Source organism: Oncorhynchus masou, chromosome 31 (genome assembly GCF_036934945.1).
Source record: "Oncorhynchus masou masou isolate Uvic2021 chromosome 31, UVic_Omas_1.1, whole genome shotgun sequence".
NCBI classification, from domain to species: Eukaryota; Metazoa; Chordata; class Actinopteri; order Salmoniformes; family Salmonidae; genus Oncorhynchus; species Oncorhynchus masou.
Window position 1 is genome coordinate 43,567,013 of NC_088242.1, and position 72,089 is coordinate 43,639,101.

The 72,089-nt window shown below is 42.3% G+C and overlaps 2 protein-coding genes across 2 annotated transcripts; one reads left to right on the top strand and one right to left on the bottom strand.

Annotated features, from left to right (window-relative positions):
* The first annotated feature begins 4,095 nt into the window (after positions 1 to 4,095).
* LOC135523972 (putative RNA-binding protein Luc7-like 1) lies at positions 4,096 to 25,886 on the top strand. Its single transcript, XM_064951028.1, has 10 exons — positions 4,096 to 4,301; positions 6,840 to 6,934; positions 21,887 to 21,985; positions 22,135 to 22,245; positions 22,369 to 22,512; positions 23,356 to 23,532; positions 23,811 to 23,899; positions 24,042 to 24,083; positions 24,187 to 24,351; positions 24,502 to 25,886. Exons 1-10 carry the CDS (start codon positions 4,241 to 4,243, stop codon positions 24,647 to 24,649), a joined length of 1,131 nt encoding a protein of 376 aa, XP_064807100.1. The 5' UTR covers positions 4,096 to 4,240; the 3' UTR covers positions 24,650 to 25,886.
* A 1,295-nt stretch (positions 25,887 to 27,181) lies between these two features.
* eps8l1b (EPS8 signaling adaptor L1b) lies at positions 27,182 to 43,934 on the bottom strand. Its single transcript, XM_064951026.1, has 15 exons — positions 43,806 to 43,934; positions 39,097 to 39,233; positions 38,712 to 38,776; positions 38,476 to 38,605; positions 38,196 to 38,284; positions 37,845 to 37,919; positions 32,593 to 32,741; positions 31,761 to 31,905; positions 31,452 to 31,504; positions 31,242 to 31,350; positions 30,237 to 30,362; positions 29,936 to 30,089; positions 29,475 to 29,640; positions 28,769 to 28,901; positions 27,182 to 27,630 (listed from the first exon to the last, which is right to left on the bottom strand). Exons 2-15 carry the CDS (start codon positions 39,185 to 39,187, stop codon positions 27,544 to 27,546), a joined length of 1,572 nt encoding a protein of 523 aa, XP_064807098.1. The 5' UTR covers positions 39,188 to 39,233; positions 43,806 to 43,934; the 3' UTR covers positions 27,182 to 27,543.
* Between the last annotated feature and the right edge of the window lie 28,155 nt (positions 43,935 to 72,089).

Consider the following 72,089-nt stretch of genomic DNA (forward strand, 5'->3'; position numbering starts at 1 on the left):
GTAACTCTGTGTTGTCTGTTCACACTGCTATGCTTTATCTTGGCCAGGTCGCAGTTGCAAATGAGAACTTGTTCTCAACTAGCCTACGTGGTTAAATAAAGGTGAAATAAAAAATTAAAAAATATTGACATTTTACCTGTATGATTGCCTTGCAGAGGGAACAACTACTCTTTGTATTCTGCCATGTTCCCTGTCACCTTGCCATCGTTAAATTTGGTGGTTCGCACTTTCAGTTTTGCGCGAATGCTGCCATCTACCCTCAGAGGTGCGTGCTTAGTCCCCTCCCCTCTCTGGCTTGGGGTAGAAGCTGTTAATGAGCCTTTTGGACCTAGACTTGGTGCTAAGGTACCACTTGCCGTACGATAGCAGAGAGAACAGTCTACGACTTGGGTGACTGAAGTCTTTGACAATTTTTTGGCATCTTCCTCTGACACACCTGGTATTTAGGTCCAGGATGTCAGGAAGCTTGGCCCCAGTGATGTACTGTACCTCTGTAGCGCCTTACGGTCAGATGCAAAACAGTTGCCATACGAGGTGGTGATGCACCGGTCAGGATGCTCTCGATGGTGCAGCTGAATAACTTTTTTTTTTGTGTGAATTTTACCCTGTTTTCTCCCCAATTTCGTGGTATCCAATTGTTTTTTAGTACCTACTATCTTGTCTCATCAGGGGCTCGGGAGAGATGAAGGTTGAAAGTCATGCGTCCTCCGATACACAACCCAACCAAGCCGCACTAATGGCCATCGTTATGTTTGGAGGAAAAAGGTGGAGGCTTGCAAGCAGTGGAACACCATCCTAACTGTGAAGCACAGGGGTGGCAGTATCATGTTGTGGGGGTGCTTGCTGCAGGAGGGACTTGTGCACTTCACAAAATAGATGGCATCATGAGGCAAGAAAATTATGTAGATATATTGAAGCAACATCTCAAGACATCAGTCAAGAAGTTAAAGCTTGGTCGCAAAATGGGTCTTCCAAATGAGCAATGAACCCAAGCATTCTTCCAAAGTTGTGGCAAAATGGCTTAAGGAAAACAAAGTCAAGGTATTGGAGTGGCCATCACAAAGCCCTGACCTCAATCCTATAGAAAATTTGTGGGCAGAACCAAAAAAATGTGTGTGAGCAAGGAGGCCTACAAACCTGACTCAATTACACCAGCTCTGTCAGGAGGAATGGGCCAAAATTCACCCAACTTATTGTGAGAAGCTTGTGGAAGGCTACCCGTAACATTGGACCTAAGTTATAGAATTTAAAGGCAATGCTACCAAATACTAATTGAGTGTATGTAAACTTCTGACCCACTGGGAATGTGATGAAAGAAATAAAAGCTGAAATAAATCACTCTCTACTATTATTCTGACATTTCACATTCTTAAAATAAAGTGGTGATCCCAACTGACCTTCCACAGGGAATTTTTACTCGGATTAAATGTCAGGAATTGTGAAAAACTGAGTTTAAATGTATTTGGCTAAGGTGTATGTAAACTTCCGACTTCAACTGTAGATATATATATATATATATATATATATATATATACAGTGCCTTGCGAAAGTATTCGGCCCCCTTGAACTTTGCGACCTTTTGCCACATTTCAGGCTTCAAACATAAAGATATAAAACTGTATTTTTTTGTGAAGAATCAACAACAAGTGGGACACAATCATGAAGTGGAACGACATTTATTGGATATTTCAAACTTTTTTAACGAATCAAAAACTGAAAAATTGGGCGTGCAAAATTATTCAGCCCCCTTCAGCCCCCACATTGGCTAGAATGATCCCACTTGATGTTGTCTCATCCTGACTGCCTTCCATTTTTAGAGCGACCCCTTGGTGTCTGGTCAATATAATCAAAGGCTAAAATTGCTTCTCCGTTAGAAATCCCCGATCACACTTGTAGGCAATGTCATGCCGACGTTGGCTAGCAAAGCTCATGTCATCGGCTCGAACAGTCGTCTCGTGCCAAGCTGTGTATGTGTAGGCTGTCAAATTGTCAAAGGGAATTTTTTATCAATGATGACTAATTATGTATACATTTCAATCAGGACTGACTAATCAGAATACTAGTATGTTACTGTATATGTACTAATCCGAATACTATTCTGTATATGTATGAGTTTTCTTTCTTGATCCCAGTACTGAAAATAATGTGTGTGTGAATGTGGTCAAATGTTAGAACAATGACTGTCTGTTCCTTGGTACAAATCTTCAGACTGCTATTTGAATGCTTATCTACACGAGAAGGCCTTGAGTCGTAAATTATATTAAATTGGTAGGGAGGCGGATGTGGGAAGGCTGGAGATACAGCCTTTGTACTGGAACGGAGATGGCACGGATTGGGGCTGGAACTAAGGACGTCATTTTCAGTTTATAACCTGTGGTAAACCTGTATTGTGGGAGTACTCTCTTGAATAAACTCTGCTGTCTGATTTTAAGACTGGGCTCTGTCTATCATTATAGAATAAGGGAATTACAAATCCTTATGAATTGACAGAGTGTTTAATTTTAATTGGGTATTATAAAACATAGAGCAATTTAATTCCTTTAACACAAATCAAAGGCACACCTTTGATATAAAGTTGTTTTTGACAAAAATGAATACCTTTCAGTTTGTCACTTTCACAAGGTTTGAGTAATAACATGTTCAACTACTTAAAACATGGGCTCAAATTTAGGTTGTTCCTTTTCTAGATAATACGTTTTTAATTCTCATTCACTTTTCAAACCCTGACCTGGTCTGTTTCGCAAGCGTTCACGGAAGTCTTGCGATGTTGTGCCTCTGGGTTTAGAGACTGTGATATAATGGATCATCTGTGATGATAATGGAGAATTCAAGGCAGCTGGGAAATCTGAACAAAACTAGGTCAAGTCATGATGTCAAGTGATCTTCAGGTTGGAAATCTGACTTGGAATTCAAAGTTGGATGAACGTTCAAAACAACTGTGAAATTGGATTTTTAAAAACTAGCTCCGGCTGGGATTAATATTTTATGGAATGCACTGAAATCAGAAGTTAGAGATTTCTGAGTTCGCAGCAGTTTCGAACAGAGAACCACAGTATGACTCATAATACCCATAAAACCTAGAGGTCAAACAAGGAAATGGTGCCAATTTCATTAAATTGACAATTCTGTAAACTGTCTAGTGTAAGTTTTAAATTGACATAATACCTGTTAGCAAAGGTGTCAACTGGAGAGTACGTGCTGGAGCTTGCAGGGATTTGTAGTCTTGAGTCTGAGAGTAAATAGAGCCACATATATTAATAATAGTCACCTTGTCCAAGAGAGATTTACATTGTTATCAAAACGTCATGCCAGGGAAAGCCTACACAAAACACAGCTCTTATTTTAAGTGTTTCTAAAATGTCCTATGTGGAAAAATGAATGGTGGATAAACTATTGGGACCATTTTCCTCCTTGACTGTGATGAGTGATGAGTGTGTGATGAGTGCTGCGCCCTCTCATTGAGTAACTCAAGTTGAAGGGCGACTGGGATACTGCAGGCTGTTAAAGGACAATACATCTGGTGTATTATAAGCAATTATTGGTACCAAGATTGTCTTTGAAACATTGTTTTATTCACGCGAAGATTGCAATTTTTACATTCAGATCCTGTTTTCTGCTAACAACGCCTGCAGTACCGCGGTCGGCCTTGAACTTCCGTGGACTCAATGAGAGGGGGCAGCACTGAGCTATACTATGGGGGGCAGTCGTTCTCCCCTTGCGGGAAGGAAGACGACAAGTTTAGGTCTAAAATAAACCCATTGAAATTGCATTGGTTTTATTTTGGACAAATTTGGGCGAGAGTGATTACCTCTCGTTTCACCTCTTCCTCTCTGATTATAGCTGTCGTTCTGCCCCTGAACAGGCAGTTAACCCACTGTTCCCAGGCCGTCATTGAAAATAAGAATTTGTTCTTAACTGACTTGCCTGGTTAAATAAAGGTAAAAAAAATTAAATAAAAATAAAAATATGTACGTGAAATGAGCTAACTTGCGTTCAAGTGGCTGTGATTGGTTAGTTCTCTTACCAACCGACACTCCAATTGGCAAATTCTAGCATATGGGCGTGTTTTCAATAGTACAAGGTGTCGTCATTTCCTCAACTGCGAAAGAGGGGCCTGGCGAGATCGTTGAAGAAGCCTGTCCAAAGAGTAAACATATTTCCTCAATAATATAGGATACACCTCCATAGACTGTGTTATCGTCTGTGTTGTGGAGAAGCTTTAAACAATTTACCCACAGGAATGTCGGCTCAAGCTCAAATGAGAGCTTTGCTCGATCAACTAATGGGGACTGCGAGGGACGGTGAGTAGCAAAAAGGCGGTGGCTAGCTTGTTAGCGTGCTAGCTAAAAGATGGAGCCAGTGTGGCTTGCAGTTAGCCTAGCAAACTAGTTTTTGTGTCGTGTGTCAGATGGGCATACCTTTAATGAATGGCGTACAAGAGGACGTTTGTGTGACACAAAAGGAGCTCATTCATGATTTGGTCCCGGCCTAGTTGTTGTTTCACGATTTAATGTTTGTATCCATAGCTAATGACGTCTACTACGCCATTAATCGTTGATAGACCAGCCGTCTAGATCAGTGATTCTCAACTATAGGGCCCCAGTGGGCCTCAGAGTTTAAGGGGTCCCTGAAAAATCAGGGATAAAACTCATGTTATAGCTACATTTTCATAATATTTTCGATTAACTTAAGAATTTTAAGTTATTAGAACTTGCCATGTAACTCTGGTTTTTAGAATATTGTGTGTAGTCAAACATTTTTACACTATGCCACTATTACACAATGTTATATGCATGTGTGAAAAAGTATATTTCTACGTTAGTATTAAGCAGTTTGTTGTGCTATGAGGTGTAATGGATCATGATAACTGGATATCAAAACTGTTGGGAAAATTGACGTTTGAAGATGAGACCACCTAATACCCCCATCAACAAGGTTATACACACAACCCTTAATGACAGAAGCAAATGCAACATCCTACAATGCTTGCTGCTCTAGCTCCACCACAATGCCTGTGAATGTGGGTTAAAATGGCAAATCATCTAAAGCATAAAACAATGTTTAACAAGACATGATCTCTAGAAGTAACTCATCAAAAATATGAAGTATATCTAACCAGTAATACGTTTTGGACTTGATTAAATTAAGTGTGATCTAAGAAATGTTTTAGATGCTGGACTCTAACCTTTGGTGTTTAACAAACACACTATATTAATTCTATTATAAATAAGAACACATCATGTTGGAAATACAACAAAAGCTGATGCAAATAGTAAACTCATTTCTTGAAAGTAGAACTACCACAATATTTGTGTTCATTGACATGAGCTTAAAACAGTCATACCTTGCACTGTATCTACTATATTGTGTAGCATTTGTAGAAGCACCACTTCCATAGTAAATGACGTATCTGGCTACAAGGATACAAACATTAAAAACATAACAGCCGCCATTTAGTAAGGATGTCATGTCTACAATGGTAACGTAAAGTCGGATAAACTGACTTATCCATGGTTCTTCTTTGGGCTTAATCAGACTAACAAAGTGAGTTTGTCGAGTGGGGTTGTGTGTGAGTGTTGAGATGAATTCAAATTTTTCCCGACATATGTTGCATACAAATTGAACAATTGTGGCCCCTTTATTTTATTCATAAAGGTTCAGTGTATCTTTGCCAGCCTACTTCAATCTGCAAAGGAGTTGCAGAAAAGCCTCATGTTCATCGAGCCGTGAGTCACATGATTTTTAAAGCTGTTATGAACAATAGTAATCCAAACAATTGTTTGCTTTCCGGAAGTTGTTGTACTTTTTTTAGCATCACAACAAGGATATTAAATTCTTCAATGACTCTTTGAATTACAATTTGGAAGTAGTACATGCAGCCTGAACTAAGACATTGTCTGGTTGCACTGAAGGCCAAGGAGCTTTAGATGTCTATTGTCAAGCAAGACATCTATTATCAAGCAATACAATCTGACTTGTGTGTCATTCATATCAACTTCCTTACTACAGGTATGGGCAAGAAAACAGTTCCCATTTTATACTTTTCTACCGTGGGTTTAAAATTCTGCAGCTGAGGTCTTGAAGATGCAGATGGGTACAGTATATGTTGCAGCTCGCAGTGTGTATAAAACTACAATTTTTTTCCCTTCTTGGTTTTATTATTTACTATGTTGCATTTGTGCCAAGGACTTGGTTGGCGCCAACTATAGGCTGAGCCAAATCTTTTTTTTAGGGGCCTTTTGTTTTGTTGAAGTTAGAAGATCTAGCTGACACAGTAACATCTGTTACAGTGGCACAGGCAGCCCATTTAAGCTGAATGACAATGCCATGAGACCAAGGTAGCCTGATGAATCTGTCCATGTCAATCATAACACCCATACAGTAAGCTTACTACCATGTTGTTTTTCTATAGGCCAACATTCTTTAGTTGAACAAGTGCTTTCAGAAAGACAGGAGAGTGGAAAGTCATTCTGAGTCTTAGCCAAACGTAAGCCTATATTATTACATTATTCATGTAGTTTCGAGGCTCTGGTAAGGTAAGCCTCCAATTCACAGCAGAAAATACATCAAGCCATTAGGGACACGCCACGCAGGCCCCAAGTGGATGTCGTGAATACTGTCCAAAGGCACACATTCTGTCAGTATGATACATTGTAGCTCAATGTATCTGTTCATATCACCCCAATAAGGAGATTCCCAAGATGCAATTGTAAAAATGGTCAAGTCTATGCCCCTTTACCCTAATATGGGCACACATAGTTATGCTAAAGCATTGGATACCTCGCTCTAGTGGATGAGTATGTGAGGTCTTTCTAACTGTTGGTTTTGTACTGTTTCAGGGGATGAGACGCGGCAGAGGGTCAAATTCACTGATGAGAGGGTCTGCAAAAGCCATCTCCTGAACTGCTGTCCCCACGACATCCTCTCCGGAACTGTAAGTAGACGAAGCGCACTCTTCTTCCATTGTCTCCTCCAGACAGGGTCGGCGCAATACGTTTTGACAGGGAGTGCAGGGAATAAATATTTCTTTAAAGCCTTGTTTAGGGTATTTTTCTGCTTATAATTTCTTACATTTGGTAGGCTTTTTGTTAGTGAACTTGTCTTGTTGCGCTAGAATACTAAATAAAGCCTTGCTAACCAGAATAATGTCCTACATCGATAGAATGAAAGAATGCATCATCAATAATCTAGTTGACATTGGAAAAGTTTTCTCATGCATTTCTGCTTCTCTTGTGGAAGCGAAGACATTTAGGGACCGGGAAGATTTTAGTGCCATCAGAAAGTATTCACGCCCCTCTACTTTTTCCACATTTTGTTGTTGCAGTCTGAATTTAATTCATTAAATTTAGATTTTGTGTCACTGGCCTACACACAATACTCCATAATGTCAAAGTGGATTTATGGTTTTAGAATATTTTACAAATTATTTAAAAATGACAAGCGGCTATGTCTTAAGTCAATAAATATTCAATCCCTTTGTTATGGCAAGCCTAAGTAAGTTAAGGAGTAAACATGTGCTTAACAAGTGATACAATAAGTTGCATCGACTCACTCTGTGTTCAATAATAGTGTTTAACATGACTTTTGAATGACTACCTCATCTCAGTGCTCCACACATACAATTTATATGTAACGTCCCTCAGTCAAGCAGTGAATGTCAAACACAGATTCAACCATAAAGATCAGGGAGGTTTTACAATGCCTCTCAAAGAAGGGCAACAATTTTAATCTAAAATTGCGGCGCAGTAGTACGTGTATATCTGTCTTTGTCTTATCTTGTAAATAGCCGGTCTTTTTTCATATCTTCATCTCACTTCTATCTACAAACTAAATATATTTTCCTGCAACCCGCCTCACCCAATGCGGTTCGGCTCTGCTATTTTTGTTCCTTATAACTGGAACTTCCATCAGGAGCTAACTAGCTACTAGTCTTTGTTAGTCACAGCTAGCTGTTCTCGCCTCTTTTCCCTGGAATCAGCCAGCCTTAGCTCAGACAATCACCTGCCAGTCTGCACAGCGCGATATCAACCCAGAGCAGACTGCTTTTCTCTACCATATCACTGGATTCCTGCTGCTCTGGATTATTACACTAGATCAATACTCCTAGCTAGCTAGCTGAAAATGAGTGGCTACTGTTAGCTAACGCCTCTGTCCCTAAGCAAGCACCAGCTAGCCTCGAGCGAGGCCTGTAGACCAACTTATTCTAGGTCTACAATTACCTCCTTTGCCAATTGGCTTGGACCCTTTATTGTTGACACGGAGCCCTGCCGATCCATCACGACTGGACTGTCGACGAGATTGCCCGATGTGGTCTCAACGGGCTATTCTGTTACGATATCGCTGCAGAACCATCTACGTGCCCCGGCCTGTCAGCTTTTTCTGAATGCTGTGTCTCCGGCTCGCCCAGTGTAGTAGTGAATACCGTACAGCACCCTGTCTCACCTATTGCTATTCTTGACCCTATGATCACTCGGGTACACAGCTGATTCCCCCTGGACTGTTTCAATAACACGTTAACTCATTTTGTCTACCTGTTGGCCCCAGCCCCGAACTCAGGTCCTGTATGTATCTAACTGACCGCTCTGCCCTTTCTTTGTCATTTATCCGTTGTTGTCTTAGATCTCCTGATCAACACCTGTGATTGCTTTATGCCTCTAATGTCAATATGCCTTGTCTACTGCTGTCTTGGCTAGTTTTTATTGCTTTATTTCACTGTAGCGCCCTCGGTCCCACCCAAATTTCCTTAGATAGCTCTTTCGTCACACCCCACACACATGCGGGGACCTCATCTATGTTAATTGATGCCTCCGGAGGCAAAGCCTCATCACGCAATGCATAGGTTTACCTCCACTGTACTCGCATCCTACCATACCCTTGTCTATACATTATGCCTTGAATCTATTCCACCACACCCAGAAATTTGTCTCCTTTTATTCTGTCCCCAACGCACTAGACAATCAGTTCTTATAGCCTTTTGCCGTTTCCTTATTCTACTCCTCCTCTGTTCCTCTGGTGATGTAGAGGTTAACCCAAGCCCTGGAGCCCCCAGTTCCACTCCTATACCCTAGGCACTATCATTTCTTGACTTCTGTAACCATAAAAGCCTTGGTTTCATGTATGTTAACATTAGAAGCCTCCTCCCTAAGTTAATTATTTTCACTGCTTTAGCACACTCCGCCAAAACCCTGATGTCCTAGCCGTGTCTGAATCCTGGCCTAGGAAGGCCACCAAAAATTCAGAAATTTCCATCCCCATCTATAACAATTTCAAACAAGATAGAACTGCCAAAGGGGATGGAGTTAGCCTGCAGAGTTCTGTCATGCTATCCAGGTCTGTGCCCAAACAATTTGAGGTTACACTTTTAAAAATCCACCTTTCCAGAAATAAGTCTCCCACTGTTGCCGCTTGTTATAGACCCCCCTCAGCCCCCGGCTGCGCCCTGGACACCATATGTGAATTGATTGCCCCCACATCTATCTTCAGCGTTCGTAATGTTAGGTTGACCTAAACTGGGATGTCCTTAACACCCCGGCCATCCTATAATCTATGCTAGATGCTCTCAATCTAACCCAAATTATCAAGGAAACTACCAGGTACAAACCCAAATCCGTAACCATGGGCACCTTCAAAGATCATCCTGACCAACCTGCCCTCTAAATACACCTCTGCTGTTTTCAACCAGGATCTCAGCGATCACTGCCACATTGCCTGCATCCGTAATGGGTCCGTGGTCAAACAATCACCCCTCATCACAGTCAAATGATCCCTAAAACACTTCAGCGAGCAGGCCTTTCTAATCGACCTGGCCTGGGTATCCTGGAAGGATATTGGCCTCATTCCGTCAGAAGGGGATGCCTGGTTATTCTTAAAGTGCTTTCCTCACCATCTTAATTAAGCATGCCCCATTCCAAAAAATTAGAACCAGGAACAGATATTGCCCTTGGTTCACTCCAGACCTGACTGCCCTTGACCAGCACAAAAACATCCTGTGGCGCACTGCATTGGCATCAAATAGCCCCCACGATATATAACTTTTCAGGTAAGTTAGGAACCAATATACACAGGCAATTAGGAAAACAAAGGCTAGCTTTTTCAAACAGAAATTTGCTTCCTGAAGCACAAACTCCAAAAAGTTCTGGGACACTGTAAAGTCCATGGAGAATAAGAGCACCTCCTCCCAGCTGCCCTGAGGCTTGGAAACACTGTCACCACTGAAATCTACGATAATCGAGAATTTCAATAAGCATTTTTCTACGGCTGGCCATGCTTTCCACCTGGCTACCCCTAACCCGGTCAACAGCTCTGCACTTCTCACAGCAACTTGCCCAAGCCTTCCCCATTTCTCCTTCACCCAAATCCAGATAGCTGATGTTCTGAAAGAGCTGCCAAATCTGGACCCCTACAAATCAACAGGGCTAGACAATCTGGACCCTCTCTTTCTAAAATGATCCGCCACAATTGTTGCAACCCCTATTACTAGCCTGTTCAACCTCTTTTCGTATTGTCTGAGATCCCCAAAGATTGGAAAGCTGCCGTGGTCATCCCCCTCTTCAATGGGGGAGGCACTCTAGACCCAAATTGTTAGACGTATATACATCCTACCCTGCCTTTCTAAGGTCTTTGAAAGCCAAGTTAACAGATCACCTACCATTTCGAATCCCACCGTACCTTCTCCGCTATGCAATCTGGTTTCCAAGCTGGTCATAGGTGCACCTCAGCCATGCTCAAGGTCCTAAACGATATCATAACTGCCATCGACAAAAGACAATACACTGTAGCCGTATTCATCGACCTGGCCGAGGCTTTCGATTCTGTCAATCACTTCATTCTTATCGGTAGACTCAACAGCCTTGGTTTCTCAAATGACTTCCTCGTCTGGTTCACCAACTACTTCTCAGAGTTCAGTATGTCAAATCGGAGGGACCTGTTGTCGAGACCTCTGGCAGTCTCTATGGAGGTGTCACAGGGTTCAATTCTCAGGCCGACTCTCTTCGCTGTATACATCAATGATGTCGCTCTTGCGGCTGTTTTTCTCTGCTCCACCTCTAAGCAGATGACCCCATTCTGTAAACTTCTGGCCCTTCTTTGGGCACTGTTTACAAACCTCCCAACGGGCTTCAATGCCATACAACAGTCCTTCCGTGGCCTCCAACAGCTCTTAAATGCAAGTAAAACTAAATGCATGCTCTTCAACCGATCGCTCTGGATGGTTCTGACTTAGAATATGTGGACAACTACAAATACAGTGGGGCAAAAAAGTATTTAGTCAGTCACCAATTGTGCAAGTTCTCCCACTTAAAAAGATGAGAGGCCTGTAATTTTCATCATAGGTACACTTCAACTATGACAGACAAAATGAGGGGAAAAAAATCCAGAAAATCACATTGTAGGATTTTTAATGAATTTATTTGCGAATTATGGTGGAAAATAAGTATTTGGTCACCTACAAAACAAGCAAGATTTCTGTCTCTCACAGACCTGTAACTGCTTCTTTAAGAGGCTCCTTTGTCCTTCACTCATTACCTGTATTAATGGCACCTGTTTGAACTTGTTATCAGTATAAAAGACACCCGTCCACAACCTCAAACAGTCACACTCCAAACTCCACTATGGCCAAGACCAAAGAGCTGTCAAAGGACACCAGAAACAAAATTGTAGACCTGGGAAAACTGAATCTGCAATAGGTAAGCATTTTGGTTTGAAGAAATTGCTCCCACAGTTGATTATTAGGAAATGGAAGACATAATCTCCCTCGATCTGGGCCTCCACGCAAGATCTCACCCCGTGGGGTCAAAATGATCACAAGAACGGTGAGCAAAAATCCCAGAACCACGCGGGGGACCTAGTGAATGACCTGCAGAGAGCTGGGACCAAAGTAACAAAGCCTACCATCAGTAACACACTACGCCGCCAAGGACTCATCCTGCAGTGCCAGACGTGTCCCCCAGCTTAAGCCAGTACATGCCCATGCCCGTCTGAAGTTTGCTAGAGAGCATTTGGATGATCCAGAAGAAGATTGGGAGAATGTCATATGGTCAGGTGAAACCAAAATATAACTTTTTGGTAAAAACCCAACTCGTCGTGTTTGGAGGACGAAGAATGCTGAGTTGCATCCAAAGAACACCATACCTACTGTGAAGCATGAAGGTGGAAACATCATGCTTTGGGGCTGTTTTTCTGCAAAGGGACCAGGACGACTGATCCGTGTAAAGGAAAGAATGAATGGGACCATGTATCGTGAGATTTTGAGTGAAAACCTCCTTCCATCAGCAAGGGCATTGAAGATGAAACGTGGCTGGGTCTTTCAGCACGACAATGATCCCAAACATACCGCCCGGGCAATGAAGGAGTGGCTTCGTAAGAGTCATTCCAAGGTCCTGGAGTGGCCTAGCCAGTCTCCAGATCTCAACCCCATAGAAAATCTTTGGAGGGAATTGAAAGTCCGTGTTGCCCAGCAACAGCCCCAAAACATCACTGCTCTAGAGGAGATCTGCATGGAGGAATGGGCCAAAATACCAGCAACAATGTGTGAAACCCTTGTGAAGACTTACAGAAAACGTTTGACCTCTGTCATTGCCAACTAAGGGTATATAACTAAGTATTGAGAAACTTTTGTTATTGACCAAATGCTTATTTTCCACCATAATTTGCAAATTCATTAAAAATCCTACAATGTGATTTTTCTGGAGGAAAAAAATAATCTTATTTTGTCTGTCATAGTTGAAGTTAACCTATGATGAAAATTACAATCCTCTCATCTTTTTAAGTGGGAGAACTTGCACAATTGGTGGCTGACTAAATACTTTATTGCCCCACTACCTAGGTGTCTGGTTAAACTAAACTCTCCTTCCAGACTCACATTGAGCATCTCCAATCCAAATTAAGTCTAGAATCGGCTTCCTATTTCTCAACAAAGCATCCTTCACTCATGCTGCCAAACATACCCTCATAAAACTGACTATCCTAACAATCCTCGACTTCGGCGACGTCATTTACAAAATAGCCTCCAACGCTCTACTCAGCAAACTGGATGCAGTCTATCACAGTGCCACCCGTTTCGTCACCAAAGCCCCATATACAACCCACCACTGCGACCTTTATGCTCTTGTTGGCTGGCCCTCGCTTCATATTCGTCGCCAGACCCACTGGCTCCAGTTCATCTATAAGTCTTTGCTCGGTAAAGCCCCGCCTTATCTCAGCTCACTGTTCACCATAGCAGTACCCACCTGTAGCACGCGCTCCAGCAGGTATATTTCACTGGTCATCCCCAGCCAATTCCTCCTTCGGCCGCCTTTCCTTCCAGTTCTCTGCTGCCAATGACTGGAACGAACTGCAGAAATCACTGAAGCTGGAGACTCATATCTCCCTCACTAACTTTAAGCATCAGCTATCAGAGCAGCTTATAGATCATTGATTGATATATTTTTTCTTCTCCTTTGCATCTCTACTTGCACATCCATCTTCTGCACATTATCACTCCAGTGTTTTATTTGCTGAGTTGTAATTATTTCGCCACTAAGGCCTATTTATTGCCTTGACTCCCTAATCTTACTTCATTTGCACACACTTTATAGAGACTTTTCTATTGTGTTTGACTGTATTTTTGTTTATTCCATGTGTAACTCTGTTTCACACTGCTTTGCATTATCTTGGCCACGTCGCAGTTGTAAATGAGAACTTGTTCTTAACTGGCTTACCTGTTTAAATAAAGGTAAAAATTAATCTATTGGTAGATGGGTAAAAAAAAACATTCCTTTGCACATGGTTAAGATAGGGCTGGGTGATATATCAATAGAGGTAATTAATTCCCTCAATAACTAAATAAAAAGGTTTTGATTAATTTTCAATAATGTCGATATAGAATAATTAGGTACAGCAGTCCATTTCACCTCTGACACAGCTAGGAACGTCTGGAGAAGTGACACTATGCACGTGGAGAGGTATACGCCCACTTAAAAAAAACTTAGCACCTCGGGATGAAGTAGCCACTATTAACCTCGAAAAATGAGTGGTGTAGGTGAAAACAGTGGCATTGATAGCCATGGAGGAGGAGCAGCTTCCAACGAAGAAATTATTGATAAAGGGTTAAAATGTTTCAGTAATTTTGTTTTTGCTTTTTGAAGTCCGACAAAGAGAAGAGCAATGTTCGGTGCAAATTGTGGCGTAGACCGGTGGCTACCAATTCTGGTAATACGACGAACCTTTTTCACCGTCTGAAGCAAAATAACTTTTTGGAACATGCAGGAACTTTGAGTTTGTCACGGTATTGATCAACGCCCCTCAAGCACCAGCCAATCTAGTGATGTTTGCCCGACTCAGTCAACACTGACAGCGTCTATGCCCTACAAGCAAACATTGAGAAGACAGACCTCAGCAATACAATGCATAATAGCATTTGTAAGGACATGCTACCAATTAGCACAGTCGAAAAGGAAGGTTTCAAGAGGCTTATCAATTTAATTTACCCCAGGTACGTGGTCCCTGGCCGCAAACATTTCTCACACTGCACTGCCTAAACTCTACGACGAGTGTCGGGAAAGCGTTGAGGAACAGCTCAACAGATTTGACATATATTTCTACTCCTAGAGCCTCGCTATCCGCTATTTTAACAGAGTGGAATCTTCAAAATAAATGCCTTCAAACATCATACTTTCCCGACAACCAAATGGCTGAAGCTATAGCATTAACGCACGCTCTCACCTCCTGGGGACTCAGTCAAGACAGACAGGTCTGCATTACAACAAATAGGGGCGTGAACGCGGCGAATGCCGCTCAAATCAACAAATGGACCCGAATGCAAAGTTTTGGATGTTGTCTGCACTTGGCCAATGGTAAGTAACCTTGTCAATTGTGTATATTTGAAGTGGTTGGTAAGATGAAACTAAATGTGCATTTTTTTTTTTCATCAACTGATTAAGTAAAATATTACATAACTAAAGAGAGAATTGTGATTTTTAACATTTTTATTAAAATATCTTAGTGGTTACTCTCTTAGAGAGAGTGGTTAGAGACAAACGGGTAGATCGAGCAATTGGAGTGTGTAAGAAAGTGGTAGGTGCCTTTCCCTATTTGTGGAAAAAGGAACAGATACCTGGCAGTTGCTCAAAGGAACGCAACCTACCCCAGCAAAAGTTGGTGACAGTCACCTATCAGGTGGGGATCACGTCAAAAGATGGTGCAGGAGGGTACTGGAGCAGGAGAAAGCCATTTCGCAGGTCTTGTCCAGTGACTATAAGACCCGGCACTTAACTCCCACCTATACAGGTACAGATGATCTTGAGTCCATCATCAACCAGGCATTGACCCCATTCCTAGAATTCATAAATGCTCTGTCTGTTGAGTCTTTATGTCAGCGTGTCTTACCTGAAGCTGGAACTACACCTGTTCAATACAGATGTCATGAAACAGTGCTCACCCAAATCATCAAAACAATAGTCATGGACTATCTGAATGAGAAATATGAATACCTAGCCACAGATGACCTCCTGGACATAACCTTGTTAGTCGACCCTCTGTTTAAATCAACACGAACAAGAACTGTCATACAGATAGTCAATGGCGGACATGAAAACCCAAGCCCAGCACAGGGAGACGTTGCTGCTGTTTCACCACAACTGCCAGCTAAAAAGAGTCTCTGGGCATTTTTTTTTTCAAAAAGCCATGCTCCACTACCACAGGTCTTACTGAAATCCAGCTGGTGGAAAAGGAACTCCGCTGCAAACTTCAGTCTACTGATGCTGACCGTGAAACCAATCCACTGGACTGGTGGACAATCCACTTTACAAAAAAGTGGAGTTCTACTTCTGACAATAAATAAGAAACATTAATCCTTTGGTTTGTTCAGGCATTATTGAGTCTGGTGCAGACATGCACCTTTTATACATTATTTGATATCGTGGTAATTGATTTGCCATATCGCCCAGCCCTAGGTTAAGTTATTAATTACACTTTGGATGGTGTATCAATACACCCAGTCACTAAATAGATACAGGAAGGAAACTGCTCAGGGATTTCACCATGGGACCAATTGTGACTTTAAAACAGAGTTTTTAATGGCTGTGATAGGATAGATCAACATTGTAGATACTCCACAATACTAACCTGCAGTAAGGCACTAAAGTAAAACTGCAAAAGAAATTGGCTAAGAAATTATGGCTGACCCCAATTAGTCAACTGGTTGATTGTTTGGTCGATAGGCTGTTGGTCAACCAATATTGTTATTTTTGTTCGGCAGTAGCAAATATATGTATCTCTATACGCGCATCTATACACACTTCCCCATTTACATATAGTACATTCGGAAAGTATTCAGACCCGTGACTTTTTCCACATTACTCCAAGCTGTAGAAACATCTCAAGGAGGATCAATAGAAGGAGGATGGACCTGAGCTCTATTTTGAGTCTCATAGCAGTACTGAGTACCTATGTAAGGTATTTGTTTATTTTTAATACATTTGCAAAAATGTTAACTGTTTTCGCTTTGTCGTTATGGGGTATTGTGTGTAGATTTGAGGGGGAAAGGTCTGAATACTTTCCAAATGCACTGTATTTGGAAAAATACACATTGGCTGCATCATGTTATGCTTGTCATTGTCAATGACCGAGGGAGTTTTTCAGATGAAAAGAAATGGAAGAGCTAATCAAAGGCAAAATTTTGCAACGGCAAAATCCCAGAGGAAAACCTGGTTGTCTGCATTCCAACAGACGCTGGGAGACAAATTCACCTTTCACCAGGACAATAACCTAAAACGAGGCCAAATGTGCACTGGAGTTGCTTATCAAGACCACATTGAGTGGCCTAGTTAAAGTTTTGAATTCGAAAAACATGTTTTCACTTTGCGATGGGGTTTTGTGTGTAGATTGATGAGGGGAAAAAATTATCAATTTTGAATTCCATCTGTAACACAAAATATGGATTAAGTCGAGGGGTATGAATAGTTTCTGAAGGCATTGTACATACAAAATGACTGAATGTCATCAGTTTGACCAGTTTTAAAGAAATGAAAAGCTGTGAAAATGATCCACCATGTTTCTGATAGTAATTCATGTATCCAAGATCAACTTAAATACTGTCAGCTTTTATGTCGCTGAAAAAAATGATCACGTTTAGGCTACACAACGGTCCTTATCCGTACATTCACATTCTCTCAAGATGCTGAAAGAAAGAAGTCATATTTCTCTACTCTTGTTCCTGAGCCAAATTAACAATTGGTGGGTCCTTTTACTGCAATAAACTTAATTATGCAGGAGTTAATGGTCTACATATAAGCCTGCAGTCAGTGTCCAGACTTCAGTTATTATTACTGTTCCCATCTGAACTTCAAGGTTGCGCAAACCAGGGGGTGCTGCTGCAAACCAGGGTGTGTTGCTGCACCCCTACTTTCGCTTTCTCTGCCTCCAGGGCTCTAAAGTGTGATCATGTTAGTCTTCTATGCTCCTACACTTTTATATGGAAGCTCCAAGGAAAAAAACACCCAGACAATAATTGTAATGATTAGGCTTTGCTAGCCCAAACTTCTTTTGAACGGTTATTACTGGCAATTTATTTTTTTGTAATTTTTTTTGTATTTAAATTCTCCATTCTAGGGGCATATACCATGTCACAGCCATTTTGAAACCACTTACGCGCCGTTAACATGATTGAACAAGGCGCTTTATAAGTGGTTAACTCATTAGCTAGCTAAACATTTGGGGGCACATAAAGGAAGGGATACCTTCTTAGAATTTAAAAATATATATATTTCGGAGATCAATGATCATAGCAATGAATGAAGGACAGATCTTTTTCTTTTTTTGTGGGGGGGGGGTAGATCAGCTTCAATATTGCAGATTGAACCCAAAATAATTGTTTGCATCATTTGTAATGCCCCCCTCCATTGGAGTAAACTAGCGGCCAACAATACATCTGCTACCAATTACTACAGTGAGTGTACAAAATCCATTATGAACACCTGCTCTTTCCTGACAGATTGACCAGGTGAAAGATATTAAGGCTTTTTAAGCCTTAAGACAATTGAGACATGGATTGTGTATGTGTACTATTATGATGGTGAATGGGCAAGACAAAAGATTTAAGTGCCTTTTGAACAGGGTATGGTAGTAGGTGCCAGGCGCTTCGGTTTGTGTCAAGAACTTAAACACTGCTGGGTTTTTCACACTCAACAGTTTCCTGTGTCTATCAACAATAGTCCACTACCCAAAGGACTTCTAGCCAACTTAACGCAACTGTGGCCAAGGACACCTAGAGTCCTTGGCCCAACGAATTGAGGCTTTTCTGAGGGCAAAAGAGTGGATGAATCTTAATACTAGGAAGGTGTTTAATGTTTTGTACACTGTGTATATATGAATGGACAAAGCCATCGATCACATGGCATCATTTATTCCTATGTGAAGACTCAATAACACATTGAAGCCAAATTAAGTCAGTTATGTTCGCGTCTCATGGAAGACATAACATACGAAGTTTGAGCTACTCCTGGAAGTGATGTTACACGCTAGCTCAGTGTTGCCCCCTCTCATTGAGTAACTCCAGTTGAAGGCCAACTAGGGTACTGCAGTCTGCCAAAAGCATCTCAATTATACTTCTGTGTGCACCCATTGAGCTATAGAAGAGGCACGACCATATCTCCTCCCTGTGTGACCACTACCTTCTCTCAAAATCAATGACTGAGCACCGAATGCATCCCTAGGCGTCCTACAAATAGAATATCAGAGTTCGGAGTGTGCCGGCATATCAGAATGAGTGCTTCATCCAATATCACCTATGACAGCTGTGAGCAGCCAGCCGCATCCCCTAACCAGCCATTAGCCTCCTTAGCTGCTTCTTTCCATCGGTTCCTTCTGCACCTCTCCATCAGTTTTAAAATGTTATTTAGTCGCGATGGTGAGCTGGGATGGGGTTTCTGTTACATTTGTTTAAAATATTAGCGCATCTTGCAGTGCGAGCGAAGTGGATACGTATCTTTTAGTTTCGCCTGTAAGAACAAGCAGGCCAGTCTGACTAGGCTTCGTTGTCACATAGCCTCTAAGTACCACAGCCATAGTGGAAAAGTAGAGCACAGTGACAGCCATGCTTGTGCCTTTACATCACTGAAATCCACGAGTATCTAGCCCAAACTCAAGAGTTATGCCCCATATTGCCAGAGCTACCGTCTCCCCTTTCTACTGCGAATTGGCGCATGTTTTATTTAATTTTATAAACCTTGTCGCTGGCTGCAAGTTTTTGGTTTGATAATGATCATGTTTAGTCATGCTAGCTAGCTAACATGATACCGTAGCTATGCACAGAAGTGGATGGCACAGGAAAAAAGGAAATGCATAGATTGTCTGCTCAGATGCTCTAAAGGTACGATTCATATGCCATATCAATGTAATGTAAGATAAATCTGAATCAAGTCAGTATTTTTCTGATTTCTTAAATTATGTTTGGTGCCTAACTTTTGGGAAGAGTGTGTAGGCTGTGTGTAAAGTTGTCTGAAGAGTAGGGTAAAGATGGATTCATATAGGACTAGTGGGCTGTCACCTTACTGTCACAATGAAAATGCAGACTATTATGCATTTACAATACCAGTCAAAAGTTTGGACACCTACCCATTTCAGGGGCTTTCCTTTATTTTGACTATTTTGTGCGTTGTAGAATAATAGTGAAGACATCAAAACAATAACACATGTAATTTTAAAGGTGTTAGGCAAATCAAAATATATTTGAGATTCTTCAAAGTAGCCACCCTTTTATGGACTTGGTCTTTTACCAAATAGGGCTATCTTCTGTATTCCACCCATACCTTGTCACAACACAACTGATTGGCTCAAACGTATTAAGAAGGAAAGAAATTCCACAAAGTAACTTTTAACAAGGCACACCTGTTAATTGAAATTCATTCCAGGTGACTACCCCATGAAGCTGGTTGAGAGAATGTCAAAGCAAAAGGTGGCTACTTTGAAGATAGAAAAAAAGAAGAAACTTCCCCTTTTCAGGACCCTGTCTTCCAAAGATAATTTGTAAGAATCTGAATAACTTCACAGATCTTCATTGTAAAGGGTTTAAACACTGGTTCCCAAGCTTGTTCAATGAACCATAAACAATTAATGAACATGCACCTGTGGAACAGTCGTTAAGACACTAACGGCTTACCGACAATAGGCAATTAGGTCACAGGTATGAAAACTTAGGACACTAAAGAGGCATTTCTACTGGAAAACACCAAAAGAAAGATGCCCAGGGTCCCTGCTCATTTGCGTTAATGTGCCTTAGGCATGCTGCAAGGAGGCATGAGGACTGCAGATGTGGCCAGGTCAATAAATTGCCATGTCTGTACTGTGAGACGCCTAAGACGGCGCTACAGGGAGACAGGACAGACAGCTAATCGTCCTCGCTGTGATAGACCGCGTAACGCGTACACCACCTGCACCGGATTGGTACATCTGAACATCACACCTGCGGGACAGGTAAAGGATGGCAACAACTGCTTGAGTTACACCAGGAACGCACAATCCCTCCATCAGTTTTCAGACTGTGCGCAATAGGCTGAGAGAGGTTGGACTGAGGGCTTGTAGGCCTGTTGTAAGGCAGATTCTCACCAGACATCACCGGTTTATGGGCATAAACCCAACGTCGCTGGACCAGACAGAACTTGCAAGAAGTATCTTCGCTGACGAGTGGCAGTTTTGTCTCACCAGGGCTGATGGTCGGATTCACATTTATCGTCGAAGGAATGAGCGTTACCCCCGAGGCCTGTACTCTGGAGCGGGATCGAGGTGGAGGGTCCGTCATGGTCTGGTGCGGTGTCACAGCATTATCGAACTGAGCTTGTTGTCATTGCCTGCAATCTCAATGCTGTGCGTTACATGGAAGACGTCCTCCTCATGTGGTACCCTTCCTGCGGGCTCATCCTGACATGCCCCTCCAGCATGACAGTGCCACCAGCATACTGCTCTTTCTGTGCGTGATTTCCTGCAAGACAGGAATGTCTGTGTTCTGCCATGGCCAGCGAAGAGTCCGGATCTCATTCCCATTGAGCACGTCTGGGACCTGTTGCATCGTAGGGAGAGGGCTAGGTGCCCCCCCCCCCCCACACACGCACACAGAAATGTCCGGGAACCTGCAGGTGCCTTGGTGGGAGAGTGGGGTAACATCTCATAGCAAGAACTGGCAAATCTGGCGCAGTCCATGAGGAGGAGATGCAGCTGGTGGCCACACCAGATACTGACTGTTACTTTTGATTTTTGACCCCCCCCCCCTTTGTTCAGGGACACATTATTCAATTTCTGTTAGTTACATGTCTGTGGAACTTGTTCAGTTTGTTTCAGTTGTTGAATCTTATGTTCATACAAATATTTACACATGTTAAGTTTGCTGAAAGTAAACGCAGTTGACAGTGGATGTTTTTTTTTGCTGAGTTTATATAAAATATATTTTGATATGTTTAAAAAAAAATTGGTTACTACAAGATTCCATATGTGTTATTTCATAGTTTTGGTGTCTTCACTATTTATTATACAATGTAGAAAATTGTACAAATAAAGACTAACCCTAGAATGAGTAAGTGTGTCCAAACTTGACTGGTACTGTATATTCCTTCCTACATTCATTGGGACCCAATCACAAGTAGGCTTTTGGCCTGGTATCACATCGTTAGTACAATTTTGGTATTGTTACAACCCTACTGTGAAAATATGTACATTTTATTGCAGTTTACACTTTCATTCTTCCGTGCAACATTTAATTTAATTTCTGTTACCCGTATGTAATTATTGAATCAGCAGTTGAAGTGTAGACAGTAATAGTGGTTAATCTATTCTGAATATTTTGTGACTTCTAAAGTAGTTCATTGCAGACTGGATCTATGGCTGTGTCTTGACTGGCTAACGTTGACTTCATCAACAGCGTATGGATCTGGGAGAATGTGCAAAGACCCACGACCTGGCACTCCGGGCCGACTATGAAATTGCCTCCAAGGAGAGAGACCTCTTCTTTGAGCTTGACGTAAGTGATATCCACAGTTGGCTTGATTTAAAAACAACTTAATTTATCTCCTCGGGCAAGTAAGTTGTACTTCTCCAAGTTCATTTTACCAGTGCAGAAGTCTGTTCCATTGACTTATATGGAGTTTACTCTTCTATTGTCGGCAATAGGCTGTGGATCACCTGGAGTCTTTCATTGCCGACTGCGACCGGAGAACAGAGTTGGCCAAGAAACGACTGGTTGAGACCCAAGACGAGATCAGTGCTGAGGTGGCTGAAAAGGTGAGGGCAAGATGAACCTTGTTCACTGAATCTTATTGTGGAGTGTAAGGATGACATGTTGTTGAAAACTTTCTGATTTTGACTCATTTTATGCTGTTGTTGACTTGTTTTGTTATTCTCCAGGCAGAGACGGTTCACGAGCTGAACGAGGAGATTGGGAAGCTCCTGGCCAAGGCAGAGCAGCTGGGTGCCGAGGGGAATGTGGATGAGGCCCAGAAGGTCCTACAGGAAGTGGAGAAAGTTCGCAGCAGGAAGAGGGATGCTGAGGTGAGGAGGAGGGGTTGTTTTACTCACAGCATGTTTATTTTCCATCAAACTAGCACACCTCAGACCAAATAGGTTACTGAATACGGAACTCAGACCAAATGGGTTACTGAATGCGTCACTTTAATAAATGGATCGCTAGTCACGTTAATAATGCCACTTTTTAATAATGTTTACATATCTTGTCTTACTCATCTCGTATGGGCGGCAGGGTAGCCTAGTGGTTAGAGCGTTGGGACTAGTAACCGGAAGGTTACAAGTTCAAACCCCCGAGCTGACAAGGTACAAATCTGTCGTTCTGCCCCTGAACAGGCAGTTAACTCACTGTTCCTGGGCCGTCATTGAAAATAAGAATTTGTTCTTAACTGACTTGCCTAGTTAAATAAAGGTAATATAAAAAAAAGTGTATATACTGTATTATCTGTATTATATACTATCTATTGCCTATGCCGTTCGGTCATCGCTCATCCATATATTTATATGTACATATTCTTATTCCATCCCTTTCATTAAATTTGTGTATTAGGTGGATGTAGCAGAATTGTTAGATATTACTGCACTGTCGGAACTAGAAGCACAAGCATTTCTCTACTCGCTTTAACATCTGTCTGCTAACCATGTGTATGTGACCAATACAATTAGATTTTTTTTTTATGTAGACCTGGGTCGTGTTCAGTAGGGCACAATGTTGCAAAAACATTTTGGAATGGAAAATTAAATATTTTCTTATTGGACAAGGTGGAACCATCCTGTTTCACTTAGTTTTTGCCATACTGAACTCGAAACCCCTTCTTTCCTATCCTGATTCATTATCTTTCTCCATCTCTTCGGTTTTGTCCTTCTCAGGAGGAGTACAGAAACTCCATGCCTGCCTCCAGTTTCCAGCAGCAGAAGCTTCGTGTCTGTGAAGTGTGCTCGGCCTACCTGGGTCTCCACGACAACGACCGTCGCCTGGCCGACCACTTTGGCGGGAAGCTGCATCTGGGCTTCATCCAGATCAGGGAGAAACTGGAAGCCCTGAAGGTATGCTCTGAACCACCTCAGACCAAATAGGTTACTGAATACACCTAGCGAGATGTGGAAGTATAATCCTCAAAAGTTTATTTTTTATTTTGACTGCTTTCCCCTTCTGAGCATTCCACAGGGACTTTGTTTTTGATGAAAATACTGGAAACATCTCCCTTTTGGAATTAATTTAAATTTTGCTGCAAGAACATTCTTTTTGACATTAGAATGTATTAACATAAGACATTTTAATGTGAACACTGAGGCTAATGTCATTGCTGAACATTTTCTATCAGAAAACCGTCCTGGAAAAGCAGGAGAAGAGGAACCAGGACCGCCTGAAGAGGAGAGAAGAGAGAGAGAAGGAGGAGAGGATGAAGAAGAGGTGGGTCTTAACTTGGCAAAAATCATGAAATTGATGTAGGCAGATGGCAGCACTTCTTGGAAAATCCATGTACTGTATGTGGAGACAAATGCAGATATTTTCCCTGTGGTATCTCATCAATTGGTTTCTGTCACTTTTATAGGACCAAATCACGGAGCAGGGAACGGAGCAGGGAACATAGAAGGTTAGTATGGGCCACCAGCCATCTACTGCCACATGAACTTTATTCAATACACTATCTCCTAGTTTATTGCTGTATAAAACACTTCTCTGGGTCCGTGCTGCAGGTCCAGCTCTCGCGACCGTAGGAGACGCCGTTCCCGTTCCTCATCTCGGGAGAAGCGGCGTTCCTCCCGCTCGCGCTCCAGGGACCGTGAGAGGAGGCGACGCCACCGCAGCCGATCCCGCAGCAAGGGCGCCCGCCACAGCCACGAGCCCAGCTCCCGACACAAGTAGGAGTGTACACACACACACACGTTCCATCTTATTACTTAAACAAGTGCACACTTAATAATAATAAAGCTTCTTATCATAATATATACACACGACAAACGCGCACACACACAGATTTGTGTGTAACGAGACAGTGTTTACGGTTCCAGGTCGTCCAGGGATCGCGATCGCTCCTCCAGAGAACGTTCACGGGAGCGAAGCAAGAAGAGGGGATCCTCGGAGCGGCGGCAGGACAGCAGGGATCAGAACGGGAGAACAGAATCCCGCCGGGCAGAGGTCAGGGATAGAGACCTTTGAGGACTCTCTCTCGCTGTCTCCATCCTCAACACACAACCTCCCTTTGTCTGTCTCTCTTTCATATCTGTCCATTACATCTGTTTGAACTCTCTCCTTGTATGAATTCTCCCTCCGTTCCCTTATCAAAATGATCCAGAGATGTTTTTGCTTTGACCGATATTCCAGCCAATCCACTGTCCCAAATACATAGCGCTTATGACCACAGAAGTATATACAGGTAACTGCCAAAATAATGGAAACACTTCAGTACACCAAAGTATACTGAAAGCAGGTGCCTCCACACGTGTGGTTCATGAGTTAATTAAGAAATGAACATCCCATCATAATTAGGGTCATGTATAAAAATGCTGGGCCGGCCATTATTTTGGCTACCATGGCTATACCCCTATAGGATGACAATGCACCCATCCACAGGGCATGAGTGGTCACTGAATGGTTTGATGAGCATGAAAATGATGTAAACCATATACCATGTCTCCAGGTCTCAACCCAATTGAACACTTATGGGAGATTCTGGTGCGGTGCCCGAGACTGAGTGTTCCACCACTGTCAATAAAACACCAAATTATGGAATTTCTCATGGAAGAATGGTGTCTCATCCTTCCAATAGCGTTCCAGACACTTGTAGAATCTATGCCGGCTCATGGTGGCCCAACGCCTGACTAAAACACGTTATTTTGTTTTTTCCTTTATTTTGTCACCTGTATATTGTACATGCATATATATTTTAGTTTCAAGCGTTCAAATATATCCTGGGATAAAGTTGTGGGGGGTTGTTGAACATTGGGCATGGGAGTACATAAAGTCCTGACAGTGTATGTTAGATGTGATGGCTGTTGATGACATGCATATGATTCTATATTCTATAAAACTGTCCTGAATATTAATTTCCTGGGGGAATCCGTAGCTGAAACTAGAGAAAGGATAAATGAATGACCGTTGGCCATAAACTTAAAGAATAGAGCATTTCCATATTGCCGTGTTTTATGATACTGTTATTTTTAAACTGTCAGAATTGCTATGTGTGATTGAGATACTTTGCATAAATATACCTCCAGCATACTGTCCTGGGTGGTGTTCATTAGGCACCAAATGGAAGATACTGGACTGAAACGGGGGGGGGGGGGTCACCTGGACTTGTCCAAAAAGAAACCTACATTTTTGTTTTCCTGTAAAAACGTTGCTAAATGTTTTCAGTTATTGCCCTAATAAACACGACCCAGCATACTGTCTTGGATTGGCTTCTCCGTGCAAGGCTTTCTTCCCTTCCTAGAGGCTATTTCACAATGCTGGTTGCATCAATTTGCCATTTGATGTTGCACTAAATATTTAACATACCAGTAATTATAGAATGTCTTCTGCATATATCTGGCCTAAGATTGATAAACTCAGCCATATTGTTCTTGTTTGACTGGATCAGGACATTTGGAAATCTAAGGGAATTTGGTTAGTTGTGAACATCAGCAAGCTCATTTCTGTCAGCTTGTGAAATACCCTCTGCTTCTATATCTGTGGTTTATACTGAGGGTGTTTATCGCTGGAGAGATTGTAGCAGTTCAATTTAATGTCATAACTAATACGGACAAGGTTTTCTTAAGTTTTAGAATTTATTGTCCTTTGTGTTCACAAACGGTTGCTAGTTTTTTTTTCTCTCCATAGAGTTTTACAAGTTTTCATGTTATGAATACAAATATTAACCCTTATTATCATAGTCTTGGCATGCGAGCGGTGAAGTCTGCGTATGTGTGTAGACATGGACTTTGCATGCTTCAGTTTTGAGTAATGCTGTTTTGGATTGAGAATAACTGTTCCAGGCTTCTTACTGTATGTGACCCTAGAAGTTACCTACGTGGCCCTGGTAGTCTGCTGCGTGGCCCTGGTAGTCTGCTGCGTGGCCCTGGTAGTTCGTTGCGTGGCCCTGGTAGTTCGTTGCGTGGCCCTGGTAGTTCGTTGCGTGGCCCTGGTAGTCCTCTGCGTGGCCCTGGTAGTCCTCTGCGTGGCCCTGGTAGTCCGCTGCATTGCTGCGTTGGCCTGGTAGTCTGCTACGTGGCCCTGGTAGTTCGCTACATTGCCCTGATAGTCCGCTACGTTACCCTGTTTTTGGCCTATGACACTTGGTGCTGGGAACAATATCTTAAGCACAGCACCTGCTTATGTCCATTTCACTTTCCAATATGTTGATGCTGATTCAGCAGTTTGTAAATGTTCTTTCTTTTTTTTGTTCATGTATGTCAGTCACTTGAAGTTAGATGCACACATATATAAATGATTGCATTGCTTTTCCTAATGTGTGCCGTCTGTAGACTTTGTCAGGTCTGTTTGTATTACATACTGGAAGATGATTTTTGTCTTGAAGCCTGAATAAAAATCTTTTTTTTTTTTTTACTGTATTAATGTACTTACCTAAGATCTTGGCTCAGGGCCTAAGTGTAAAACTGAAGTTCTAATTGAAGAAAAGGCTTTGTTGTCTAATATATTGTGAGTGTACAAATAATGGACATAAGACAAGTGTACAAATAATGGACATAAACAAGACAAGTATACATTCATTTAAGTTGGTCTGCAAATAGCAGGGGGAAATGGTACAATTGATTCAATCAAGTCAACATAGGCAGGCGAGAATATTCAAGAATACCTCAAATTACTGACTTAACAGAGGACAATTGCCCTTAAAGTTGAACTTAAAGGCAACCATTTACAGCAAAAGGCAAAGCCTTGATTCAAGACTCCACAGTCTGACTTGAAAAGCCACCAATTACATAAAATTCATATCGGCATAATATTACATCCGACAGTGAATCTGTCTTTGTGATTGTGTGTGCAGGGATTGTTCTCTTTCAGCATGAGTCTTTTCATGTTTAGGAGAGTGGTACGTGACGTCTGACACTTGGGTCTTACAGTGTGCTACTCTCCAGTTTCAAATCCACCTTCATCTTCTGCTTTTCCATCACTGCCTCTAGCTCTGTGGCCGCCTTGGCATCCTGGAAGAACAGCATTTCAATCAGGTAGAAGTTATGGTAAGTGAAAACATGGAAAGGTAACACAGCAAGGACATTGTGGATTTAAAACTTAACTGTGCAGCCGGAGTAAAATTTGGAAAATGTATTAGTTTTATACGTAAGATGATGCAGAGGCACACTGCAATCATATAATTAGTAATTATTGAGTGGGTTGAGTAGTTTGTCGAGGGGGCTAGGGTCAGTCTGTTATATCTGGAGTATTTCTCCTGTCTTATCCAGTGTCCTGTGTGAATTTAAATATGCTTCCGGACAACCGGGAGGGACCATGCCTCAGGACTACCTGGCCTGACTCCTTGCTGTCCCCAGTCCACTTGGTTGTGCTGCTGCTCCAGTTTAAACTGTTCTGCCTGCGGCTATGGAACTCTGACCTGTTCACCGGACGTGCTGTCTCTAACTCTGAATGCTCGGTTATGAAAAGCCAACTGACATTTACTCCTGAATTGCTGACCTGTGGCACCCTCTATTATTTGACCCTGCTGCTCATCTATGAACGTTTAAACATCTTGGCCATGTACTGTTATCTCAACCTGACACAGCCAGAAGAGGACTGGCCACCTCTCATAGCCTGGTTCCTCTCTAGGTTTCTTGCCAGGTTCCTGCCTTTCTAGGGAGTTTTCCAAGCCACCGTGCTTCTGCATTGCTTGCTGTTTGGGGTTTCAGGCTGGGTTTCTGTATAGCACTTTGTGACATCGGCTGATGTAAAAAAAAAAAAAAAAAAGGGTTTATAAATTTGATTGATTGAATGCCCCCGTGCACAAAGCGAGGTCTATACAGTAAAGGCTTGTCGAGATCGGCGTGGAAGAACTTGACTGGCCTGCAAAAGAGTCCTGACTTCAACCCCATTGAACACCTTTGGGATGAATTGGAACGTTGACTGCGAGCCAGGCCTTATTGCCCAACATCAGTACCCGACCTCACGAATACTCTTGTGGCTGAATGGAAGCAAGTCCCCACAGCAATGTTCCTACATCTAGTAGAATGCCTTCCCAGAAGAGTGGAGGCTGTTGTAGCAGCAAAGGGGGGACCATCTCCATATTAATGCCCATTAACATACTTTTGGTCGTGTAATGTATAATGTTCATTATAGGCTGATCAGTACCTCCAACAGTGCTTTCTGCACAGTGAGCTGGCTGTACACTCTGGAACCCTCGTCTGGTAGAACTTCTCGTAGGTCCTCCTTGTTCAGAGAGAAGAGCAGGACTCCTGTCAGCTTTCCCAGTAACGTCACCGTCCTGAGGGGGAGATGCACACAGGTAGTCAGTCACTTGCCTCAGTCTTTCTGTCCTATTCAATCGTCTGTGAACAACTGAGTCATCTCTGTGTAAGAACTAGAAAGATCCATTGAGTACTAAATCCAGGTCTTGAGGACGATTCCAGGCTCAACAATTGATTCGGTAGAAAGTAAATGAATATTGGTATATGGCGACAAATGTCTATGAACTGATCAGTAAACAATACATGTAACGAAATCCTGGAGTTACTATAAGTCCACAAAGTTAGTGATACACAGGGAGACCCCAAATTACCTCAACTAACCTGTACGCCCACACACTGACTCAGTACCCGTACCCCTGTATATATAGCCTCGTTATTGTTGATTTTATTATTTTTTACTTTAGTTTATTTGGTAAATATTTTCTCAACCGCTGTTGGTTAAGGGCTTGTAAGTAAGTAGGTATTTTACGGTAAAGTCTATACTTGTATTCGGTGCATGTGATAAATAAAGTTTGATTTGATTTGACCAGAATAGGTCCCTGATTGGAGTAGGATGAGTTTAGGGTTTGTGGGGGCCACGTCAAACTCACGTCTCACTGAAGCCCTTCCGCTTGAGCCACTCCTCCACCTCCTCGGGGGGTGAGCGGTAGTCCAGGGGGACCGAGGTGTCCGAGGAGCGAGGGATGACCAGGGGCCTGTTTAGGCTGGCCTTCCCGTTGGTCAGTCTCTGGAGGAGCTCGTCGTTCACCATCATGACTGAGGAGAGGGAGAGTTTTTACTGTATGTTGTCTATCTGGTTGATCTTGTTAAAACGGAGCAGATATAAGAGCTAAAAGCACTGTTTGTCGTTCTCTCCTGTTTTTGTCTTTCACACACAGAGGGAACGGACGACCACTTTCCCCCTCTGGAGCCTCCCTCACACACACTTGCGTGTACACACGTGCACATTCACACGACGGAGGAAAGACAAAGCGTCTCTGTATAGTGCCGCGCCTGCGTCGCCCCTCTGACACAGTGCAGAAATGTAACGCCTCGCAGTATGGTGGGATACCTTTGTCTGTGTCATCTCCGGCTGGAATGTATTGGTTGTATGATGGTGGGGGAGGGCGGTGATGGGCTGAGGGGCTTGGAGTCAAGGAGCTATGGTTCAAGGCTGGAGGGCTTGGAGGAGTGTGAGTCTTGGTCAGTGCAGGCGAGACTGGAGGCTGGCCCGGAGCAGAGGGGAAAGGAAAGAGGAGTGAACAACATTGATATTGACTCAATGAAAGGAATACCAGTATGTGGGAGTGAGTAAAGGAATGGGCATGGATTGGCGTGTGTGTGTGCATGCGTGTGTTACATTGGTGTGTTACCTTTGGTGGTCTCATGGTGACGGGGCTTTCTGTGTGAGACACTGGCTCCAGGATGTTGAAGGGGACAAAGCCGACCTCGTTGAAGCAATTACGACACTTCCACCAGCGTTTGGATGACTCCACCACCTGACACAGAAAAGGAGAGGAGCCAATGTTTATACAGAGAACAATTAAGGAAGAATGAAATGAGTGATAGAATTAATCGTGTGCTATTGGCAACTCACAAGTTTCTATTTCTAGCAGTGAAAGTTGTTGCCAAGGTAAGAGCCAGTATGTACAGTATGCCCAGAATCTGATAAGGACAAAGTGTTCAGTACTTGTGCACCAATATTTGTTTACTATGTTTTTTTTATTCTGGCGTTTACACCCTGATTAAGCAATAATGCTTAATTGGACTCACTCACTACCACACCCGCTGTCTCTAACTCTGAATGATGGGCTATGAAAAGCCAACTGACATTCACTCCTGAGGTGCTGACCTGTTGCACCCTCTACACACCACTGTGATTATTATTATCTGACCCTGCTGGTCATCTATGAACGTTTGAACATCTTGGCCATGTTCTGTTAAAATCTCCACCCAGCACAGCCAGAAGAGGACTGGGCACCCCTCAGAGCCTGGTTCCTCCCTAGGTTTCTTCCTAGGTTCTGGCCTTTCTATGGAGTTTTTCCTAGCCACCGTGCTTCTACATCTGCATTGCTTGCTGTTTGGGGTTTCAGGCTGTGTTTCTGTACAGCACTTTGTGACATCGACTGATGTAAAAAGGGCTTTATAAATAAATATGATTGATTGATTCTAGCGATGGATTTTGTACAGTATCACCAACATCACCGGATTTTGCACCAGATTTGGTCTTTGTCTTGAGTCTTGTGTCTTACCATTAAAAGAGAGCCCTGGAAACGTGGCACAGAGACTAGCTACCAGGCGTGTGTTTTTCAAGAATGTTCCTGAATAGTTCTGTTTAATGTAATGTAATGTCACTTAATGACTTTTCAGATGTTTACCTCCAGTGTATCTCCCTGTTGTACTGACAGCTCACTGTTGTTGCGGGCCACAAAGTCATAGCTGCAGCTGTACATCCTCTCTCCCTCAGGGGGTAGGACACTGCCATACCTGGGAGGGAAACAGTGGTGATTGATATTACTACAAAATAAAAGTAAACAATGGGAAAAATAGTTGTTTTTTTTCAACCCAAAGGTGACTTATAAACGTACAGTTCATCGCTCATAGGGGCGACTGGAGGTCCAACTGGCTGAGTAGGCTGCACCTGAATTAGCAAAGAGAGCGAGGTGGGCGTGGGGAGAGAAAGTGGGGAGAGAGGGGGGCGTGGGGAGAGAAAGGGGGGAGAGAAAGGGGGGAGAGAGGGGGGCGTTGGGAGAGAAATGGGGGGGAGAGAAAGGGGGGAGAGAGGGGGCCGTGGGGAGAGAGAGGGAGAGGATGATGTCAGGAGCAAATTAATATGTTACCCACTTTGTGAACTCAATGTACATGATGTAGATGGATGTACATCTCTTATTCCATACCTTTTGCTTTTCCAGCAAGGCTTCATGTTTGTGTTGTGACTCGACCGGATCCTCCCAAACCTGCCCATCTGCCCTGGAGGGCTCTGGCTTCCATCCGTCCAGGAACACAGGTGTGTACGGGGCCACGGGCCCTCTAAGCTGGGAACTTAGAGGAGACAGAGTAAGAATATAACCAGTGTAGAACTTGACTGAGATGAGCCAAAGGAATTAGGTCATCTCTCTCCACAGTACTGTACTATTTCAGTGGCACATGTTACTGGCTGACTAAATATTGACATCGTCAGGTCATGCTGTCTCATCATGTCACAGCCTGCCGCAGTGTCAGAAAAGAGAGCCATACAGGTCTATCACATGAGACTGCGACACTCAATATTTCCCAGCAGCATACCACCCTGCATCCCACTGCTGGCCTGCTTCTAAAGCTAAGCAGGATTGGTCCTGGTCGGTCCCTGGATGGGAAAAGGTGTTGGAGGGCCAGTAGGAGGCAACTTTTCTTCAGGTCTAAAAAATATCCCACTACCCTGTGTTGGGTGCCGTATTTCGGATGGGACGTTAAACGGGTGTCCTGACTCTCTGTGGTCATAGGGGTATTAACCCCAGGGGCCTGGCTAAATTCCCAATCTGGCTCTCATACCATCATGGTCACCTAATCATCCCCAGTTTACAATTGGCTCATTCATCTCCCCTGAAACTATTCCCCAGGTCGTTGCTGTAAATGAGAATGTTATTTTACTTACCTGGTAAAATAAGGGATAAATTAAAAAATAGCCAAAAGTTCATTCATTATAAGGGTTCATAGGGGTCCATGAGGCACAAAGCACTTAGTACCTACTGTGGTAGTGTCCAGTGGGGCCCAAGGGCCGTCCATATCTGCCTCTCCTCTTCGGTCAGGTTGTCTTGAAGCAGGGATATGGCTGAGTTGGTCAGGGCAGGACTGATCACTGAGGCTCCTAAAGCTGGGCCCCCAATAGTCCTCACCAGCTGGGGCCACACAGGAAAGAGATCACAGTTTAGATCAGGATCATTGGAAATAATGGGTTGACTGGAGAATTTGCAACAGTATATTCATTATGACGGGCAAGCTAGGCCTAATGAACTCTATGGTCCGGTTTTCACGGACACAGATTAAGCCTAGTCCTGGACTAATAATAATTCTCAATGGAGATTCTCCATTGAAAGCGCTTTTCAACACAAGAGTAGGCATAATCTGTGTCTGAAAAATTGAACCTGTAGTATATTGTCAATCACTGACTGGTATAACCCACTATGACTGTCATTACATGTCTGTGGCCAGTTTATTATGTACACCTAGTAATGGGTCAGATCCCCCTTTTGCCTCCAGAACAGCCTGAATTCTTCAGGGCATGAAAATGTTGCTCAATTGGTATCAAGGGATCTAACGTGTGCCAAGAAACATTACACCACCGCCATCAGCCCACTACCCCACACCATTACACCAAAGCCACCAGTCTGTACCGTGGACACCAGGTAGGATGGGGCCATGGACTCATGCTGACTACGCATGGAGCCCAGTGTGGTCGTCTGCTACAATAGCCCATCCGTGACAACGAGTTGTGCGTTCCGAGATGCCATTCTGCACAACACTGTTTGCCTGTTAGCTTGCAAGATTCTATCCATTCTCCTTCGACCTCTCATCAACGAGCTGTATTCGCCCACAGGACTGCCGCTGACTCTGGGTTTGTTTTTCTCGCACCATTCTCTGTAAACCCTAGACACTGTCGTGCGTGAGAAGCCCAAGAGGCTGGCCGTTTCTGAAATACTGGAACCGACGCGCCTGGCATCAAAGATCATGCCACGCTCAAAATCGATTTATTCACTAGTCTTTCCCATTCTAACGTTCAATTGAACATTAACTGAATGCCTCAATGCCTTTCTGTCTGCTTTATATAGAAAGCCATGGGCACGTGGCTCCTTGTTTATATGAGCGAACCATTTTTGTGAATGGGTGGTGTACCTAATAAACTGAGTATCAGCATAGAGAACCAAATGTTTGAGTGAGCTGACCATGATAGCCAGGTTCAAGAGGGTCATGTGAGGTTTTACCCTCCGAGCCCTCTCAGCAGACACAATGCTACAGATAAGCAAGCCGTCACACCTCTCTCGGTTTCTCCCTGTTTCCATGCAGGTGTGCCAGGTTGCCCATTTTTCCAGCTCCTCCCTCTATTCCATCATGGAGAGATTCATAGTTTTATAGGCAGGAAGTTCTTACAGTGTGCCAACCAAGTCTGTGTAAACTGGCACACCTGAACAAGGTTATTTCCTATATGTATATTTACCATCTTTCATTAGTCTAAACATGTCTTCTTCTTATGAGTCTGTTTATAATGTTTATGCAAACAAAATGTGACCAAAGTTTCAATCTGTGATAACACACTGGGTGCACTGCCTTGTGCAAATATTGAACTGCCCTCAAAATATCAAAATATTTTTCCGGTAATGTTTTCCCCCCGTGTTGAAAACCATTATAATTTTTCTACAAAATGCATACTTGCCTGTAGGCAAACATACAGTGACTTCAGAAAGTATTCACACCCATTGACTTTTTCCACATTTTGTGTTAAAGCCTAAATTTAAAATGGATTATGTTTAAATGGTCTGTCACTGGCATACACACAATGCCCCATATTGTCAAAGTGGAATTCTGTTTTATGAAAATTTTACAAATTAATAGAAAATGAAAAGCTGAAATGTCTTGAGCCAATACGTACTCATTTCTTTATGGCAAGCCTAAATAAGTTTGGGAGTATATTAACAAGATTTTTGAATGACTGTTCCCCACACATACAGTTTGGCAAAAAAATATTTAGTCAGCTACCAATTGTGCAAGTTCTCCCACTTAAAAAGATGAGAGAGGCCTGTAATTTTCATCATAGGTACACTTCAACTATGACAGACAAAATGAGAGAAAAAAATTCAGAAAATCACATTGTAGGATTTTTAATGAATTTATTTGCAAATTATGGTGGAAAATAAGTATTTGGTCAACAACACGGACTTTCAACTCCCTCCAAAGATGTTCTATGGGGTTGAGATCTGGAGACTGGCTAGGCCACTCCAGGACCTTGAAATGCTTCTTACGAAGCCACTCCTTCATTGCCCGGGCGGTCTGTTTGAGATCATTGTCATGCTGAAAGACCCAGCCACATTTCATCTTCAATGCCCTTGCTGATGGAAGGAGGTTTTCACTCAAAATCTCACGATACATGACCCCATTCATTCTTTCCTTTACACGGATCAGTCATCCTGGTACCTTTACAGAAAAACAGCCCCAAAGCATGATGTTTCCACCCCCATGCTTCACAGTAGGTATGGTGTTCTTTGGATGCAACTCAGCATTCTTCGTCCTCCAAACACGACGAGTTGAGTTTTTACCAAAAAGTTATATTTTGGTTTCACCTGACCATATGACATTCTCCCAATCTTCTTCTGGATCATCCAAATGCTCTCTAGCAAACTTCAGACCTGCCTGGACATGTACTGGTTTAAGCAGGGGGACACGTCTGGCACTGCAGGATTTGAGTCCCTGGCGGCGTAGTGTGTTACTGATGGTAGGCTTTGTTACTTTGGTCCCAGCTCTCTGCAGGTCATTCACTAGGTCCCCCTGTGTGGTTCTGGGATTTTTGCTCACCGTTCTTGTGATCATTTTGACCCCACGGGGTGAGATTTTGCGTGGATCCCCAGATCGAGGGAGATTGTCTTCCATTTCCTAATAATTGCTCCCACAATTGATTCTTCTAACCAAGCTGCTTAGCTATTGCAGATTCAGTCTTCCCAGCCTGGTGCAGGTCTACAATTTTGTTTCTGGTGTCCTTTGACAGCTCTTTGGTCTTGGCCATAGTGGAGTTTGACTGTTTGAGGTTGTGGACGGGTGTCTTTTATACTGATAACAACTTCAAACAGGTGCCATTAATACAGGTAACGAGTGGAGGACAGAGGAGCCTCTTAAAGAAGAAGTTACAGGTCTGTGAGAGCCAGAAATCTTGCTTGTTTGTAGGTGACCAAATACTTATTTTCCACCATAATTTGCAATTAAATGCATTAAAAATCCTATAATGTGATTTTCTGGATTTTTCTTTCTCATTTTGTCTGCCATAGTTGAAGTGTACCTATGATGAAAATTACAGGCCTCTGTCATTATTTTAAGTGGGAGAACTTGCACAATGTGGCTGACTAAATACTTTTTTGCCCCACTGTATGTAAGGTCCCTCAGTTGAGTTGTCAATTTCAAACACAGGTTCAACCACAAAGACCAGGGAGGTTTTTCCAAGATAAAAAATAAACAGAATGGAGCTACGCACAGGCAATATCCTAGAGGAAAACCTGGTTCCAACAGCGATGAATTCACCTTTCAGTAGGACAATAACCTAAAACCCAAGGCCAAATCTACACTGGAGTTATTTACCAAGAAGACAGTGAATGATCCTGAGGTACAGTTTATACTTAAATCTATGGAATGCTCTTAGAGACTCACATCTGTAATTGTTCCCAAAAGTGATATTGACTCATGGGTGCAAATGAGATATGTATTTTATTTTCAATAAAGTTGCAGAAATTTCTTAAAGCATGTTTTCACTTTGTCATTATGGGCTATTGTGTGTCGATAGGTGAGAGAAAAAAATCAATTTAATAAATTTTGAATTCAGGCTGTAACAAAACAAAATGTGGAATAAGTCAAGGGGTATGAATACTTCCTGAAGGCACTGCACACGTGTATCAATACACAAACTATATATGGACAGACATGGGCAAATACTAGATAGAGCATACACATAGCCTATGTACAATAGCCTAGTAAGTACAGTGCCTTGCGAAAGTATTCGGCCCCCTTGAACTTTGCGACCTTTTGCCACATTTCAGGCTTCAAACATAAAGATATAAAACTGTATTTTTTTTGTGAAGAATCAACAACAAGTGGGACACAATCATGAAGTGGAACGACATTTATTGGATATTTCAAACTTTTTTAACAAATACTTAAACGACACTTTTTATGGATATCTTTAAGAAATGGCTTTCTTCTTGCCACGCTTCCATAAAGGCCAGATTTGTGCAATATATGACTGATTGTTGTCCTATGGACAGAGTCTCCCACCTCAGCTGTAGATCTCTGCAGTTCATCCAGAGTGATCATGGGCCTCTTGGCTGCATCTCTGATCAGTCTTCTCCTTGTATGAGCTGAAAGTTTAGAGGGACGGCCAGGTCTTGGTAGATTTGCAGTGATTTGATACTCCTTCCATTTCAATATTATCGCTTGCACAGTGCTCCTTGGGATGTTTAAAGCTTGGGAAATCTTTTGTATCCAAATCCGGCTTTAAACTTCTTCACAACAGTATCTCGGACCTGCCTGGTGTGTTCCTTGTTCTTCATGATGCTCTCTGCGCTTTTAACGGACCTCTGAGACTATCACAGTGCAGGTGCATTTATACGGAGACTTGATTACACACAGGTGGATTGTATTTATCATCATTAGTCATTTAGGTCAACATTGGATCATTCAGAGATCCTCACTGAACTTCTGGAGAGAGTTTGCTGCACTGAAAGTAAAGGGGCTGAATAATTTTGCACGCCCAATTTTTCAGTTTTTGATTTGTTAAAAAAGTTTGAAATATCCAATAAATGTCGTTCCACTTCATGATTGTGTCCCACTTGTTGTTGATTCTTCACAAAAAAATACAGTTTTATATCTTTATGTTTGAAGCCTGAAATGTGGCAAAAGGTCGCAAAGTTCAAGGGGGCTGAATACTTTCGCAAGGCACTGTATGTAACAAGGAGTCAAATCAACATGACATCATTTCTAAACATACTCACGAATTTAACTGTTGAATATGAGAATCACTCCCCTATCTAATTTCACAATTGAGAAGACATAGCAAGGATACTAATGAAAATAAATAAAAGTATTTTTAAAGATACTACTTTTGGTTCCCTCCTTCTAGTTCTGAAGATAAAATCCTGTGTTGACAACAATAGCAACAGGTGTTGTCCCCATAGCTCTCTCCCTCTGTAGGCCTTTCCTAGCCAGAGCATGAGCAATGGATATAAAGGTTATCATTGTTGACTCACCATATCCAGAGGTTTGAACACATGGTGGAGCAGCTCTTTTGAGGATGGGTTGGAGATGGAAGACTTGAGACGAGCCTGGGAAGAAATATGATGAGTACACTAACTAAACTGTTTTGTTGACATAGTAGTGGCAATGTGGGGCGGCAGGGTACCCTAGTGGTTAGAGCGTTGGACTAGTGACCGGAAGGTTGCAAGTTCAAACCCCCAAGCTGACAAGGTACAAATCTGTTGTTCTGCCCCTGAACAGGCAGTTAACCCACTGTTCCTAGGCTGTCATTGAAAATAAGAATTTGCTCTTAACTGACTTGCCTGGTTAAATAAAGAAAAAATAAAAATGTTTCCTTGACTCACCAGAAGACTGAAGCAGTATTTAAATTTTTGGAAGATATCCATGAATTCTTCTTCAGGTGGAGGGCAAGCTTTTGCAGTAAGCAAGTCCTCTATATTCAAGAGAAAAGACAGGGGAAAAAATAAATGATCAGTGATTTGAACTTTGAATGGCATCCTGAGTTGAACCAGTTCAGGAGGTCACTTGGCTAGCAAACATATTGTTGCCCATGTGAATCCTGAGCTCAATAGGGTTTGTGAGTAGCTTAGGACAAAACAAAAACTAATTCCTTATCCCTCTTACCCTCTGCTGTTTGCTTGCGACTTTTCTTATTTGTCTTCTTCCTCTGGCTTAGAACTGTGGCAGCCACTGCAGTCAGTTGTAGCTTTGCCATGAAGACCTCAATGTCATCGAAACAATGATTAAGGATCCCCTAAAATTGAGACACATGAAAAAGACACATGTTAACCCTACAGTAAAATTGTGATTAAAACATATAATATTGAAATTGTAAAGTGTATGATAATATTAATACATACCACTTCTCTCTCCGCTCGTAGAAAAGAAATATCAGGCTGAGGTTGGCCTCCGTTTACACCATTCGCTGTTGAGGACAGAAGAGAATATGAATCGCATCCATTTCCATTCATTGCCTAGTTGGAATTTCCTGCATTCCGAATTCCTGCCCACTCTAACTCCCCACACACCTTCCCCCAACACACACAATGTAATATCTGTATTCCTGAGAATCTTTTACCTTAAATACCTCTGCCAGTGCCTAATTTCTCACCTCCCCCTCTCTCTCTCTTCCTCCTTTTAGGCAATTCGGTTCAAAGCATTTCATTGACATGGCAAACATGTCAATTGCCAGAGCATTCACAAACATTGGCTCTCAAACAAAAAGGATGGTTCCCATCTACGTACCTCTGATTCCTGGGTAAGGTGGAGGGTTGGAAGGCGGGGCATTGGGAGCATGTGGGATGGGGGGGCTCGGAATTCCGTAGGGATCCATCATTGCTGCTTTGGTATTTTGGGGAAGAACAGGGTCTATCGGAGGAAGTCTGGAGGAAAAGGAGAGAGACTATTTTTAACCAGGACACTCACACTGTTTCATGCACTTTTCTACCTTCAAGTGATAGTTTTTGTAAAGCAACCTTGTAATTTGATTATATGGTTGGAATCCAGCGTAGAAAACACAAATGAAGCTATTTGAATATGATTCATGCAAAAAATGCTGTTCAGAAAAACTTAGGTCATGACTGTTGCTAATAGCAACCCTTGATTCAACACCATGGGTAACTCCCTTCAGTAAATGCATATGGAACTGTGACATATTTCATCTCCTTAATGATTATGATAATGATTGACATATAGCGTCAACGGCACCTGCCACCTCCCTCTCAAATGTGCACAATAGTGTTACAAAGGGAGGTCTTGAAATGATAACACAAACAATCTTGATCAGTGACAATCTAGTAAAAAAATGTACTGTAAAACAATTGAACGCAAGATTTAACAAGCAGAGGTACAAATATCAATATTGACGTAGGCCTAGTGTGACTAATACACGCTAACTCACATATAAAACTATCTATAGCTAAAATGACAAAGCAAATGTATTCCTCAACAACTTTAAACAGAATTGGAACAACAGATCTTTGACAGATAAATAGTTCTGTCACGTTTATAGATCAAGATATTGTCTGACATTAGTCTGTTTGCTAACCCTCAAAGACAGACATAAACTCTTGGGGAAAAAAAGGGTTCCAAAAGGGTTCTCCGGTTTTCCCGAAGATGAAAGAATAGTACATTCTCGGCAACTTTTCAGTCAGGCCAACACTTTTGATGGCATCCAGTACTTCGGATTTGGAAGGAATGTTATATACCAAACTTTCATAGTACCTTGGCATAAACCAAAACGATCATTGAAATCCAGTCTGAAATCTCAAATGAATGGTGGAGATCTTATAATAACTCTATTCCTTCTCCTATCGGGGGATATCCATCAATGCCCTGGACCTGACTTTATCACCAACCCCATCAAACGGCCTATGTACCCAGGCTCCTCTTGTGAATGGTGGATAAGAGTAACAGCGAAGCTTTGGTATGTTTGGAAGGCGCGCAGTGGATTCATCTAAAATGCAGCGATTCTAGTTTTGGTCATGGGGTCAATTAAGCTTACGGTTGCTGGCTGTGTGCTGTACCTGCGGGGTGTGTGAGCATTGAAGGTGGAGTGGGATCAGAGGACTTACTGAGGGTGGAGAGTGCACCGGAGGAGGGGGGGTCCACAGCGGAGCGGAGGCCACCAGAGGCGAGTGACGGGGGACACGTGTTGAGGACGATGGAGTAGCACCTGGGGAGGGGTGCTCCATGGTGACAGAGGCGCCACCGGAGGCAGTGCAGTGGGAAGATGGCAGCGCAGTGGGAGGTGAGTTACAAGTGGATCGGGAATTCAATGAGGCCTTTGGGAAGAAGGGCTTATATTTTGTGCACTTAAACGTCCGAAGCCTACTACCGAAGATCGATGAGATACGCCTATTGGTTTGCAAATCAGAGGTGGGGGTGCCTTATGTTTTACTGAGACATGGTTAGATTCATCTGTTTGTGACTCAGAAATTGAGATGGGTAATTACTCTGTTGTCAGGAAGGATCGGAATCGGAAAGGTGGGGGGATATGTGCGTTTGTAAGATCAGACATTGCTTTTAACGTCAGATCGGATTTAAGAGCTAATCTGGAGATTGTCTGGCTGGATATCTGCCTTCCCAAAACCAAGCCGATTTTTGTTGGGGGTGTGTTATAGGCCGCCCAAGCAGAATGCATTCTATCAAGGTCTTGAAATTGTGTTGTCAAACTGTAATGATTCCCTGTTGAAGGAAATCATTTTGTTAGGGGATTTCAATACTGATGTCTGCAAAAAGAATAGCCCAACCCAAAATGTAGTTATGCACTTTTGTAGATCACTTGCTCTGACCCAAATGATACAAGATCCCACCAGGATATGTGAAACAGTGCAATGTACGATTGACTTAATATTGGTGTCTGATAATCTAAAATATTGCAGAGTGGAGTAATAGTCTATGGAATCAGTGATCATTTTATTACATTTTGCACAAGGAGGATTTTTAAGGATATATTTAAGTGTCCCAAAACCGTTAGAATCAGAGGACTCAAAAAATACTGTGTTGAAAAGTTTAGGGAGGAAGTGGGTAAAATTGACTGGTCACCTGTGCTAGATAGTGTAGGGGTAGACAGTGCCTGGGATGTCTTTAAATGTAGATTCCTTAATGTGGTGAATGTGATGGCTCCCATTAGACGGGTCAGGGTAAAGCAGAAATCTAGCCCTTGGTTTAATCATGAGATTCTAGAATCTATCCAGGCAAGGAATAAGGCCTTTAAAAATGTTAAGAACTCTCAAGAGCAGCATGATTTTGTCCTATGTAAACGTCACAGAAGTGAAGCACAGAGCAGGATGGATGAAGCTAAGAGGGGTTACTTCGCTGAGAAAATAATTGAGAACAAAAATGACCCTAAAAAGCTTTGGAAACTAGGCTGTAGTACTACTACCAAAAACAAACTCAACAGTATTGGACTGAACATCAGGGGGAGATGGTATATGAAAACCTGAGGTTGCCAATGAATTCAACTCTTTTTTTACTTCTGTTGCCAGCAAGCTGGTTAGCAAGCTGCCCACCAGTTCTGGTTTGTTTGGAAGAAACCAAGTCAGTAAGTATTATGTAGAGTTAGAGGTTCAGCCAAACTCTTTTTCTTTTGCAAAGGCAGCAACAGCCAAAATAGTCCATATGCTGCCAGAGCTTAAATGCTGCAAAGCCACAGGCCTGGATAATATTCCTGCACGGTTTCTTATAGATTCTGCTGAGCAAATTGGCTCTTGTATTACGCATATCATTAATCTCTCTCTTGAATAAGGTACCTTTCCCTGGTACTTGAAACAAGCTAAAGTTATACCTCTGTATAAGAAGGGGATCAAGTTTGACCCTGGGAATTATAGGCCTGTATCTATCATCTGTGTAACATCAAAGATCCTGGAGAGAGTTGTACATGAGCAAATGAATGTTAACAAACAGGATCTAATGTATGATTTTCAGTCAGGTTTTAGAAAAACATACTCCACTGATTCATGTCTACTTTACTTGACAGACTTCATCAGGAAAGAGATTGACGAGGGAAATCTGTGTGGAATGGTACTCCTTGACCTACAGTTAACCACTGTCTCCTAATCTCCAAACTGAAGGCACTGGGGTTAAGCAGTATCCCTCTAGGCTGGGTAAAGTCCTATTTATCAGGAAGGGAGCAAGTAGTAGAGGTTAATGGTTCACTGTCTCAGGCAAAACCAATGAGTTGTGGCATTCCGCAGGGGAGCGTGCTTGGGCCTCTGCTGTTTTTATTGTATATTAACTATATGAAAGATGCTTGTTCTTGCTGCCTTTTTCTTTATGTGAATGACTCTACACTTCTGGTGTCTCACAAAAGTAAAACTATGTTAGAGAGCATACTTAGCGCAGAGCTTACTAACATTAATAAATTACTTGGAGATAATAAGCTATCTCTGCACTTAGGGAAAACTGAAGCAATTATTTTTGGATCCAGACCTAAATTGAGTAGGTCCTTTGAAATTAGTGTGGAATTAGAGGGCGAGGTGCTGACTCCTCTGTTAGCTACTTGGGATGTATCCTTGATGGAAGCTTGGGAGGGGTGAGCATGGCCATTAAAGTGCTAAGGATGGTTAAAACCAAGACTAAGTTTTTGGCTAGAAAGTCCAAGCTGCTTGATAAGGACTCCATGAAAGTGCTAGCTACTGCACTCATTCAATACCATTTTGACGATGCTAGTACTTCCTGGTTTGGGGGTTTATCTAAACTTATGAAGGGGAAGCTGATCAGGGTAGTATTGAAGGTGAGTCCACGCACTCACATAGGCAGGAGCTGCTTTCAGGAACTAAACTGGCTGCCTGTTGAGGCTTGGGTGTCCCAGATTAGACTAGGTTTGGTTTACAGGAGTATTTATGGTCCTGCGCCAAGATATCTAAGTGATTACTTTCCTTGTGTTAGGGATGCACACAATCACAGGTGTTGCTGATGTGTGCTTATACAGGTTTAGGATTAATGCTGGGAAAGGTACTTTCTTGTATACTGGAGCCTCAGAATGGAATGAGTTGCCAATGCCCATAAAAACAATGTCCTCTCTGGGCAGCCTTAAACATTTAAGAACCCTTTCCACAGAACCCAAAACGGTTCTACCTGGGAACAAAAAAGGGTTCTTCAAAGGGTTTTCCTATTTTTATTTATTTAACCAGGAAAAGCCCATTGAGACCCAGAGTCTCTTTTTCAAGGGAGATCAATACATTACAGAATTAAAACATAAACCAATACAATACAACAACATGATCCAGCCTAAAATAAGCATTTACACTACACTCTGTAACAGGGTCTTCCTTCAAAAATCATATGGGGACTGCCAAAGAACCCTGCAAGGTTCTAGATAGCACCTTTATTTCTAGGATTGTACTGTACACAAAGTACTACTACTCAAAGTAAACCTACTCAACAATGTGCATTCCCATGCAGTATATCATTTTCGAAATATACACCAGGTAGCATCTAAATGATCTTACCTTTTCTGTGTGTCCTTTAAAATGTCCTTTAACTGTGGGTTTCAAAGTAATTCTGAGTATCAAGCCTGCGTCAGTGAACTGCCACCATTCTCTCTCCTCTCCTCCCTACCACAATGGCATTGTTTTCTCAGTCACACCTTAAGTTATGTAAAACCGGTCAAACGAGTCTGTCCTAATAGTTCTCAGCTGCTCTCTCGCTCTCTCTCTCTCTCTCTCTCTCTCTCTCTCTCTCTCTCTCTCTCTCTCTCTCTCTCTCTCTCTCTCTCTCTCTCTCTCTGTCTCTCTCTCTCTCTCTCTCTGTCTCTCTCTCGCTTGCTTTCAGTCTGACATGTGCATACTTCCATATAGGAACTGAGAATGGATGACCGTGATGCACAGAGGTAAAGAACGTACAAGTAATCCACGGCTGTGGGCATTTCTACTTCCTTAAAAGTATCTGTTATCTTTTACATCTCTCTGTGAATGTGTCTGTCTGCAGGTGCATTCTGGCAGACGAGAAAAATAAGGGATTTTTTTATTTGCATTTAAAAACCATTTTTATTGCCAATGTAGAAAAGTCTGTATGCATACAATAATTACATAAATAGACAATGCTAACATATGCTAGGGGGTACAACAAATTACAGATTATACAAAGACCTTAAAATAAACACACATATTGATTGTTTTAACAGCTTTCTTATTAGAAGAATGTACTGCTCGAATTCCTTATAGAAAACACGGAAGAGTGGTTTACATTTATGAAGTGGTTTACATTTACATTTATGAATATGAAATTCTGCCATTAGCACAATTAGATTTATCAGGTAAAATTGTTTTTTCTTTATATTTATTATGGTTAAGGAAACCTAGCAGCACATCCTCCCATAAAAAACAAATGTCATCAAGAATATCAACAATTATAAAATTGTGAATATCTTTCCATAATTGTTTTACATGTAGACAATGCCAAAATAGATGTGAAACTGTTTCTGGATGGTCAACACAAAAAGTACAATCAATGTTAATGTCTTTTTGGAGTTTCTTCAGGTAATGATTCACAGGGTAATTCTTATGGATCATTCTGAAAGATACCTCTTTGACCTTGTTATTAACAAGCAAGTATTTGTGTGGTAATAACCAGACTTTTTTACAACAGATATTGAGTAAAAGAAGGGATGGAAATTGTTTCTCAGTGAGGATAGCGTCACAACGATGGATAGATGAAACAGGATGCCTTTCCAACTCATCCTGCATTAAAACAATACATTCAACATTTCGTTTCAAATATTTTTTATTGAACACACACAAGAATGGTGTATAGGTATACAAGACAGGTATACAATTCTTATCTAAACATAAAAGCATACAGGAACAACAAGACCCAGAGTTCTGGGTGCAAAAGAAATAATACAGAACACGACATACAAAACAAGGACATGTAGAAAAAAAGAAATTAGATGTCACCCCCCCCCCCCCACCTGCCCAGGTGGCAGGACCAGCTCATGCTGCCCAAAGGTAGATTAATATATTACAATTGAGAGTGCGTTAATAAGTACAAATTCACGGCGCCGACTCGTCCAAGTAGGAGAGGAAAGGCTGCCAGATTTGATCAAATGTTGATAATTTTTTGTTCAGAGTATATCTAATTCTTTCTAAGTGTACAGTGTTTGCCTACATTCAACATTTCAAATGGCCAGAACTACAACGACACCCATATAACCATAGCTAATTAAGCAACAATGACCTGGAGGTGTGGTATATGGCCAATATACCATGGCTACAGGCTGTTCTTAAGCACAACACAACACGGAGAGCCAGGATACAGCCCTTAGCTGTGGTATATTGGCCATATATCACAAACTCCCGAGGCGCCTTATTGCTATTATAAACTGGTTACCAACGGGGTTAGGGCAGTAAAAATAATTGTTTTGTCATACCCGTGGTATACGGTCTGATATACCTTGGATGTCAGCCAATCAGCATTCAGGGCTCGAACCACCCAGTTTATAATGTCAATTAGAAAACAAAATCTGAAGATTAAAGTGCTTTTAAATCAGTAGAATCATAAAGGTTGTATGTACAAGCCCCCTAACCGAAATGTAATTTGTGTTTGTCAATTAATAAGGCATTGTCGTATTGTTCACGCCACACAAACCGATGCTGGCACTAAGACCACACTCAATGAGCTGTATACGGACCATAAAGCAAACAGGAAAACGGTCATCTCCTTTTGGCCGGGGACTTTAATGCAGGGAAACTTAAATCCGTTTTTACCTCATTTCCACCAGCATGTTAAATGTTCAATCAGAGGGAAAAAACTCTAGACCACCTTTACTCCACACACACAGAAGCGTACAAAGCTCTCCCTCGCCCTCCATTTGGCAAATCTGACCATAATTCTATCCTCCTGATTCCTGCTTACATGCAAAAACTAAAGCAGGAAGCACCAGTGACTTGGTCAATGAGAAAGTGGTCAGACGAAGCAGATGCTAAACTACAGGACTGTTTTGCTAGCACAGACTGGAATATGTTTCGGGATTTTTTCCGTTGGCATTGAGGAGTACACCACATCAGTCACTATAAGTGTATCGATGACGTCGTCCCTACAGTGACCATAAGTACATACCCCAACCAGAACCAATGGATTACAGGCAACATCCGCACTGAACTAAAGGGTAGAGCTGCCGCTTTCAAGGAGCGGGACTCTAACCCAGAAGCTTATAAGAAATCCCATTATGCCCTCCAACAAACCATAAAACAGGCAAAGGGTCAATACAGGACTTAGGTTGAATCATACTACACCGGCTCCGACGCTCGTCGGGTGTGGCAGGGCTTGCAAACTATTACAGACTACAAAGGGAAGCACAGCAGCGAGCTGAACAGTGACACAAGCCTACCAGACGAGCTAAATTACTTCTATGCTCGCTTCGAGGCAAGTAACACTGAAACATGCATGAGAGCATCAGCTGTTCCAGACGACTGTGTGATCACGCTCTCAGTAGCCAATGTGAGTAAGACCTTTAAACAGGTCAACATTCACAAGGTCACAAGGGCCAGACAGATTACCAGGACGTGTACTCCGAACATGCGCTGACCAACTGGCAAGTGTCTTCACTGACATTTTCAAACTGTCCCTTACTGAGTCTGTAATACCAACATGTTTCAAGCAGACCACCATAGTCCCTATGCCCAAGAACACTAAGGTAACCTGCCTAAATGACTACAGATCCGTAGCACTCATGTCTGTAGCCATGAAGTGCTTTGAAAGAATGGTCATGGCTCACATCAACATTATTATCCCAGAAACCCTAGACCCACTCCAATTTGCATACCACCACAACAGATCCACAGAGATGCAATCTCTATTGCACTCAACACTGCCCTCTCCTACGTGGACAAAAGTAACACCTATGTGAGAATGCTATTAATTGACTACAGCTCAGCGTTCAAGACCATAGTGCCCTCACAGCTCATCACTAAGCTAAGGACCCTGGGACTAAACACCTCCTTCTCCAACTGAATCCTGGACTTCCTGACTGGCCGCCCCCAGGTGGCAAGGGTAGGTAACAACCCATCCGCTACGCTGATCCTCAACACGGCAGCCCCTCGGGTGTGTGCTCAGTCCCCTTCGGTACTCCCTGTTTACTCATGACTGCATGGCCAGGGATGACTCCAACACCATCATCAAGTTTGCCGATGACACAACAGTGGTAGGCCTGATCACCGACAACGATGATAGGGAGGAGGTCAGAAACCTGGCTGTGTGGTGCCAGGACAACAACCTCTCCCTCAACTTGATCAAGACAAAGGAGATGATTGTGGACTACAGGAAAATGAGGACTGAGCACACCCCCATTCTCATTGACGGGGCTGTAGTGGAGTAGGTTGAGAGCTTCAAATTCCTTGGTGTCCATATCACCAAGGAACTATCATGATCCAAACACACCAAGACAGTCGTGAAGAGGGCACAACAAAACCTATTCCCCCTCAGGAGACGGAAAAGATTAGGCCTGGATCCTCAAAAGGTTCTACAGCTGCACCATTGAGAGCATCCTAACTGGTTGCATCACTGCCTGTTATTTTAACTGCTCGGCCCTGACCGCAAGGCACTACAGAGAGTAGTGTGTACGGCCCAGTACATCACTGGGGCCAAGCTTCCTGCCAACCAGGACCTCTATACCAGGCGGTGTCAGAGGAAGGCCCTAAAAATTGTCAAAGACTCCAGCCACCCTAGTCATAGACTGTTCTCTCTACTACCACACGACAAGCAGTACCGGAGCGCCAAGTCTAGGTCCAAAAGAACTAATCAAAGAGTTACCCAGACCCCTCTTTTATGCTGCTGCAACTCTCTGTTGCTTATCTATGCATAGTCACTTTAACTCTACCTACATGCACATATTACCTCAATCGACTAACTGGTGCCCCCGCACATTGACTTTGACCCGGTACCCTTATTTTACTGCTGCTGTTGAATTTAAAAAAAATAAATTATTATATATTTTTACCTAACACTTATTTTTCTTAACCAACAATGCTTTAAGAAGTGCTTTAAGAAGTATTAAGGGCTTGCAAGTAAGCATTTCACTGTAAGGTTGTATTCGGCGCATGTGACAAATAACATTTTGATTTGATATAAAGTAACTTTTTCGTCCCACTACATCATATTGTGACCCCACCTGTTGGAGTTACAAATTTCCTCTACCCACTGTCCTATATATACAGTGCCTTCAGAAAGTATTCGTACCCTGTGACTAATTCTACATTTTGTGTTACAGCCAGAATTCAAAATGGATGAAATTGATCATTTTTCTCTCACACATCTACACACAATACACCATCGTGACAAAGTGAAAACATGTTTTTATACATTTTTGCAAATTGATTGAAAATGAAATAGCGTAATATCTCATTTACATAAGTATTCACACCCCTGAGTCAATACATGTTTGAATCACCTTTGGCAACGATTACAGCTGTGAGTCTTTCTGGGTAAGTGTCTAAGAGCTTTGCACGCCTGGATTGTACAAAATTTGCATATTATTTTTAAAATTCTTCAAACTCTGTCAAGTTGACCACTCAGGAACATTCAATGTCGTCTTGATAGCTAACTCCAATGTATATTTGGCCTTGTCTTTTAGGTTATTGTCCTGCTGAAAGCTCCCAGTGTCTGTTTGAAAGCAGAATGAACCAGATTTAGGATTTTGCCTATTCCGTTTCTTTTTATCCTAAAATAACACCCTAGTCCTTGCCAATGACAAGCATACCAATAGCATGATGCAACCACCACTATACTTGAACATATGAAGAGTGGTACTTGGTAATGTGTTATATAGGATTTGCCCCAAACTTAACACTTTGTATTCAGGAGACAGTTTTTATTTCTTTGCCACATTTTTAGCTATTTTTTACTTTTGTGCCTTATTGCCAACAGGATGCATGTTTTGGAATATTGTTATTCTGTACAGGAGTCCTTCTTTTCACTCTGTCAATTAGATTAGTATTGTGGAGTAACTACGATGTTGTTGATCCATTCTCAGTTCTCTCATATCACATTAACTGTTTCAAAGTCCCCACTGTTTCCTTCTTCTCTGGCAACTAAGTTAGGAAGGACGCCTGTATCTTTGTAGTGACTGGGTGTATTGACATGCCATCAAAAGTGTAAATAATAACTTTATCATGCTCAAAGGGATATTTAATGTCTGCTTTTTTTTACACGTCTACCAATAAGTTAGAAGATAGAAGTCTTAGCTTTCAAGAATGGGGTCATGATAGCTGATTGTCATGATAGCCGACAGTCCAAAAGCTCGAGCAAAGAAAACCCAAAAACGCTCTGTTTGTCACAACCCGAGACAGTCACAACCACTAAATAGATCACATCAGAGAAGGGCCTCTATTGGAGGAGGAAGGCAAGATAGGAGACATTATGTATTAGATGAAAATATGACAACTTCATGGGACCCCTGATGATGTGAGCCTCAAGCAATTTCCTGAGTTGCCTAATGGTAAGTCCGCCACTGACTGTCAAGAACATTTCTGAAATCAATCATACCCCTAGAGTGAAATTTCACACAAGCTTTATGTAGCTACCAGAATATCTTATTTCCAGCTCATCAATGTTGGGGTTCATCTTAGTGGGAGAGTTCATGACAATACAAAATAAATAAATAATTAATTAGTTTTACAGCATAATGGTTGTTGGATTAAATCTATGAACCATGCTATGTCTGTTCTAATCACTTGCTTACAATCCTTGGCCTGAAATCCACTGGTTCCCAAACAAAAAGGTAAACAAACCAAATCAGGAGAAAAGCTAACATTCTCTGGTTTAGCCTTCAATTCAATTTTTACTTATTTAGTCAATCAAAAAGTCAGAAATATACCAAAGATGACAAATGTGTCTCATTCAGTGTGGCAGCAGCTTTCTTGATCCTCTTTCCTCTCTGTTACTCTTGGTATTTCCCAGTAAGGGAAGGCTTTCCAGTAGGGTGTCACATAACCCAGCCCAGCCCACTCAACCTAGGGATAATAACATTTACGCACACGCACGATGGGCCTTTTTGGATCCTCAACAATGTGAGGGAGTTACTTTTTGATGTGAGAAGTAAACCTGGATTGTCAGGTAGAAGAATATCGAGGGTCTGTCCGATTAATGTAATTACAAATTCCCCTGGAGTCCTTTTAAAGAAATCAATGTCGATTAGCAGCAACACCTCTGATTGAGGGGTTGGGTTAAAAGCAGAAGACTCATTTCAGTTGAACACATTCAGTTGGAATAGGTATCCCCATTTCCCTTGGTGCTTGGCCAAGTTGTGGCCCATGATTAAAGTCGCAGCATTTTCTGATTGGATTGTTAGAAATATGGGTGGAGCTCCATCTTGTTCTCTTCCAATAATGACTAGATAGGCATAGCCAATTGGAATTGATTGACAGTTCACATTGCCCCAACGTGGCATTTGCGTCAAACTTGAGGACTTTTGAAAAACTTCTGAGAAAAAACTTAAACTACTCAGTTACGTCAAGGTATTTACAATAAATCATTTACAGCATGATATTATGTTACATTATAAACTGTGGGAACTACAGAGACAGTTTAGATGGCATAAAATAGTCTATATAGTTTTTGATGTCTAGCTATGTTTTTACCTACTTTTGAAATAACACGAAATGGGAAGCATGTTCACTACTCTTCAAGTTGATGTCTTAAAAAAAAAATCGTACTTGTGCCTTGTGTGTTTTTTTTGTTGCCTGCATGGCCTTTGACGAGGCTATGTTAATTGTATACCTCAACAGCTGTTGCATTCCAAAACTAGACGAGTTTGGCAAAGTTGTTATATCCACCTAAACTCATAATTTACCCTTTTCAACTAACAAGTAGGCCTAGTATGAACAGGGTTTCCCAAGCTCTTCGGGCCCCTTGGATCCAACGAAGAGAAATCTTAACGCTACAGCATACAATGACATTCAAGACAATTCTGTGGCCTCCAACTTTGTGGTAACAGTTTCGGAAAGGCCCTTTCCTGTTTCAGCATGACAATGTGCCGCGTGCACAAAGTGAGGTCCATACAGAAATGGTTTGTTGAGATCGGTGTGAAAGAACTTGACTGGCCTGCACTGAGCCCTGAGCTCAACTCCATCGAACACCTTTGGGATGATTTGGAACGCCGACTGTGAGCCAGGCCTAATCAAATCAAATCAAATGTATTTATATAGCCCTTCTTACATCAGCAGATGTCACAAAGTGCTGTACAGAAACCCAGCCTAAAACCCCAAACAACAAGCAATGCAGGTGTAGAAGCACGGTGGCTCGGAAAAACTCCCTAGAAAGATCAAAACCTAGGAAGAAACCTAGAGAGGAACCAGGCTATGAGAGGTGGCCAGTCCTCTTCTGGCTGTGCCGGGTGGAGATTATAACAGAACATGGCCAAGATGTTCAAACGTTCATAAATGGCCAGCATGGTCAAATAATAGTAATCACAGTAAACAGGTCAGGGTTCCATAGCCGCAGGCAGAACAGTTGAAACTGGAGCAGCAGCACGGCCAGGTTGACTGGGGACAACAAGGAGTCATCATGCCATGTAGTCCTGAGGCATGCTCCTAGGGCTCAGGTCCTCCGAGAGAGAGAAATTGCCCAACATCAGTGCCTGACCTCACTAATGCTCTTGTGGCTGAATGGAAGCAAGTCCCCACAGCAATATTCCAACATATTGTAACGATCCTGGGTTTATAAGCGCGGATATCAACTCTGCCGCTTGATCATGCTGCCTTTGGGGCACAGTCGATAGCGCGCTGGACATTGGGCTAGAAGGTCGAGGCCTGCTCCTTGCCAGTTTCATTACAATATAGTGGAAAGCCTTCCCAGAAGAGTGGAGGCTGTTATGTAGCAGCAAAGGGAGGGACCAACGCCATATTAATGCCCATGATTTTGGAATGAGATGTTCGATGAGCAGGTGTCCACATACATTTGGTCATGTAGTGTGTGTGTCTGTGTATGTTTAAAAAAAAACTAATCCGCTCCGTCCAAAGATTTTTTATTAGGTTCCGGTCTGGAGACTGGCTAGGCCACTCCAGTACCTTGAGATGCTTCTTACGGAGCCACTCCTTAGTTGCCCTGGCTGTGTGTTTCAGCTTGTTGTCATGCTGGAAGACCCAGCCACGACCCATCTTCAATGCTCTTACTGAGGGAATGAGGTTGTTGGCCAAGATCTCGCGATACATGGCCACATCCATCATCCCCTCAATATGGTGCAGTCGTCCTGTCCCCTTTGCAGAAAAGCATCACCAAAGAATTATGTTTCCACCTCCATGCTTCACGGTTGGGATGGTGTTCTTGGGGTTCTACTCATCCTTCTTCTTCCTCCAAACACAGCGAGTGGAATTTAGACCAAAAAGCTCTATTTTTGTCTCATCAGACCACATGACCTTCTCCCATTCCTACTCTGGATCATCCAGATGGTCATTAGCAAACTTCAGATGGGCCTGGACATGCGCTGGCTTGAGCAGGGGGACCTTGCGTGCGCTGCAGGATTTTAATCCATGACGGCGTAGTGTGTTACTAATGGTTTTCTTTGAGACTGTGGTTCCAGCTCCCTTCAGGTCATTGACCAGGTCCTGCTGTTTAGTTATGAGCTAATCCCTCACCTTCCACATGATCGTTGATGCCCCAAAAGGTGAGATCTTGCATGGAGCCCCAGACCGAGGTTGAATGACCGTCATCTTGAACTTCTTCCATTTTCTAATAATTGCGCCAACAGTTGTTGCCTTCTCACCAAGCTGCTTGCCTATTGTCCTGTAGCCCATCCCAGCCTTGTGCAGGTCTACAATTTTATCCTTGATGTCCTTACACAGCTCTCTGGTCTTGGCCATTGTGGAGAGGTTGGAGTCTGTTTGATTGAGTGTGTGGACAGGTGTCTTTTATACAGGTAACGAGTTCAAACAGGTGCAGTTAATCCAGGTAATGAGTGGAGAACAGGAGGGCTTCTTAAAGAAAAACTAACAGGTCTGTGAGAGCCGGAATTCTTACTGGTTGGTAGGTGATCAAATACTTATGCCATGCAATAAAATGCAAATTAATTACTTGAAAATCATACAATGTGATTTTCTGGAGTTTTGTTTTTGATTACGTCTCTCACAGTTAAAGTGTACCTATGATAAAAATTACAGACCGCTACATGCTTTGTAAGTAGGAAAACCTGCAAAATCGGCAGTGTATCAAATACTTGTTCTCCCCACTGTAGATATCATACCACTCATTAATTAATAATTTCCTCATATCAGTCTCATTCTGAATGTCATAGACTCCGCAAATCTGCACAAACCCAGGTCTCACTGATCATTCCGTACCAGACACATTGATTTGATTATTTATTTACTAACAAGCTAAGTGATGACATAAGATACACACACAGTATAGTTTATTGATTAGAAACTTAATACAATGACAAGTCCCTAGAGACTAATACAATATGACACTGGTTACACAAGATGGCGATTTAAAAGAGAGAGAGAGAAAGAGAAATAACACTTGGATACATTTGTAAACTACGCTTAGTTACCTAATACCTTTCCCCGAACCGCCTCTTTTATGGGTAAGAAGTAATGTATGTATTTACGTGTGGAAGGGCTTCGTTGGGTATCCCTGTTGGGCCCAGGCCTTCGTGGGCTGTGTTCTTCTTGGTGAGAAAGGTTCGACGGAGGCCTTGTTCTTTGGATGGCCTTCTCCTTCGTTCACAGGTGTAAGTCTCTGATTGTCCACAAGATGTCACACTGTCCTTCTTAGTTGTCTGTTTACTTGCATTCTTTTGTTTTGCATTGATTGTTAAGAGGTTCATTTGTCTTCAAACCCGTGTTGCGTTTTGGGGTCGTGACTAATCGTAGACCTCGGCTACAGCTTGTGGCCCTTCTAGTCTGATATGTTAATTCCTAACTCAAATGCTTTATACCCTCTGAAAGAAAGGGGGAGTGTCTGTCTTGCTGACACGCTTTCTGTGTTCCCTGAGGCTGTAGCTAGTTACAAGGCAAGGTATCAGAACTTACTATGATCTCGTTAGAGAACTAAAATCACAAATCTTATCTTCACAAAAATATTTTCTTTATCCTGGATATTTTCCACACAAAGCATGTAAACATGACATACACTACCGGTGAAAAGTTTTAGGACACCTACTCATTCAAGGGTTTTACATTATTTTTACTATTTTCTACATTGTATAATAATAATAGTGAATCAAAACTATGAAATAACACACATGGAATCATGTAGTAACCACAAAAGTGTTAAACAAATCAAAATATGTCAGATTATTCAAATAGCCACCCTTTGCCTTGATGACTGCTTTGCACAATTGGCATTCTCTCAACCAACTTCATGAGGTAGTCAGCTGGAATGCATTTCAATTAACAGGTGTGCTTTCTTAAAGTTAATTTGTGGAATTTCTTTCCTCAATGTGTTTGATCCAATCAGTTGTGTTGTAACAAGGTAGGGGGTATACAGGAGATACCCTTATTTGATAAAAGACCAAGTCCATATTATGGCAAGAACAGCTCAAATAAGCAAAAAGAAACAACAGTCCAACATTACCTTAAGACATGAGGTCAGTCAATGTGGAACATTTCAAGAACTTACATTTTTTTCAAGTGCAGTTGCAAAAACCCATCAAGCGCAATGATGAAACTGGTTCTCATAAGGACCACCACAGGAATGGAAGACTCAGAATTGCCTCTGCTGCAGAGGAAAAGTTCATTAGAGTCAACTGCACCTCAGAAATTGCAGTTCAAGTAACAGACACACCTCAATCAACTGTTCAGAGCAGACTGTGTGAATCAGGCCTTCATGGTCGAATTGCTGCAAGGAAACCACTACTAAAGGACACCAATAAGAAGATGAAGAAGACTTGGGCCAAGAAACATGAGCAATGGTCATTAGACCGGTGGAAATTTGTCCTTTGGTCTGGAGTACAAATGTGAGATTTTTGGTTCCAACCACCGTGTCTTTGTGAGATGCGTTGTGGGTGAACAGATGATCTCCATGTGTATTTCCCACCGTAAAGCATGGAGGAGGTGGTGTTATGTTGTGGGGGTGCTTTGCTGGTGACACTGTCTGTGATCTATTTAGAATTCAAGGCACACTTAACCAGCATGGCTACCACAACATTCTGCAGCATAACACCATCCCATCTGGTTTGGACTTAGCCCCACTATCATTTGTTTTTCAACAAGACAATGATCCAACACACCTCCAGGCTGTGTAAGGGCCATTTGACCAAGAAGGAGAGTGATGTTGTGCCCTATCAGATGACCTGACCTCAACCCAATTGAGATGGTTTGGGATGAGTTGGACAGTGGAGTGAAGGAAAAGCAGCCAACAGGTGCCCAGCTTATGTGGGAACTCCTTCAAGACTGTTGGAAAACATTCCAGGTGAAGCTCGTTGAGAGAATGCCAAGATAAAGCTGTCATCAAGGCAAAGTGTAGCTATTTGAAGAACATCAAACATAAAATATATATATATATATTGCTTTCTACATGATTCCATATGTGTTATTGCATTATTCTACAATGTAGAAAATAGTCAAAATAAAGAAAAACCCTTGAAACTTGTGACCGGCAGTGTACACCGTATGAAAACCCTTCCAAGTTACAATGTTTTCGTTATGTCTTCATGCAACTTTTAATGACATCACAAAATAGACATACGTTTTCAATATTCCATCTCTCATCATCACCAACATTCGGAGGATGAAACATATTGTCCCGGTGTCCATTTGTTTGATGTTGTAGTTTGGGAGGTAAACTCATCTAACACAGAGACATTCCATTTGCCCAAATTAGGCCCCAAAATGAATCGTCTGCTGCCCATGGTTTACGATCGACATGCGGTGTCATAAAACCCCCATTTCCCTCTGTGGGGGAGAGAGCTCTGTAGAGCTGATCCACTGTAACCTGATCCTTTGGATCCTCACAGAAGAGTCATGACAGTCCCCCTCTGGTGGATTCAACCTTGGAAGGATCCTGCAAGTTGCAACCCACCATAAGAATGACTATTGGATGTCCATTTTAGCAGTCTCCCCCTGGTGGTTTAACCTGGTAGGATTTCTGCAGGCTGCAGACCACCACCAGAATGGACAGAGGAGGTCTGGCTGTGGCTCTGCGTTCCGGGCCCGTTGTCCCAGCTAGTGGATCTAGGCAGACGTTAACAACACACAACACTCCGGCAATACATCATTACATTTCTTCCCCAAATTAGCGGCGTCGTGGCACTAACTGGTGGCTGTATAGGGAACGGGTTTGTGGCTTAATCACTTCCTAGGTGTCAAAACGAATGAAACAAAAATGAATAAAAACAAACAAAATATGTAAGATATAGCTATCACATCTTAATCATATAATTGGACTATGTTCTATATACATCCAAGGTCTTGGCTAAGTGACTCTATCATGGCATTGTCTCTGTCATTTTTAGGGTCATCCTACTTGAAGCTGGGTAGTTTAGGCACTTAGAAAAGTGGCACCCTGAATGACAAAGCTTACACTGTGGACATTAAAGGGATGACCTAGTTAATTCGGGATAGGAGGCTAGGGATGCTGTGGATGGAACACCGAATGGGGTTTCAGGATCTATTGCCAGGATCCTAGTATAAGACCTCATTAGGTCTTCCATTGCACGTGTGCGCCTGTGTACATAGTAGGTGCACACGCCAAGGGCAATAAGAACAAGGATCATGGTAACAGTCAGGATACTGTCCGGCACCGTCCAAGGGCGGGTGACAGACCAATCTTTTGGCTTGTAGTCAGTTGGGTCAACTAAAAGTGCCTCCTCCAGTACGCTAAGATCAACAGTCATTGGTCCCTCGCACTGGATTTGGTTTTGAATTGCTTGTGGTAATTCAAGGGAAGGTTTAGCAAAAGCGTCAGACATTTCAATATCTCTGTCTATCCTGTCGTTGGGAAGTTGGTAAGGAGCGAGGTCGTCTATGTGAATAATCGCCCCCTCGGGTACCTTAATTTAAAACCTCTTGAAACTAGGGGGCACAATTTCTTTTTTTGGAAAAATAACGTTCCCAAAGTAAACCGCCTATTTCTCAGGACCAGATACTAGAATATGCATATAATTGACAGCTTAGGATAGAAATCACTATAAAGTTTCCAAAACTGTCAAAATATTGTCTGTGAGTATAACAGAACTGATATTGCAGGCGAAAGCCTAAGAAAAATCCAATCAGGAAGTGACTCATGTTTTGAAACCGTTGTGTTCCTATGCACCCCTATTGGCCACTGAAAGGGATATCAACCAGATTCATTTTTCTACGTATTCCCTAAGGTGTCTACAGCATTGTGACGTAGTGTCACGTCTTTATGTTGAAGAATGAGCGTAAAGGACTACATTGCGTAAGTGGCAAGCTGAGGGCTCTCAGAGTGATTCTTGCGTAAAAGACAGATGTAGTCATTTTTCCTCTCGCTCCTACTGAAAAGCCAATTGTTCCGGTTGATATATTATCAAATAGATATTTGAAAAACACCTGCCATGTTTCTGTCGATATTATGGATATAATTTCAATTTTCGGCGTTGTCGTGACCGGCGTTGTCGTGACAAACAAACTGAGGTATTTTGGGTATAAAAATAATCTTTATGGAGTTTGCTGTGACTGGGAGTCTCGTCAGTGAAAACATCCGAAGATCATCAAAGGTAAACGCTTAATTTCATTGCTTTTCTGATTTTCGTGACCAAGCTTCCTGCTGCTAGCTGGACATAATGCTATGCTAGGTTATCGATAAACTTACACAAATGCTTGTCTTGCTTTGGCTGTAAAGCATAATTTCAAAATCTGAGATGACAGTGTGATTAACAAAAGGCTAAGCTGTGTTTCACTATATTTCACTTGTGATTTCATGAATATGAATATTTTCTAGTAATATTTTTTGACCGTTGCGCTATGCTAATTAGTGTAGTTGATGACAATTCTCCCGGATCCGGGATGGGTAGTTCCGAGAGGTTTTAACAAAAACAGTCTGGTTGGGATGGTTCATTTGGGTGGTTGAGTCATGGCGTTCCTAAGTCATAGTGGTGGACGCAAACAAGGTGTTAACCAACCATCGATTCCCTACAACCTCCACTTGTGTGGTGGTGACACCATCCCTTGCTGTTAGTTTGGCTCTACATCGTTCTTCGATGGTGGTAGGCTTAAGACCACAAAGACATTCAGTATTATCCCTGACACATAATTTTCTAGGACAGAGGGAGTGGACATCTTTGGTTAGAGTACACAGTAATGGGTTAGGGATGAGAGAGAGATCTGGATAAGCTACGACTCGGAGTGTGGCAATTTTCACATGGGTGTTGTCACGCCAAAATCCTACATTTAGAACCGCTTTCAATCTATAGATATTCTCCAGGTCAACAACTGGCAGCGTCAGTCAAAGTCCCACTTAATTACGAACAACATCAACGTGTATTGGGATTGCTGACCCCAGACTATAGGCCAAATGTAACTGAGGTCAATATGTTATGTACCATTGAGAGAGAGATCTCTTCCTCCCGCAGAGGGGGAGAGGTATGGAGGTGTTTTTTTATGACCTCACACCCATCGTAAATTGTAAGACAGCAGACCAACTCCTTTCTGGTCTAATGTGAGAGATCGGAATGTCTATTTGCCATATGAGTTTACTGTCCAAAACTAAAACGTCAACATTGGGACGATATATTTGATCTGCCAAATGGGTAGGAATAATGATAGATGGAATATGAAAATGAATGTCTATTTTATGTGAGTAAAAGTTAAATGAAGATGTTATGACAAACATTGTAACATGAAGAGTTTTCATAATGTGTATGCAATGTTTACAAAGAGAATGTTTTGGTGACAATAAGACTGATTTTAGTTGTCTAAACGAGATCATAGTAAATTGTAATACCTTGCCTCGTAACTAGTTACGACCCAGGGAACCCAGAGAGCGTGTCATAAAGACGGATACACCCTTTCTTACCAGAGGGTGTAAAACGTGCGTTGAGAATTAACATACTAGAATAAAACGGACCACCTGCAGCGTGATCTAAGATTGTCGCGACCCACAAACGGAACACAAGGTTGAAAAGGACGAAGGAGCCTCTTAACAATCCATCCTACGGTTGAGTACTGTATCTAAGAAGGTGAATTCAAGCAGGACCACCTTGTTATTCCCTTCAAGTCACCGATTGTCTACATGGCTCTCCTACCCTCCTCAGAAGATCACTCTCAAAGAACGAGTGCAAGGAAACTAAGAGAAAGGACATTGACATCTTGTGGACTGAGACTTACACCCGAGAATGAAGCAGACCGCTAAATACATGCATTACAATTCTTACCTATAAGAGCGGCAGTTCGGGCAAGGTGTTAGGGCTGAACTAAGCATAGTTAACAAATGCATCCAAGTGTTGCTTTTCACTCTCTCTCCCTCGCGGTCGCTCTCCCTCTCTAAATCCCCATCTTGTGTAACACGTGTCATATTGTGTTGGTCCGCTAGGGACCTGTTGTCATTGTATTAAATTCTAATCAATAACCTAGACTGTGTGTGTGTCTTATGTTATCATTTAGCTTGTTAGCAAATGAATAATCAACTCAATTTGTGTGGTACGGAATGATTAGTGAGACCTGGGTTTGTGCAGATTTAAAGGATTATGAGACGTTCAGAATGAGACTGATATGAGGAAATGACTGACTGCTATGATATTGAGATCCTGATTTATTCTTAAGTTAATTCAGGAAACGGTAACTCATTAAACAAACTTTAACCGTGGTGCCCCAGATTACTAATGAGTTGATTGTTACATAATTAATTAAAATCACGTAATGATCAGACAGTTAATTATTCGATAAATAGCGTGTCATCACATTAATGATAAATAAGTCAGGACAGAGGGGATTCAATTTGTGGACAAGTGGTCCATAGAAGAGCTAACTTCACATAGAAAATCCTCCAATAACAATCTAACCAATTGGACGTGGACATAGTCATGGTTCATGAGGTCTACTAGCTTTCCTACCGACAGGAGGGTTTTGTTCAGGAGAGTAGCGTGTGTGTTTACCACCAGAACAGTATCGCGGAGAAACTTTCCTAGATGTTGCAACTTGAGTTCCTGTGATTTGATCTGTTGCTAGATAAGTGGCATCTCTTCAGTTATCTCCCTAGCATTTCTCTTGAATATGGCTAGACTGACTGCGTGGACGGCAGTGGTACTTAGAGCAAACAGTAACCCTACGGCTGCACCTATTGAGTGTTGTGCCCAGACAAATCGTTTTTCTCACCTTCGCTCTACTAGTTCTGACTAGGTGACTGTGAACTTTTGGAGTTGGGCCAACATATGGGCAGTGCCTAGCTGGGTGGTCCAGTCAGCCCCGGCCCAACTAAAATGTGCCACAGGTGGAATGTGTTGGTGGTATACGTTCTCTGCATCTAGGCGGACATACAACCTGTGTGTGTACTCTACAGTTGGTTAAAAGGAGTCCTGGATCATCACAAAGAACGATACCCGTAGGGGGTCTGCTCGTGAGTACATCTGCTGGGTTGGTTTTGACCAGGGCGCAGAGTCAGGATCAGCCAAAGGAACTCTATCCTACAAAAACGCATAATTAGAGACGTTGTTTGATTATTTCAGTGGTTTGGTATTTGTAAACGAAAATGTTATGACACAATAAATGTAACTTATTTTCCTATTCCAAACAGCGCAGGACAATATCAACAGTGACAACGAACGTATATCTTGTAGCTAGGAAGAGAAGGTAAGATGTTAGGTGCAACCTACTGATCTACTGGAAGGGATCAGCTGAGTATATTTAAGAATTTTCTTAGTACCTTTGACTTTGCTAGGTTTCTATCTATTCTGTGCTGGCCTGCACCCCTTCTCTTCCCATGGGGGTTGTGTACAACTTGATTTGGTTCCTGTGGACCCACTTGAACATGGTGTTTTGTCAACCTTTGCTGATTCTGATTTGATAAACTACAGGTGACAGCTTCACCACAATCATGTGTGGCCCCGTCCAGTGGGGCAGGAACTTTGTCACGACGCCTACGGGTTTGGGGTATACATTTGAAGACTGACGTTTCCATACACCTAAACTAAATACATTTAATCTCAGTTTTTCAAAATTCCTGTCATTTAATCCAAGTAAAAATTCTCTGTCTTCGGTCATTTAGGATCACCACCTTATTTTAAGAATGTGAAATGTCAGAATAATAGTAGAGAGAATTATTTATTTTCAGCTTTTATTTCTTTCATCACATTCCCAGTGGGTCAGAAGTTAACATGCTACCAAATACCAATTGAGTGTATTGCCTTTAAATTGCTTAACCTCTCTAGGGGGTGTGGGATGGTAGCGTCCCACCTGGCCAACATCCAGTGAAATTGCAGAGCGCCAAATTCAAAAACAGATATACTCATTATAAAAATTCATAAAACATACAAGAACATACATTGGTTTAAAGATTAACTTCTTGTTAATCCAACCACAGTGTCAGATTTCAAAAAGGCTTTACGGAAAAAGCATACCATGTGATTATCTGAGAAAAGCGCCCAGCAGACAAATCATTACAAACAGTTACCAGCCAAGTAGAGGAGTTACACAAGTCAGAAATAGCGGTAAAATTAATCACTTACCTTTGATGATCTTCATATGGTTGCACTCACAAGACTCCCATTTCCTCAATAAATGTTTGTTTTGTTCGATAAAGTCCCTCTTTATATCCAAAAACCTCCGTTTTGTTCACACGTTTGGTTCAGTAATCCACAGGCTCGAAGGCAGTCACAACAGGCAGACAAGAAATCCGAAAAGTATCCGTAAAGTTTGTAGAAACATGTCAAACGATGTTTATAATAAATCCTCAGGTTGTTTTTAGTCATAATAATCAATAATATTTCAACCGGACAAAAGCTTTGTCAATATAAAAGGAAAACAAGAAAGGCACGCTCTCGGTAGTGTGCATGAAAAAACCTCTGGGACACTGCAGTGTCCACTCATTCAGAGTGGTCTTACTCCCTCATTTTTTCAGAATAAAAGCCTGAAACAATTTCTAAAGACTGTTGACATCTAGTGGAAGCCGTAGGAAGTGCAATTTGAGTCCTAAGTCAATGGAATCTGTATAGGCAGTCAATGGAAAACTACAAACATAAAAAAATCCCACTTCCTGGATGGATTTTTCTCAGGTTTTCGCCTGCCATTTCAGTTCTGTTATACTCAGACATTATTTTAACAGTTTTAGAAACTTTGGAGTATTCTATCCAAGTCTACTAATTACAGTGCCTTGCGAAGGTATTCGGCCCCCTTGAACTTTGCGACCTTTTGCCACATTTCAGGCTTCAAACATAAAGATATAAAACTGTATTTTTTTGTGAAGAATCAACAACAAGTGGGACACAATTATGAAGTGGAACGACATTTATTGGATATTTCAAACTTTTTTAACAAATCAAAAACTGAAAAATTGGGCATGCAAAATTATTCAGCCCCTTTACTTTCAGTGCATCAAACTCTCTCCAGACGTTCAGTGAGGATCTCTGAATGATCCAATGTTGACCTAAATGACTAATGATGATAAATACAATCCACCTGTGTGTAATCAAGTCTCCGTATAAATGCACCTGCACTGTGATAGTCTCAGAGGTCCGGTAAAAGCGCAGAGAGCATCATGAAGAACAAGGAACACACCAGGCAGGACCGAGATACTGTTGTGAAGAAGTTTAAAGCCGGATTTGGATACAAAAAGATTTCCCAAGCTTTAAACATCCCAAGGAGCACTGTGCAAGCGATAATATTGAAATGGAAGGAGTATCAGACCACTGCAAATCTACCAAGACCTGGCCGTCCCTCTAAACTTTCAGCTCATACAAGGAGAAGACTGATCAGAGATGCAGCCAAGAGGCCCATGATCACTCTGGATGAACTGCAGAGATCTACAGCTGAGGTGGGAGACTCTGTCCATAGGACAACAATCAGTCGTATATTGCACAAATCTGGCCTTTATGGAAGATATCATAAAAACATAAAGACATAAAAAGTGTTGTTTAAAGTTTGCCACAAGCCACCTGGGAGACACACCAAACATGTGGAAGAAGGTGCTCTGGTCAGATTAAACCAAAATTGAACTTTTTGGCAACAATGCAAAACATTATATTTGGCGTAAAAGCAACACAGCTCATCACCCTGAACACACCATTCCCACTGCCAAACATGGTGGTGGCAGCATCATGGTTTGGGCCTGCTTTTCTTCAGCAGGGACAGGGAAGATGGTTAAAATTGATGGGAAGATGGATGGAGCCAAATACAGGACCATTCTGGAAGAAAACCTGATGAAGTCTGCAAAAGACCTGAGACTGGGACGGTGATTTGTCTTCCAACAAGACAATGATCCAAAACATAAAGCAAAATCTACAATGGAATGGTTCAAAAATAAACATATCCAGGTGTTAGAATGGCCAAGTCAAAGTCCAGACCTGAATCCAATCGAGAATCTGTGGAAAGAACTGAAAACTGCTGTTCACAAATGCTCTCCATCCAACCTCACTGAGCTCGAGCTGTTTTGCAAGGAGGAATGGGAAAAAATGTCAGTCTCTCGATGTGCAAAACTGATAGAGACATACCCCAAGCGACTTACAGCTGTAATTGCAGCAAAAGGTGGCGCTACAAAGTATTAACTAAAAGGGGCTGAATGATTTTGCACGCCCAATTTTTCAGTTTTTGATTTGTTAAAAAAGTTTGAAATATCCAATAAATGTCGTTCCACTTCATGATTGTGTCCCACTTGTTGTTGATTCTTCACAAAAAAATACAGTTTTATATCTTTATGTTTGAAGCCTGAAATGTCGCAAAAGGTCGCAAATTTCAAGGGGGCCGAATACTTTCGCAAGGCACTGTGTATATATATATATATAGATTGAGGAACATTATTTAATCCATTTTAGAATAAGACTAACGTAACAAAGTGGATAAAGTCAAGGAGTCTGAATACTTTCTGAATGCACCGTTTATTGGTAACATGTTATGTGATCAATATATGAGCTACAGTTTTCATGACAATAGGGAGATCATAAAGATTCTGCCTTTTCCTCTCTGCTTTAGTTATTCTGTCCTCCCTGTTTGTATGCCTGTCCAAGTCTTGCTCTCAACCTGCCCATCCATTTGCACCCAACTACATTACCTACTGTCTCCCCACTTTGTATCTTCTTTATATTTGAACTTACTGATCTCTTCCTCAGGCCTCAGAGGTGACTCTGGACTACCCTGGCTGTCCTGATTGTCCTGATGGTCCTGACTGGGCCCTGGCTGTCTTTGCTGGGCCCTGGCTGTCCTGGTTGTCTTGGCTGGGCCCTGGCTGTCCTGGCTGTCCTGACTGAGCCCTGGCTGTCCTGACTGTCCTGACTGGGCCCTGGCTGTCCTGACTGTCTTGGCTGGGCCCTGGCTGTCCTGACTGTCCTGGCTGTCCTGGCTGTCCTGACTTTCCTGGCTGTCCTGACTGTCCTGGCTGTCCTGATCATTTCCGCCACATTGCCAGTCCCCATGGGGTACATCCACTCCACCCTGAGGAGCAGAACTAGATACAACTCCTAAGGAAGTTGCACCGACACAAGGGGTGTATACACCAAGTGCAGCACCGCGGAGTGCAACCCCCCGGTAGCCGCTCTATTGGACAAACACCTGGACAGGAACGGCATACCCAATGATTCTCCCTCCCCATTGGCTGAGGAGAACCTCAGACTCCTCCCATAGAGGGAAGGAGTGGAGGATATAGAGTATTCAACGGACTTGTGAGGGGGAGGAAACAAGGAGAAAACAGAAAGACTAAAATAGGGAAATAGGAGCTGCTCGCTTGCATGATGTCAGATATAACATCATTGGACCATGGAAGAATGTGTATTGATTGAACAAATTATATTTTTAAGCTGAAAAGACTTGTTTTAAAGATTGTCTGCTTTCAGATTTTCTCTATTTGAAATTATTTGAATGCAGCCATTTTGGGTTACATTTCCATTTTTTTCTGCAGTAAGCCAAAAGTGAACAACTTTTTTCAGTAGTTGTCATTAGTGGTTTGTAAGTGAGGTAGTACAGTATGTTGCTGAGACGTTGCCTCAAATGTTTAAATCTTAAGGCCACCGTGGCTGTTTTTCCACACTGTTGCTTTTTAACATCCCACACTTGGTTCCATAGAGTAGAGAACTCTTAAGGGCTGGAATATTATCTTCCACCACAGGTTGGGTGGGTATTGTTCCTTTCACTGTATGATTGTGTTCCAAAGTAAAAGTAGGAAAAGTTACACAGACCAGACCACCCGTGTTAAATGTGTGTTGAGGTAACTTGGTAAATGCAGGTGTATGCATACACCTTATCCAACAAGGCTGCAGGAAAACACAGAATTTTCTGATATTTGCATACAGAAGTCGTCCACACACTTGTCAATTAAGACACTGATGGAAATATATTATAATTGTACATTTAGTTTTAGTTTTCTTGTTTTAGCATAATGTAAAAGAAAGTCCTTGCCAAATTTCACGTTGTGCCTTGGCGTTAATACAAGAGCCCAAGTGCATTCTCTAAGTTAGAGTACCACTGTAACAATTTGACCAGTTGGGAGCACCTGTTGTGAAGTCCAACTAACAATTACTCCTTTTTGTTATTTATTGAAGCAAATGTTTCCAATTTAGCTTCCTTTTATTTGAGCCAATTGAACTTGATTTAGTTTGTTAGTGGAATGTTTTGAATTGCCTCTGTATCATCAATGTTTTGTCTTCCCATTAGGATATGTGCCATGAATTTGACTTGCATTCCATTTGACTTTTAGATGGATTTGAATATTTTGAAAGAACACACAAGATTCACATTGTGTGTTTTAAGATGCAATTCTGCACATTTTGCCTTGACTTGTGCCATGTTAATATGAGTGCGTGACCAAATCAATGGGGGGCTAATTCAACTATGACTAGATAGCTGAATAATGTACCAATCTAAAAAATGTTAGCCGAAATAGGCTAATTGAGTGACTGTCAGGGACTGCCATAACGAGAGAAACTGCTGATGCACTACCAAATGTTTTAATTTCACCTTGTGTATTCTACTATTCTCCCCAACAATAAGCAGTCGTTTATCGGGAGACTTGTCTGACTTGAGCTTGTATTTGAAATGTTTGTTGCCTTAACTCCTATTTTAAATATTCAGTATGCTGAAGCAAATGCATGTTTGTTCATGCTTTAGTCATTCAGTTTGTAAAATTGGTTTGTGCCATCATATGGCCATTTTTGTAAGTATATTTATTTGAAGTAACTGCCTATTTCAGGGCAGAGTAAAGGGATTCTCAACTGTGATACTGACACCTGTATGTTAGCAGTTTGTTGTAAGATAATTCTGTGCTTGCTATAAAATTAACAATGAACATTGCAAAACCCTGACAATTGTTATTTGAGTGGCTCAAGTTATGGAACTTGTGAGTGTATATTTTGTATGTGAGTGCATGCATGTACAGTGCATTCGGAAAGTATTCAGACCCCTTGACTTTTTCCACATTTTGTTACAGCCTTATTCTGTAATGCATTCAATAGATCCCCCCCCCCCTCAATAATCTACACACAACACCCAATAATGACAAAGCAAAAACAGGTTTAACAATTTTATTTTTTACAAATGAATTAAAGAAAAACACATTTACACAAGTATTCAGACCCTTTACTCAGTGCCAAAGCACCTTTTGACAGCGATTACAGGCTCTAGTTTTCTATATGACGCTACAAGTTTGGCACCTGTATTTGGGGAGTTTCTCCCCTTCTCTGCAGATCCTCTCAAGCTCTGTCAGGTTGGATGGGGAGCGTCGCTGCACAACTATTTTCAGGTCTATCCAAAAATGTTCGATCGGGCTCTGACTGGGCCTCTCAAGGACGTTCAGAGACGTGCCGAAGGCACTCTTGGTTGTATGCTTAGGGTTGTTGTCCTGTTGGAAGGTGAACCTTTGTCCCAGTCTAAGGTCCTGAGCTCTCTGGAGCAGGTTTTCATCAAGGATCTCTCTGTACTTTGCTCTGTTCATCTTTCCCTCGATCCTGACTAGTCTCCCAGTCCCTGCTGCTGAAAACCATCCCCACAGCATGATGATTCCACCACCTTGCTTCACTGATGGTGCCAGCTTTCTTCCAGACGTGATGCTTGGCATTCAGACCAAAGAGTTCAATGTTGGTTTCATCAGACCAGAGAATCTTGTTTTTCATGGTTTGAGAGTCCTTTAGGTGCCTTTTGGCAAACTCCAAGCGGGCTGTCGTACCTTTTACTGAGGAGTGGCTTCCGTCTGGCCACTACCATAAAGGCCTGGTTGGTGGAGTGCTGCAGAGATGGTTGTCCTTCTGGAAGGTTCTCCCATCTCCACAGCGGAACTCTGGATCTCTGTCAGAGTGACCATCAGGTTGTTGATCACCTCCCTGACCAAGGCCCATCTCCCCCAATTGCTCAGATTTGCCGGGGGTCAGCTCTAGGAAGAGTCACGGTGGTTCTTCCTTTTACGAATGATGGAGGCCACTGTGTTCTTGGGGACCTTCAATGCTGCAGAAATATTTTGGTACCCTTCCCCAGATCTGTGCAATCCTTTCTCGGAGCTCTACAGATAAATCCTTCGACCTCATGGCTTGGTTTTTGCTCTGACATGCACTGTCGACTTTGGGACATTATATACACAGGTGTGTGCCTTGTCAAATCAATTGAATTTATCACAGGTGGAGTCCAAGTTGTAGAAACTTCTCAAGGATGATCAATGGAAACAGGATGCGAATGCGCTCAGTTTCGAGTTTCATAGAAAAGGGTCTGAATACTTATGTAAATAAGGTATTTCAGATTATTTTTTTTTTAAATAAATTAGAAAAATATTCTGAACAGTTTTTGCCTCATCATTATGGGTTATTGTGTGTAAATTGTGTGTTTACAGACATATTCAATCAATCCCTATCTCAGTCTGCTGTTCCCACATGCTTCAAGAGGGCCACCATTGTTCCTGTTCCCAAGAAAGCTAAGGTAACTGAGCTAAACGACTACCGCCCTGTAGCACTCACTTCCGTCATCATGAAGTGCTTTGAGAGACTAGTCAAGGACCATATCACCTCCACCCTACCTGACACCCTAGACCCACTCCAATTTGCTTACCGCCCAAATAGGTCCACAGACGATGCAATCTCAACCACACTGCACACTGCCCTAACCCATCTGGACAAGAGGAATACCTATGTGAGAATGCTGTTCATCGACTACAGCTCGGCATTTAACATCATAGTACCCTCCAAGCTCGTCATCAAGCTCGAGACCTTGGGTCTAGACCCCGCCCTGTGCAACTGGGTACTGGACTTCCTGACGGGCCGCCCCCAGGTGGTGAGGGTAGGCAACAACATCTCCACTCCGCTGATCCTCAACACTGGGGCCCCACAAGGGTGCGTTCTGAGCCCTCTCCTGTACTCCCTGTTCACCCACGACTGCGTGGCCACGCACGCCTCCAACTCAATCATCAAGTTTGCGGACGACACAACAGTGGTAGGCTTGATTACCAACAACGACGAGACGGCCTACAGGGAGGAGGTGGGGGTTCTCGGAGTGTGGTGTCAGGAAAATAACCTCACACTCAACGTCAACAAAACTAAGGAGATGATTGTGGACTTCAGGAAACAGCAGAGGGAACACCCCCCTATCCACATCGATGGAACAGTAGTGGAGAGGGTAGTAAGTTTTAAGTTCCTCGGCATACACATCACAGACAAACTGAATTGGTCCACCCACACAGACAGCATCGTGAAGAAGGCGCAGCAGCACCTTTTCAACCTCAGGAGGCTGAAGAAATTCGGCTTGTCACCAAAAGCACTCACAAACTTCTGCAGATGCACAATCGAGAGCATCCTGGCGGGCTGTATCACCGCCTGGTACGGCAACTGCTCCGCCCACAACCCTAAGGCTCTCCAGAGGGTAGTGAGGTCTGCACAACGCATCACCGGGGGCAAACTACCTGCCCTCCAGGACACCTACACCACCCGATGTTACAGGAAGGCCATAAAGATCATCAAGGACAACATCCACCCGAGCCACTGCCTGTTCACCCCGCTATCATCCAGAAGGCGAGGTCAGTACAGGTGCATCAAAGCTGGGACCGAGAGACTGAAAAACAGCTTCTATCTCAAGGCCATCAGACTGTTAAACAGCAACCACTAACATTGAGTGGCTGCTGCCAACACACTGACTCAAATCCAGCCACTTTAATAATGGGAATTGATGGGAAATGATTTAAAATATATCACTAGCCACTTTAAACAATGCTACCTAATATAATGTTTACATACCCTACATTATTCATCTCATATGTATACGTATATACTGTACTCTATATCATCCACTGCATCTTTATGTAATACATGTATCACTAGCCACTTTAACTATGCCACTTTGTTTACATACTCATCTCATATGTATATACTGTACTCGATACCATCTACTGTATCTTGCCTATGCTGCTCTGCACCATCACTCATTCATATATCTTTATGTACATATTCTTTATTCCCTTACACTTGTGTATAAGACACTAGTTTTGGAATTGTTAGTTAGATTAATTGTTGGTTATTACTGCATTGTCGGAACTAGAAGCACAAGCATTTCGCTACACTCGCATTAACATCTGCTAACCATGTGTATGTGACAAATAAAATTTGATTTGATTTGATTAATTTGATTTGATGAGGAATTGTGTTTATCCATTTTAGAATAAGGCTGTAAGAAAATGTGGGAAAAGTCAAGGGTGTCTGAATACTTTCCGAATTCACTGTATGTATTTATGCATCGCATGTCCCTTTCATACTGTATGTGTGTGTATTCTCTGTTTGGATATATGGGTGGCTGGGGACAGTAGTTGTCTTGGATGCAGTTTTGTCAATCATCTAGGGACACTGGGAGTGGAATCCGAGGGTACAGATAAAGCGAGAGAAGGGAAAGAACAGCTGAGTGAACACACCTGGCAGACGGGAGTGGCTACCAAACCAGCTAAAGAACTGGTAATGTACATATTCCTATATCTGATTTGTATATCTAAATATATAATTGAATGGGAGAGTAACAACCTAAATATACATGGAAATGCATGAGAATTTAAATAGTCAACTGTGATTACTAAGCTTCAACCGCGTATTTCAAGACCTGGCAATGTATTGGTCACATACACATATTTAGCAGATGTTATTGTAGGTGTAGCGAAATGCTTGTGGAGCCAAAAGGTAAATGTTGCAACAAAAAGTTGTCTTTTGAGCTGTGTGGTAGTTGGATGCTCATAATAAGAACAGTAATTACAGGAGCTTCTCTGTGACTACTCTAAATATCCTAATGTAGAACTCGATGAACGATGAAAGGGATACATTTTAACTGTGTGCACTCAGAGCGTGATAAAGTAGCAACATGGAAGTCATTTCAGTTCTGATCTCCAAAGAAGTCCTCTTTTTTTTTAAGGTGAACCTGCTAGTATGGATGCCCTCATGGCCTGCCTGGTGGCCATGTGTCTCTGTCTGGTCCTCCCAGTGAGCTGGTCCCAGAGCACACACAAGTCAGAGGAGTTTATCAATACCCAGCCTCAACCTGCCCCTGGAGTACTACCACAACTGGCTCCTGCAGCTGCACACATCCAGGATGTGCTGAAGAGTAAAGAGGAGACCGAGATCACTTCAAAACAAATGTGTGAGTGAGAGTCACAACGGGGAAATGTTCATAGATGCAGGGTCTGGGAGAGACAAATGTTGAATTCACGTTAGAGGGGAAATAAATCACTGGCGGGCAGCTGTTTGGAGAAATCGAGAGCGGAAGGGGTGGGGTTAATTTGTTGTTTATTTGTAGTTCTGGGCTACTTATGTTGTGGCTTTTGTTCACAAACAATACTGCGTGTAGTACAGTTTGAGGGTGGGTTAAAGTCCATCTGAAAGGCTGGAGTATGAAGGGATGTATGAATATACAATGAATTAACTTTACTTGTTTTGATATGATATTCAGAGATGGGTAGCAATGTATCACTGTTTCCCATCAGATGCGAATGTGGGCCACGACAACGCCAAACTGGGCCTGTTCATAGCTGCTGCCCTGGGAACTGTGGCGCTGATGGGCATGGTCTACTGCATCTACATGCAGTTTTACACCAAGCACCAGTACCTGCACACCCAGCTCCACGATGACTCTGGTAATAGAACTAACTCCTTTTCAATACTAATAGATCATTTTACACTAAAAAATGTTGGGCTAGTTTTGGAACCATTGGAAACTATATAGAAATTACTGCACTTGTGATCCCTCTTATTGTTGACTCTTTCTCTGACCGTCTCTTTTTCTCGTTCTTACCTTCTCTCGCCAAAGAGTTGACCCTTGACCTCCCAGAGGCACCTCCTGTTTTCTTCCACGGTTCCGTCGGTGCAATGGACAGAAAGGGAGAGGTGCGGGGATCTGGTAATGGATCTTTCATCTCTAACACACCCTCCACCATCTCTGTACCACCCAGGCTGTCCCCTCCTCCCTCCGCTGTGCCCTACCTTCCCCTCTTCCTCACTTCTTACCCTCTCAGGACCATATCTGTTAGAGATCTGGAGAGAAGCTTTGTCTGAAATGAGGTACTTATCACCAGTGACTGGAGACATATTAACCTGATCATTAAGAACAATGTTTTTTCTCTTAGCTAAATTAACTGAAGTTGGTGCTGTTGAACTCATAATAAAATGGACTCTCACTGTGCATTTCCTGTGATCCTGTGGTTTTTGGAAATTGAAAAATTCAACAACTGAACTTTTTTTGTCTGCGGTACTA

What these genes read in the sequence shown, in the direction of transcription:
- LOC135523972 (XM_064951028.1), top strand. Translation starts at nt 4,241, where the DNA reads ATGTCGGCTCAAGCTCAAATGAGAGCTTTGCTCGATCAACTAATGGGG. An exon ending in ACGACATCCTCTCCGGAACT is followed by an intron (nt 6,935 to 21,886) that starts GTAAGTAGACGA and finishes CTTCATCAACAG; the next exon opens with CGTATGGATCTGGGAGAATG. An exon ending in CGGAGCAGGGAACATAGAAG is followed by an intron (nt 24,084 to 24,186) that starts GTTAGTATGGGC and finishes TCCGTGCTGCAG; the next exon opens with GTCCAGCTCTCGCGACCGTA.
- eps8l1b (XM_064951026.1), bottom strand. Translation starts at nt 39,187, where the DNA reads ATGATGGATCCCTACGGAATTCCGAGCCCCCCCATCCCACATGCTCCC. An exon ending in ACCTTACCCAGGAATCAGAG is followed by an intron (nt 38,777 to 39,096) that starts GTACGTAGATGG and finishes TGTCCTCAACAG; the next exon opens with CGAATGGTGTAAACGGAGGC. An exon ending in TCACCATGAGACCACCAAAG is followed by an intron (nt 30,090 to 30,236) that starts GTAACACACCAA and finishes GCTCCGGGCCAG; the next exon opens with CCTCCAGTCTCGCCTGCACT.